This window comes from Leuciscus leuciscus (genome assembly GCF_965113295.1).
Source record: "Leuciscus leuciscus genome assembly, chromosome: 4".
In the NCBI taxonomy this organism is placed as follows: domain Eukaryota; kingdom Metazoa; phylum Chordata; class Actinopteri; order Cypriniformes; family Leuciscidae; genus Leuciscus; species Leuciscus leuciscus.
Genome location: NC_138728.1, coordinates 10,204,938 through 10,265,885, shown reverse-complemented (window position 1 = coordinate 10,265,885; position 60,948 = coordinate 10,204,938). Strand labels below are relative to the sequence as shown.

Sequence of the window (60,948 nt, the reverse complement as noted above, 5' to 3'; positions counted from 1 at the left end):
CTTTGCTATTAAAGCAATTTTTCTCTCTTCATCATAAAGATTTTGAAGAACATAGTAAAGGAACCATAAGATAAAGAGCAATATGTTATATAGAATATCTTGCAGTATGCAGTTCACATTTTAATAAAACCCATTCCTGATTCATTGAGTATTAATGCTGAGTTTTGGAAAAAAAGAGGTACCACGCCATCTAGTGGTAATACGTACAAACTGTGACCTTCATACATTATGCAGATGATAAAGAAGCTTAAGTTTAAAACGCGTAATGAATCATATATGCAACCACACACACACACACACACACACACACACACACACACACACACACACACACACACACACACACACACACACACACACACACACACACACACACACACACACACACACACACACACACACACACACACACACACACACACACACACACACACACACACACACACACACACACACACACATATATATATATATAAACAAATAGCTTATGAGTTTATGAACAAGATGTTTGTCTCAACTGGTTGTCTTAGGCTATCTGTATTCTGCAAGGCATATTTACAAAGCAAGATGATCAACGCCTATAAGTTTGTATTAATGTGCTTTATTAGCCTATTGTTATTTCATAACAGTCACAATTTATTATACACAGTAGAAAAAAGCTAAACATCTCATCTAAATGAGATATTCAAATTTAAATGAACCCTGACCAAACCCTAACCCTAAACGTGAAATGTTTGTTATGGTCCGTCTCACCCTCATGTCACTCCAAAAGCGCACGTCCAAGCTCTTCTGCGGCTGTCATAAAAGTAGTCCACTGTATTTAAAGTCTTCTAAAATCATATGATAGCTTTGTGTTAGGAACAGGCCGAAATTTAAGTCTTTATTTGCAGAAAACATCAGCTTCTTTCGTCCAGCTTCCGTAGGCTATATTTAAACCTGGCGCGTCACGAGCTTCGCGAGAACAAATTAAATTTGAGCAAGTTTTCTTTCGCCCCGCCTACTTTCCAGCATAGAGAATGAATATTGTTCACTCAGAAATTCAGAATACAGACAACACAAAATGGCAGAAAACTAGTTTAGGGAGCTATTTCGGACACACAACTTATTTGGATGAGAGAAACTAAGCTTTCTGAATCTTCGAAACAGCCATGGTTCATTTTTATTTATGCATAGTCTGTCTGCATACTCGATTCTGATTGGCTGGAAGGTGTGCAATAAAACCGTTCCAAGTCAATTTTATCATAGACATACATAGAGAGATGAGATACTTTTAAAAATGAGTAAATAAGTAATTTTCTGTTGGCATACATTGGTTATATTTATTCAATTTTCCATCCTTTTGGGAATATCTGAGACGCTCCAAGTCCAGCCAGAGTTATTGTATCAGGCAATAGGTGTTTTTTGTTGTTTTTGTGTGTGTGTGTGTGTGTGTGTGTGTGTGTGTGTGTGTGTGTAAAAATCTGTCTAAATAACTAACAAATGTAGGCCTATGATCTACAAATAAAAAGCAACTGGAATGTACCAAAATTGGCAACTCGAGTAATGATTGTGATTATTTAAAAAATGAGACCGTAAACTACATGATGTGATAACCTCACCTCTCATCAAGCACACTACGAGAGTCAACAACATTCACAGATAGGCTACATGTGTCCTCCAAATACTGCCAAAAACACATCACAGAAATATACAAATAATCCACCCACGACCACCCTGAAATTATAGAGGAAATATTTATTTAGACAACCAAATGCATGCCAGAAACACCAATTTTACATAACTGACAGCTCCCTTCTCCTCCCTTGCTTCACCAGCCAGCTCCAAATCAACTCCTTCTGGGGCAGGGAGTGGATGGGAGAGCCATCTGGTGGATATACCTCTGTATCGCATTGAAATGACAATTGCAGAAAAGTTGGGGGAAACCTGTATGAGTGAAAAGACTATGGACCTATAATACATAAAAAGGGACAGAGTATGTTTAGACGGTGTAATCTTTGCAAACGGCAAAAATATTATTCACATCTCGTACATCTTGCATGGCACAGAAATGACCTCTCGCACAACACACCGACAATAAAAATAAAGATGCACAAAGGCAGAATTCACATGCAGTGTGTTCTCCACGGCATCTAATCTGACCGAACCCACACATTTTTTTTAGGGAGATTCACAGCTAATCATGATTTATTATTTCTTGTTAGTTTTGCACAATGAATGAAGTTAATACAAGAAAGACCTAAAGATAACCTTAAGAGACAGAAAAAGAAAAAAACGTAAAACTGAGATTAAAGGTACAGAAGAGATCTGAAAACAGCCTCATCTGCAAACACGTAACAAGAATCTTAGCCTAAAAACAAATAATTGGTCCGTCTATGGGTACTGCGGCCCGTCAGCCACGTTTACAACTGAATAGAAAAAAATATCAAAAATAAATGCAACCCTTTGAACAATAAACAATAACCAGCAATAAATAATCAAGTGGTGTTCCGCTGTATATATGTACATATACTAGGGTCACTCAGCATTCAGCCTAACATAGACTGAACTGGCAAATGAATGACGTAAACTTATGAAATATGAGTAATAATAATTTAGAAATACACTACAGACATTATGGAAATATCTAAAAAGATGTTCTTTCATTTTTACGCAACCGACATTTAGAACGATCATCTATACGGCTGTAATCCGCAGATAGTTTGACTATGCAACTGGTTTGGAAGAGCTTATTCATTCAACTCATGCACATTGTTTTTGAAACCTAAATTTTGGCAGAAATGGTCACCACAGTTAGACCTTTTTTTAGTCAGTCAGGCCCACTTGATTATCTGAAACAATTAACACGAACATCAAAACGCTTCTGAGGATCAGAGGTTAGACAAGCTGTTACTAAGACATGCCTTATTTTCACCTTTGACCAATTGTGTCCATAATTACTTAGTGTTGTTCTATGTACAGTACAATGCTTGCTCATATATTACAGTCTTTACAAATCAGAGCAACTGGCTTCCAGTTTTCCAGGTGCCAAATTCGCTCCACCACGTCTTTTCCACAATCACAGACCGTATTTTGTCACATCGACAAATAAGTTTCCTTTGACACCAAATGCATCTTCTTTTCCCGTTGGCACTTTCCCTTTTAATCACAAAGGTTTTTTTGGCAAACGACTGTCTTAGAAATGCGTGCTTTGATGAAAACCATCACGTGTATGACGTCGGATCTGTAACACTAGTAGTGTAAAAGGTCTTTGCTGTCACATCACAACAACAAAGAGAATGTGCTTTCCCTGGTGAACGGGTGACATGAGCAGGATTCCAGTTGAGTTCACCGTTTTTGAGTTTTGTGCTATCGATTATGGCCGCACTGCACGCATGTCTGTTGTATGAGTGACTGATGCAGATGTTTACAAGTGTGTGTCGTCGACTGAGTGTGCGTGTGTGTCTCACACGCTGCGTGGTGGTCTCTGCTGTTCGTGGGTCCTGCGGTTGCGCCCCCTCTTGTTCTCCTGGAGCTGTTTCCACTTGGCTGTGTTAGGAGGTCCTCTCTGAGGGGTCTGGGTACCTCTTTTCCCCTGGTTCGGTTGTGCTCTTTGGCTCTCGGGAGCACTCGGGACCTTCTGCGCGCTCTGAGTGTCCGGTTTGGTGCTTTGGATCTCTGTGCTCATGGTACTTCCAGGGACTTGACTTCTCTGAGAGCCGGTGGACTTGGGAAGAATCTGAACACTTGGGTTGTTCGGCACTTTGGGTGTGTTTTGGGCTCTCTGCGTCGGGTTTTGCGAGCTCAGCGCCGTCATTTGAGAGGTTTTCTCTGTTTTTATACCCACACCTGCTCCGGTATTGACTTTGGGGGCTTTTTTACCCTTTGGCTTCTTCTCTCGCTTCCAAACCCGCTCGCAGAACTCGTCCACACTGTTGAGATCTGGGTGCTCCAGCAGGCTCATGAAATCCCGGTACCAGAGTTTGTGTTTTGGGGACGGATCCTTATCATTGGCTCCCGCCCGGAGAAGCAGCTCACCCACGCGCTGAGATGGGATGACCTGGAGATTGATACGCCTCAAGGGCTGGATGAAGCCGTGCTCTACGGCGTGGCAGAGGTACACTCCTGAATCGGCCTGGGTTAGACTTCGGATCAGTAAACCTTGGCCCGTAAGACTCAACCTTTCATCAATCACAATCTGACATGGAGAAAAAGAGATTGAGTTAGGACTGCTCGTTTTTTAAAAATGGTCCCAGACCAGAACTTAAATGCTAAGGGTCACATCTGGGGTGCAAGGATAAACTCGGCACAGTTTGGGGATTTTCTTACACAGCAGGAAGGCTGAAATTTGACCGTTATTATATTAACATGATGACCGTCTGGGCTGAGGTGTTACTTTAGCGCTATTTTTTGCCTGATCATATCTGAAAGAGAAACACAGCTGGTGTATGTGTGGTGTTGGGTGGTAAGGGAGGGAAGGAGGGTCATTATGTCATATCCTGTTCATTAAAATCCCTTAATTTACTAGTCACAACATTCCCCTTAACCTTTGTAAAACAGTAACATTTTACTTAATGATAATTAAAAATGTTGTGGTCAGTAAGATATATATAAAAAGAAATTAATACTTTTATTCAGCAAGGACTTTAAATTGATCAAAAGTGAACCATAAGATATAGAGACATTTCTATTTCAAATAAATGCTGTTCTTTTGAACTTTCTATTCATAAAATAATCCTGAAAAAATATATTATGGTTACACAAAATTATTAGGCAGCCCAACTGTTTTCAACATTGATAATAAAATATTAAAATATTTTTTTTTGAGCAGCAAATCATCAACTGAAGAAATGGATGCTGAAAATTCAGCTTTGCCACCACAGGAATTAATTACATTTTAAAATATATTAAAATAGAAAGCAGTTATTTTTGATCAAATAAATGCAGCCTTGGTGAGATCATAACACAACAATGACTCAACCAATGGCGTGAGTTGGGGGGCGGAGTTTTCCATTTGGCCAAGCAATGGCAGAGCTAAGTGATTCAATTTGCTAAAGCTTTTGACACAGAAATTATCTTTAAAATGCATTTTTTTACAATGAAAATGTAAAATAATATTCGGTATTCATAAATAATGACTGGTGCATTAGATAGACTAGACAGAATAGCCTTGCTGGCTTATGTTCTTGTTATTAAGTGTATATGCATGTACCTCATGTTTCCGCTCGTCGTTGGGTCTCTGTAGCTGCCAGTAGATTAGAGCTCTCTGAGACTTTGGGCTGCATTCCAGAAACATACTGCTGTTCTCTACGCCATACACACTTCTCTCCTCCACACTACTGTAACCTTCCAGATCATCTAACACACACACACAGACACATGAGGAGGTAATGTTCAGTAATGCCCAGAGTACTGACATAGAAGAATGTATCAGTGGCATCTGCACAAATGAAAGATTATAGTGCATAAATTCTTCAGATTGTTCAGATTTAATTCTAATGTGTTGTTGATCACCTGTATTAAAGTGTACCATTCATTTCATTGAATTATTGGAAGTTGCTTTTTAGGAACACAGGTAGGTCACAATATTCAGTACATTACATTTATGCATTTGGCAGACACTTTTATCCAAAGCGACTTACATTGCATTATCCTATACATTTATACATAGGTATGTGCAATCCCCTGGGATCGAACCCACAACCTTGCGTTGTTAACGCAATGCTCTTACCACTGAGCTACAGGAAAGCTAGATTATACATTAGATTATAAAAGATGTGTAAGATTAAATGCACCTATCTTAGGCCAATCGATGAACGTTGTTTATGTTTTTTCTTGAATTTGTGACATTTGGACATTTGTGCATTTCCTCACGTTGGTTTAGGCAAATGATTGATAATAAATAATATAATTTAGTAATAAATAAAGTAATAAATAGCCAGAAATGCCACTTCTATGTAGTACATGTACTGTGTTTATTCTTACCATTATGTTGTAGATCAGAGCACTGGGAAAGAGGATCCCCATTTCTGATGTCCTGACGTCTTGTTCTCCTGTTAAATAAAAATGATTGAATAAGACACGTGATGTGATGTAGACCTTCCCAGCTAACAAAAATAAGTTCAAAATCAAAACTTCAGAAATAACATAAATGTTTCTTGGTTACGCAAACATTAAGAAAAATGTAACTTAGTGTTTATCATTTGCAACACTACTACACTCAGGCCACTAGAGCGCACTGTTGTTTCAAACACCTGCATTGTCCCATATTGCCCTCTAGGCTTAAAAATGATGTGATTTTTTTAGATGGTAAAATACTTTATACTATTCCAGGTTAATGCACAGAGACAATAATTGAACTGTTTGTGTAAACAATGTTCCTCCAACATTGGCCAACAACGGCATCACTGATCCATCCAATACAATCTGTTTGTCATCACAAAGGCAGATGGGGAAAGTGTTTGGGAAAACTTTCAAGTCCATGTGGTTCCATGACGCAAATTGATTCATGGAGAGATATTTCATAATGTTCAAATATATGTTCTTCAAATATATTTTTAACAACAGCTCTGCACATCATTCTCATCTAAAAGAGTCTTTCATTCTCCATTATAGCATGTACAACCACTGTAAGAGAGCAGATTCACCTCTTAGATGCTAACATGGGCCAGGGACTGAGCCAAGGCCGGCACTCTTATGCATTCACAACTGTACAGAAAGGCTGAGAAGGTTTCCTGTGTCGAACTGAAAACATTCAGAATCTGGTGTGAAGGCTGCCTGTAGCTGAGGTTTAGCTGCAGTACATCTTGGAGAATGATAAGTGAAATATGAAAACCTGCTGAGATTCTGTGCAAAACGTGTTTGAAACAGCCTCGTTGTCATTTCCCCATGATCTTCTTAATTTTATTTCCCCGTTCTGTTCTTGTATTGCAGTGTATATGTCTCCTCGTTTCTGTAACATTTTCTCTCGTTTTGCTAAGGCGTGCACACACACACACACACACACACATTCCTTGACTCTGGCTGTCTCGGCACGTGCGGGAGGTGCGGTAAGGACGTCTGTTTTGCATTTTAGGCACAGTGAAAATATTTGGAGTGGCGTGGACCATCCTGGTGCCACGAGGGTGTGTCGAGACCAAAGCCATGGCCCTCTTCTTCCTCTGCGAAGGTGTAGCTGGCACAGATAGTGTGTGTGTTTTACTATAAATATATTAACAGTGGTACGTGGTGTATTGTGAGCATGTGTTTATAGTGTGTTTAAAAGCAGCGTGAATACTTGGATCCAGGTGTTTGTACTTGTCTATGCATGTGCGTTGTGTGTTGAGATGCAGAATTTGCAGTGCACTTAACACCTGAACAGTGAATATGGTGCCAAAATTTGTGCTAAAATGTCATTGACTTAATGGGATAGTTCACCGAAAAATGATGTTTTGTCTTTTACTCACTTAAATATGTTGAAAAATGTCTCAAAAAAGTTAAATAGGGTTGTTTAGGACCCTATTGACTTTAATTTTATGGATAAAAACAGTTAATCAAAATATCTTATTTTGCGTTCCACAGAAGAAATAAAGTCATACTGGTTTGGAATGACACAAGGGTAAGTAAATAATGACAAAGATTTTATTTTTGGGTGAACTGTCCCTTTAAGAACATGTAATTTGATCCAGATTCTAAAATAAAAGCACTCAAACATTCAAGAAATTCATCAATATGTGCTTACCTCTTAGCAGTGGGAAAATATCGAGAGCATTCGGTCCCGTCCCAGGCACAATATGGATCTCTTGCCAGGCAACACTCGGCACAGGCCTTCCCATAGACCTCACAGCGGTGCAGGGGCATCTGGGAAATCCCTAAATCTGACCCGAGGTACAGCTGTTGCTGTTGACAGATGAACATATAAGTCTATTAGGACACGGTTTACTCTCTGCTAATGGCTGGTGAAGAGTCATTTCAAGCAGACGTACTTGTTTAGTGGAGAGCTCCATGGCAGTAATAGGTGTTGGCTCCTAAAAGAGAAAACACAGCATTTTAAGATCCGAGGATATTTGTTTGATGACATGCTGTGGCTGTGCAGACAGATTTATGGGAGAACAATTAAATGTACTAAGGTGAAAATTATAGTTGGATGATTTCGATTTCAATAGCAAGCAGAAACGCACAGCTCTCTTGGTAATGAAGAGTTGGAGCTCATACCCTAAACACCGTCATCTCTTCCAGCACCACTTCCTCCAGATCATGCCAGCTTTCCCTCGGAATGGTCACCACCTTCAACACGGTTCCTAAATCTGATTTGGGATTAGAATATTTGTAATATTCATCATGCTTTATACAATATCTCATAGTAATTGTAACTTTTTCTCTTCTCAGAAAAAAAAAAAATCATATGGGTCTGAAACAACATGAATGTGAATAAAAAATTTAAATAAGAGAGCTCAGAACTACTTAACATAAAACTACTTAAAATATTTTAAAATCAGACAATGCAACCACTACATTAAACTGCTAACTAAACTGCACTGTAAGCTAAAACAATTAAAAATCAAGATATTCCTTATTTTAGTCTTGAAAAATCTGGATTATATGATGGAATGCATCATATATGCTTTGATTTGTTTATTCAGAAGTTATATTTCTGTATTGACGAAGTGTTGGTTGGTTTTACTAGCCTGTGCCGATGAACATGACTTCGTACTGGCCGTCCTCAGCTTCCACACGGTCCACTACCAGCTGAGTGAACTGGTACTCCACGTTCGTGCGCACAACTATGGGCTTCCCACCCATCGGTTGCACAGGGTTATACATGGCTGGGTGCAGGCGTGCAAATGTTATTACATCATCGGGAAGGTCTTTGGTGGAGTCAAAACCTCCGAACGTTTTGCTGGGACACTACAGTGGGTAAGAGAGGGGAGATGAAGGGTTAAACCTTCTCACTGATGCAGAGGTTCAGGTCTCAAGATGGAATTCTGAATAATGTAGTGTGGTTTTAGTTACAGGGATGCAAACAGCGCGCTTTTCGGCGCCTCCCGCTTTTTTCACGTCAGTTTGGGTGACAAATTCATTTGAAGCCTATTTCATAGCTTAATGTGAGGGACATAAGTCTATTTACATCATTAAAGTTTACGAAAACTCGTTTTCCCTCCTCTGCGGCTGTCAATCATTCTCCATTCAGTATTCAAACAGCGCGCGCGCCTCTTCCGGTTACAGCAGCTTACATGCACGGTAAAACTCTCTCCAATATGATATTCACATTATAATGCTTGATCTGTAGAGAAAAGGCTGTGGATTTGCATAAAATGACTTTATTTTGTTGGAGTTTGTTGCTGTTTTTAAATGACTCGCTACCGTGTGCCTGTTAGATCACACATCACAAGGACTATGAATCGGCATCAAACGCACAATAACAGGAATTTAAAACTGTGAAGAAACAAATGATCAATAAACTGTTGGACAGATATACACTAGGATTTGTGCGCTCGACATTTCTTCGCTTTGTGCCGTGAACTTTTAAATGCGCACTTGTGCAGCGCTGCACACTGTGACTCCATGTTGCTTTGAGCACATCATTCTGCGCACGCGATGCGCATACGTGCTTTGTGCGCTCTGTTTTGAAGCGTTTCATATTATCATGGTTTTGCGCACTGAAAGATTATTAAAAGTCTATATTTTTGTATACCTAGCCTGCACAATACATTTAAAATAAGCATAATTTAATTATGTTATTTCTGTGTTGTGTAGTGTAGTGTAGGCTATATAAATATACACACTTCTGAATTCTTGACATTCATATATAAATATAAAATTGTGAAATGTATGATTGCCTGATTGAATTTTAAAAGAATACTAATAGTAATTTGTTTTTATTAACATGTTTAGATTTGATAAAATTACTGTGCAGATTTTTTCAAGAATTACTTTTTGCTGCTGATTTATACACTCACTAAGTTTAATAAAAATACATAATAATACATTTATGTAATATTTAAAGGTGCTAACTGTAATCTTACACTGCAAAATGATAACTTACAAAGGATTAAAATCATCACAATTATGTAAGTATCTGGATATTTGCCGCGGGGCGAGGGCTTCGATAACCTCTCTCTTTTTTGACCATACATGTGTTTGCATCCCTGTAGTTATTTTTTAAGTGTTATTAAATGATTTGTTTTGTTTATTGTATTAAAAGTATTTTTGCAAGAATTAATTATCAAACAAATTCTGGTAAATGTGCTTCCAAATAGGCTAATAAAGTACAGTATATTATTAGTTGGAAGAATAGTTTATTGTGATTATTATTATTTTGTATTATTATTTGACAAAAATGCACAGATATAAAGTTGTAATTTGTCAGAAAAAAAAAAAAGAAAAAAAAAGTGTTAATGCCAAATATATTGGCCAGTACTCACTGTGCCAGGACGGGGGTATGGCACTCTGCCCTGGAAGGGAACCCACTGGTAGTTTGGCCCGTCCCTGTGGGCATATGGACCTAGAAATACCCTTCGGATGTCTGCCATACTATACATGCATATAGCTGATCCACGGAAGATATTACTGAGGAAAGAAGAGGGGAGAAAATGCAGGTTAAATCGTTTATTTAACACAAAAGCTTACATTTCCAGAAGCGTGTATATGAGAAGTGATTGATCCATTTGAATTCAACAAGAAAAATGTTGGGAAGGACAAATGTTTGCATGGATTTAATGGATCAGGAATTGATTAAAATTGAAAATGGAGCTTTATGACAGGTGGTCTCTATCTGACAGGTGGTTGTTGATGAAAACGTAATGCGATTCACTTGCTGCATCAGATGTGGCCGTTCTAATGACGGACAAAACATGTATCAAAAAAACATTTAAGCTTGATTTTGGTAAAACATTAATGATATAATGACACATGCAAGTGTCTGACCATATATGAAGCCACAATATCAACTTTGACAACAAAGTGTTTAAATATGTAAAAAAAAAATACAGTGTTTTTTCCATTTCCCGAAAAGTAGCAATTTTGGACGTACAGGTTTCAGCCCGACAGCGACGATATGCAAAAATAAATAGGGCACAATAAGACCAGGGTTGATTCTGATTTCATGCTTACTTTGATGTGTGTTAGCTGATGTACAAAATTAGCATTTGTATTGCAGTGTATATGTGTGTATCCAAGCCGTTATTCCCCCTATACAGCCATGAAACCAAACACACTGTGGTGGATCAGCCCTTAGCATTTGTAAAATGTTAATTAGTGAGAAAATCAATTAACCACAGGGCACATGAATAAACGAATTCCCTATCACTCAGTCAGGGTCCCAGACATAAAAACGCACACACACACACATACATGTGCTTTCACACTCTTAACACACATACACACCCAGATAGAGCGAGAGATAAAATACTGATCCATCACCGCAGAGTTCAGGCCTCATTAAGTGGCAATATTAAAAGCAAGTTCCTAGAATGCACTTCTATTCATCTCAGAACCAGGGCACTTAGAAAACCAATTAAAGCAGTCTAATTCTTTAAAGCCCGTAATTGAATTTTTGAGTGTTGTGTTCCCTGCATACATTAGGAAATCAGTGAGTTGGGAACACATGAGCAGGATGTGCACGGTTTGGACGATCGCTTTTGCCTCTCTCGCTTTTTGACAGTGATTAATCGTGATATGTTTGTCTTCTTCCTCATCTCATGTTTACATGCACGCACACCTCCGCACACACACAAACAGTGTGCTCATCCATCATCTTAAAAGTCTTCCCTTCTTTTGAAAATCGTTTATCTGCTTTTGTTACTGCCTTCACCCCTCCCCAGCCCTCCTCTCCTCGCCAGCAGGCCCAGAGAAGAGTGTGGCTGGATGGGGAGTGAGATTCAGGTTACCACCTTAATCATATTTCCACTGAGCTTAAGCTGAATGGGGAAACAGGTAAGAGGGGGCAGAGACCAGGATAAGAAGGAAATTCCCATCCAGAGTGCAGCGATGTGAAGCGCCTATCTGAGTTTAACCAGATTATTGAACTGCAAAGCTTCTAAAGCGCCAAACATATCATGCATCACAAAATCACAGCCATCTCATAAAAGAGAAGAGAAAATAAGACGGAAAGAAGGAAGGGAGAAAGAAAAAGTCAGAAGGAAAGAAGAAAGGAAGGGATGGAAGGAAGAAGAAAGCAAAGAAATGAATGAAGGAAGGAAGGAAGGAAGGAAGCAAAAAGGGAAGGGATGAAGAAAAGGGAAGGGGAAAAGCAAAGAAATTAAGGAGGGAGGGAGGGAGGGAAGGAAGGAAGGAAGGAAGGGAGGAAGGAAGGAAGCAAAAAGGGAAGGGATGAAGAAAAGGGAAGGGGAAAAGCAAAGAAATGAGGGAGGGAGGAAGGAAGGAAGGAAGGAAGGAAGGAAGGAAGGAAGGAAGGAAGGAAGGAAGGAAGGAAGGAAGGAAGGAAGGAAGGAAGGAAGGAAGGAAGGGAGGAAAAACAATGGAATTAAATAAGGAAAGGAAGAAAGGAAAAAAGCTAAGAAAATAAAGAAGGAAATATGAAGGAAAGGAAAGGAAAGGATCCTATGTAACTTCTTACAAAATAAGGTTAATTGAATGTATGTCTGTATTACCTGGATGTAGTAAACACAGCGTAGATCACTGGATTCTTTGGGTCTTTAGCACTCATCAGAAACACATCCTCTGGAAGTTAAATAAAAAATGACTGTTATTAAAATGTACCTTAAACTTTACTGACAGCATCTGGAATGTAGCAATGGAAATGTATGTGCCAATTGTTGTAAGTTTGCCCCACTTTTACAGGTAATCTACCCACAACATTTCTAGACATTACAGCGTTCATAGACATACTTACGCAGCTCATCAAAATGTGTGTCTATGCCATTGAGACCGGGCACTGAGCAGGTCAGCTTGGCTTTCAAGAAGGTCGTCCATTTGTTCACGAGACTCCTGTGTCCACCCATGTCATTCTAGAAAAAAATCAAGCAGATTAGCCATGTTCTTAAAAAAAGTTTTAAACATTAGTATATGATAACACTGTGTGTACAAAGGCACTGGAAAAGTTTGCTTATCCATGTGCATGTTTTATGTTTCTGTATGTGATGATACCTTACACAGTTGTCCTATCCTGGAGATGGTAGCTTTGCCTGTATGTTCACCATCCATGGCATTCTCTTTGAAGAACAGGAAGATCTTGTCATCTTCAGGATTATCGCTTTCTGGGATCAGGTGTATTCCTAGAAACCTGGGGTCTGGAATACACACACACACAATGCATCAGAACTTCAGTTTCTTAGTCCTGAAAGAAGACAAAGAAGGAATTGAGCTGTTTAAATCAGGGAAGTTCAAACACACAGAAATGATTGCATACTTCATTAGCTTTTCCAAAATGAGCCAAGACCTCAGTATCGCCAGTTACAGGGGGATCACTCCTACCCAGCTGTGACCGCTCAGAAATGAAACGTAATACGTCCCCCACCCACGCGGGCGGCACACGCACACAGCGACATGCAGTGCTGCATTTCATTGCAACCGACCCATCAGAATCTGAAGTTTAAACAGCGGAACAAACATTTACCGAAGACCGACTGCATTCATGCACAGTAAATGTGTATGTGTCCGTAGAGACGCCAATGATACAGTTCCACCCATGTCATTCAATACACTGACTGTTTCCCAAAAATATTCAACTTGTTCCAGCCTTCCAAACATTCTCTAACCGAATGTTTGCTCTATAAAGACTGATCCTCTTTGAAGTTCAGGAAGAATAACCATCAACAGCCATTGGCCACGTTGTCTGAGGATAGCAAGAGGCCCGTGTCTCTATTGATAAGGGCTTGATAGAATATCCATGTGACTAATCCTCTAAACGACACTGGCTCTTTTGTGCGAGAGAAACAGCTTTCAGTGCAGGCGAAATGGAAGTAACGTCCAATGTATCCGTGGTAACAGACAGCGAGGATTAAGGTGAGATGAGCGTTTTCAAAAGCACCTTTCCTCGAGAATATAGGGGGGTATTGATGGCGTGGACGTTGACCCTGTATGAGGGGTGAAACGAGAGCCACTCGCAGGAACAGCTGAGACAGGATTAACTTCATGGGAAAACCCTGACCGGCTCTCCTATCTTGATATTGACCTTTTGTGTCCATAAGTCTGCAAAAATGCAGGCGGGATGTTAGAGGAAACACTCAACACCCCGGCCGAGCTAATCTCTCCTGCAGACGCTCACAAAGAGTTTCTTTCTTTCTCTCACACATACACATGCAGGGACATAAACTCATGCACACAAAAGAAAACCCATAAATTTACATTTATTTCACACATTTGCCCTTGGCAGACACATGCTTAACAAAGTAACATATACTGTGTGATGACTTCAGCAGCCAGCTATGGATAGAAATTGAGCGCTAGGTCAAAAATCAAAGTCTATAAAAATGCACGGACAGACACATATATGCAAGCACATGTATATGCAGTGTCTATACAAACTTTACAAACTGACTTGAGTTTGAACAATATCTCATTTACAAGAGAACGGCATGTCTAATACTGTAATTCATATCATGGTATGAATTCAAAGCAGAATTATCTGTTGTGGATTTCCAAGCAGCACACACCAATGTTGTTTCACTCCTGAATGAATCAATGTTGTTGAACAAAATGGTTACGTGACTAATTCAGTGACTCACTCATAAAGACAATCACTTTTTTTCACTCGAATGAATCATTATTTCTGAACAAGTTAATACTTACTCATTAAAACAGTCATCACAGTAACGTTATACATCACAAAACTAACAAAAATATTGTCCAGTCAGAATATTTACCATTCAGCCATCTGGAATCATGCTGCTCAGTTCTGATTGGATGATGTGACCCAAGTGTTCGGAAAATGGCAAAGTCTCGTCCCATGAAGTCTGCTGATGTTCCAGAATACAGTTCTCCATCTGACAAATAGATAAGAGCATAAAATCTCCAATCAGACCACAGATAACTGATTCTAACAATTTAAAGATAAAACAACAACATCTCTGACTGGCTCACCAATCAGGAGGGATGAGGACTGCATCTTTGGATCATAGGGACTTTTCCCACGTCCATTCTCAAAGTAGCTGGCATCCAGTCTGAAGATGTTGTCCTGTGGAAAGGGATAATGAATTAACCAACCACAGCAAGACATGAATAGTAATTGGATGAGGTAACGGAGAGGTGAATGTCAAAAAAGTGCCATTAGGATCTTGTTCAGGAGACACAAGTCTCTCAACATTAAAAAAAAGTATCAGTTTTTGAAGAAAAACACAAAATCCTTCAACTCCTACTTTAGATTTGGATCTCTCTAAACTCACGCAAAAAGAACAGCACTCAACTTATCTTCTGTTACGTCGAGGCGTTCAGTGCACTTAGGCCATGATTAATTTGCGTGGATCAAATGGTGAAATTCACTGACATTTTCCACCATGTAAAGGCCATCTCATTTCCCACAGTTGAGGCACTTCTAAATAACACACTCGCTGCTTTGTGACACTCTCATTTTCTACTTCACTGGGCTGAAATTGTTAACAGGTTAAATCATCAATTTCCTTTTCATTCCTTTAAACAGTTTGGTGAAAGTGCTTTTGAGATATGTACTGCATGCACATGAGCACATGAGTATGTTTTAATGCCGTTACATTGCTGAGATTCAATTAAAGAAAATGAAGTTTTCTAATTATTGATGTAGAGATTGTGTGTGTGTGTGTGTGTGTGTGTGTACCTCTGCTCTTTTCCCCATCTCCAGGTAAGAACAGATAGGATGGAAGGCTCCAGTGCCACATATGTAAATATGCGTCTGGTTATAAGACTGCAGCACACGCACAAAGTTTGTGCATTCTTTCTGAAAAAGGCATAACAAAAAAAATACGTGTTAACCAACCAGATATTATAAAACATTCCTATTAAAATATTAACTGACACCAAACAAACATTTGTTTTACTAAAGATACTATATATTATACAACATTTGAGTATAATATATATTTACTGTATATATATATATATATATATATATATATATATATATACACATACATACATACACACACACACACACACACACACACACACACACACACACACACACATATATGTATACACACACACACATACACACACACACACACACACACACACACACACACACACACACACACACACACACACACACACACACACACACACACACACACATATATATATATATATATATATATATATATATATATATATATATATATATACATATATATTATACTCAAATGTTGTATATTATATAGTATCTTTAGCAAAATAAATGTTTGTTTGGTGTCATATACACGACATAATATACCACATGTTACAAGTTTTCTTGTAAAATACAAATATAATAATTTCTCACTTTCAGACTCTCTGGCTCTGTATAACTCCTCTAATGCAGTTGTGTTACATTTATAACTTACGATGAAAGATTATACCGTAAGTACATTTTGAGAATGCTTCTAAATTGACACGAGATCTGTAATAAATAGGTTAACGAGAGATTTAAATTCTATGTAAGCCTAATATTTAAGCTTTCAGTGTCATTAAAATGCCTTTGAGTTCCTGCTGGTTGACTGATGACGATCCCACCTGTTTTATCCATCTCAATATCCTGTCAGCCAACTCTCATTAGTGCTGAAAGTGTTAGTGTGTGTCTGGTTTTGATGAAAGGGAAATGTGTAGCACATGTCTTTGGGCCATCTTAGTGAGTTGGCGAGAGCCGATGAGTGAATTGTTTTATGTGAATGAATGCTCTTTAATTCCCTTTCAATTGCAAAATATGCGAGGGCTAGGTTCAACAATAATAAACCGACACACTATAAACAGTGCACGCACAAACACACACCTATGTGCGCACACACACACCTTTCCACAGCTATTGAGAAAATAAAGCAGGTCCATCTGTGTAAACACTGATGGTCTCGAGCCGATGTGTGCCGTCTGAACGCGAGTTGTCATTTAAGAGCAAAGGAAAGGGTGTTGCCATCTCTGTGTGTGTGTGTGTGTGTGTTTTCACCACAAAAAGACACATACACGCTCTTATTCACTGTACGCATGTGTGTGTGATGAAAGCAAAACAGAAGAATAGATAAATGCAGGCCTGTTTCCCTCGATTACATCCAGTTCAGTTCAGTTTGTACAGGCTATTCAAAGCACATAATAAATGCTTGTATAGCACTCTGCATCAGCAGATTTTGTGGCAACACATTCGGTTCTCTTATAAAACCAAAGACCTACCTCACCTGCAACTTCCATACGGCAGCCAATCAGATCACTCCCTCGCACATATGTGTGACCCATCTCTGTCAACCCACACAAAGGAACTTTAGTGTTTCAGTGTAATGGCTTTTCTAAGCTAAAGGAAATGTGTATATTCCTAACATAATCATTCCATGTGCGCTATAAAATTAATCTCTTCCTGCACTGGGCGGAATGTTTGAGATTTCCCATGGCCGTTATTGTTTTTAAGGCCCTCGCCTGCTCCGATAGAGCCAAGTACAGCATTCACGTGAGATAGAGGTGGCTGATCTGGCACTCTTTGCAGTTTACTATGTATACAAACCTCAAGTTGTAATAACTGGGTGGTGTACTGTAATTACAGTGTAACTACTGTGTAATTAGACACATATAACCCTGCTGTTTTATCTTCAAAGTCCATAAAGAAGTGGCCAAAGCTGTGACGCAGAGAAGTGAGCGTTCCTTTATAAGAGTGAGAGATATATGATACCCTTTCAGATAAGAGAAGAGTGTTGGAGATTATGATTTAGACACATCTGCAATTATGTGTAATACTAACAACACAGTAGTGACTAATTTCATTCACACATGAGTGAAGTCATGAAAAGATAATTACAGTAAAGAGCTTGTCAATGTCAAAACTAATGCACAGTTTTTAAAAAGTACAGATTGATTCACCCATGTGAATCTGGCAAACATAATGAAATATTGCCAGGATACATAATTGATCAGTATTTTTTTATTTTTTTATAGTACAATAAAACATTCAGAACTTTATTATAACATCAGTGCAAGCTATTTTATTTTCTTTAAAACAGAACAGATGACTATTAAAATCTCCATTGTGAGATGATTATAGTGATTTGTGTTCCCTTTGCCTCTGACCTTTTATAATAAATTCAGAATAAATATATTGAATGTATTTATTTAAAAGTAAGAACTTAGACTACAAAATGCATAAGTTCCACACAATACAGTTTGGTAAATGGCAAAGCAAATTTCAAGATATCAAGATATAATCACACAACAAATGTAGACAATTAATACACAAAAGAGACTGACTTGACTTACTGTAGCTAATCATTGTGATTCTACAGCACAATGTTCATACTGTATATCAGTCCTGTTTGCTCTGAAGACATATCATTCAGTCGTCATTTAATTATTATAATTAGTAGAGCAACTACTGGGAAATTACTATGAAAGTCCAGCAACTAGTAGCCAGGAATATACCGTTAATTCACTAAACTTTTTTGTACAGTATCATTGTCATCTGATCACATCAAACACAACCCCACTAATTCTTTGCAAATGATGTATTTAAATGTATAGTATTGAGACTTGAATGAACAGTAATGAAATGTGCTGCTGAGATGTTTAACCCTCATCTCACATGAAACACAGCAAGAGTTTAGACCGAGCAGCGAGGCAGTTGTACCAGCTGCCATTCTGGGCTTGTTTTTGCTTCGTCTTGCCAAGCCAAATGTGAGAATGAAGAGCTTTATGTTTGCAGGGAGGGAAATGCACTGATAATACCCTAATCAAGCTTTCAACAACTCTGTATCCAGAACAAACACTTTCACAGCACGCAAACGCCATTATTCTGAACCAGTGAATTTGCGTGTATGTAACGGCAAATAAACCCCTCACAGCCAGTGCCAAAAGCTGAGATACTTTCAGAATGCATGTGGTAAACATGTGATTCCTGCACCTCATTGCAATATCAGGTGACTTTATTTAAGGGTGTACGTCTCAGAAGTAGGTCTGGTGAGTTATCTGTAATAATCCAGCTCCCCTTCTGCCCCCCATCTCAGCGGGAACCCAGCCGTGAAATTACCATCAGATACAACACACACACGTACAGAGGGAGCGAGAGCCGGGTTGATAAATAAACCATTTCTGTTGTATAGAAAGGCCAAGGGTTGCTGGAGCCAAACACAGAATATAAACTCTCAAGAGGAACAAAAGAACGTGTGCACAAGCAAAACTCCATTGCTAACAGCAACCGCGATCAATCAAGCCAAAGCGCACACGCAACACCCGGCCTGAGTAATGCAGGTCATGAGGCGCAAATACACTAACGGTTCTTCAGCGAACACTTTTCTTATCACAAACCATTTTTCAAGTTGGTTTGGAGATTACTAAAAGGTTCTTGACAATGGTTGTCCAAATCAGTGCATTGGCTCTAGCGATAGGCCTAGTTAAAATCAACAACATTTAAATCCATTTTGTCTGCAGATTTTGGTCAAAAAAAAGAATATGCAAAATTCAGAATATTTTTCCATCAACAGAACTGAATTAATATTTATTTATATAATAGAATATGTATTTATACACTACCATTCAAAAGTATGGGGTCGATAAGACTTTTAAATGTTTTTTTAAAAGGTTACTTTCACAGTAATAAAGAATCTATTTAAAAAAATACTGTAAAAATAGTAACATTACAAAATATTATTACAATTTAAAATATATATTTTTTTAACTCTTTCCCCGCTAATGATGGAATTTTCTGTAATTTTTTAGACAACAGTTCCCTGCCATTGACGACATTTTCCGGCTTCCCTGGTTTCACTGTTATACAGTAGCTGGCGGTAATTCCTGAAAGAGTAGAGAATCTCCGGATTAAAACACCGGAAAAAAAGGAGCAGAAACAAGCAATAAAAGCATTGCTTATGCATGTTGTATTCCTTGGAAAAAAAAACATGATTTTCTCAGCTTTTTGTTCAAAATGTTGCTTTTTCTATGAAACTTATACACATTCAAGTGTTGATAAAAAAGGAATGCATGAAGCTAGAATAAAAGATTTTTTGTTTTTAAAGCAGAGGCTCTGTTCTTTTGATATACTGCATGTTCAGATATTCATACAACAAAATATTCTGGTGGCCATGAACATTTTGTGAAAATGATCAAAAATGCTGGTGGTGGTTTTAAAAACGCTAGCGGGGAAAGAGTTAATATATTTTTTAAATGATTCCTGTTATTTTCAGTAGTCATTACTCCATTGTTCAGTGTCACATGATCCTTCAGAAATTATAATATGCTGATTTCATTGACACTCAAAAAACATTTCTAATTATTATCAATGTTGAAAACATATGTGCTGCTTAATATTTGCTTGGAAATTTACTTTTATTTAGGACTCTTTTATAATTCGAAAGTTCATATTTCCGTAACATAAATCATCTTCCTGACCCCAAACATTTAAATGGTAGTGTATTTTAAAATATTTTTAAAAAGTGAGTGACATCCTAAAAATACCCACATATTCATTGGGGTTCGATGTAGTTTTGAGGTAAAAGGAAGTTGTCGCCCCACACTTACCACAAGGTCTTTTCCAGCCCACTTGCATTCATCACGTTTGGAAGGTGTGGCAGGCCAGGCGATCTATAAAACAGTGAAAGAGAGAAGGTGTGAGAATGTGTGCGGAGCGAACACAATGAACTGCAAATGACTGACTAAGGCGCTCGGCATGAAACCTGGCTGTAAAATAATCAACGACTGCTGCCTGCCGTCCTTCTGCCACCTCCATCTGTGACGACGATGAAGACAAGAGGATAAAAACTACCATTCCCCTTATCCTGAGAGCACGAGAGACAATCGCACATTCACACATACATAGGCCTGCACACAAAAAGTTTTTTATCCTGCCTTATCTTCCTCTGAGATCTGCTAAGGTATTCTGCCTGCGAAAGTAATTTGGTAAATTAAGATAATTTGCCAAGTTCTTATCTTTAAACGATGGCATTGCTGAAGTATGCATGTTTGTGTGAGTGTTCAATAAAAGCCAGCTTTAACCCTTACGAGGACTGAATATAAAGCAAATGGTCTGCAGCCTTCAGGACAAAGAAAGAATAAAGAAAGAAAGAGGAAATCAAAGTAATGGAATCCAGAGAGAGGAACAAAGAGCGATTGAGAGAGAGAGAAAGAGAAGCATTACGCTGCAGATATGATCTGGGAATGAAAAACAGAGGGAGGCAGGCTGAGATCAAATGGGCAGATGGAAAAGAAGGAGGAAGTCAACTCAGATTTGGGTTGTGCAGTTAATAGGAGCGAGATAGACGTCTCTGGTGACCCTGGGTTTCAATGACACACTCCATAAAATCCCTCACCAATCTTTCTAAATGTAGACAGAGGGAAACAGCATGACTTATGATTCCCAACCTGAGCTTGACATTAACTTTTTTGCTCACTGGTGGTTTTCCAAAGTTACTAGCCACTCAGCATTTTCACAAGCCACAATTTTGACATCGATACCATAAGGAAAACTGCCATATAGATATTTTTAATATTATCTCATAATGGCAGCAGGAATATTAGGCTGCTGTCACTTTAAGACCTAAAGCATGGATCCATTGCGTTACACATGCGTTTTCTTTCTCAACTGTTTATGTTCACTTAAAATAAAACTGACTGTGTTTATATGAACAGGCATTTTGTGTGTGTTGCAATTTTTGTGCGTTTGACTGTTTAAGCACAATAAGCAGCAAAAATAACTCAATTTAGTACTGAGAGGCGGCTTTATGTGCACGCACTTTAGGTGTGAACACAAAATCGGCGGGAATGAGTAAAATTACACGCAATGCCATGCCGAAATTCAAGCTCTGTAACATCAACAATATTCATCCGGAGCAAATGAATTGAGTGAGTGAGAAGAGGCGGGTTTGTGTGTCAACTCGCTGTCGGAGAGATGAGAGAGCGAGAAAGCGCAGCTGGTATTGTGTATCCATTCTGCGGAAAATGAGTATTGTAAGCATTTCAGATATTTCAGTATCGATATGTTTTTAAGAAAATCTATATTTTTGATAACACTATATTTCACTTTATTATTTCGACTGCCTTTTTCCGACGGTTTGGCACGTGTCAATGTCAAGCCCTGTTCCCAACCTATTTTAATGTTAAAATGTGATTTCCAAGTGAAGCAGGATATTCACCTGGAACAAATGTAGGGCATAATTTTTTTGGATCATGAAAAATGATCTTTCCATATCAAGCTGAATACAAGTTTGCTTTAAAAAACTGGCTGAATTTAAAAGACAGCTGAAATTTAGATGATTAATACTATTTAACATTATTCTAAGTGAAATCAGGAAAAGGAAAAGGAAATTGTTTTGATGGAGATTTTGTCTGATTCATTTGATTATGAAGACAAACTGTTTTAGTTGAAATAACATGCACAGATGAACCGTTCACAATAAGTTCAGGAACATAACATTCATTCATATGGACTTTAAGGTGACCTAGAGTTGTGTGTCACCTGTTTGACATCTCTGTTGATGTTGACCAGGTCAAAAGAGAAGACATGATCCTCCGCTCCGACCAGTAATCTCCCTCTTTCCTCATCCATCAAGAACGTGTCGTAACCTGAACTGTTTGCCAATCCAGTGAAAGTCACTAGATTACTGGATTCCAGCATTTCTGAAAGAGAGAACAAGAAAAAGAAGGCAAACATAAGTCTAGAAAGAAAAATAGGCTACATTCATATTTCCAGCACGTGTCATTTTAGTCGAAAGTTCACAAAATGTAAACCTGCATTAAAAGTTATTTGCGGCACTTTCAGCATCTTTGAGAAACAACAGTAGTCATGTGTTTAGTTACACTTTCTTTAAGATCACCTCAATGGTTAGTGGACCACATCTGTATCTTTTCAACCATAGCATGAAAATTGCTGAAGAAAACACAATCACAAGGATCTAATCTGAACCACGTAATCATTTATATGAGGTTAAGACATGGTTGGATAACCCACATTTTTGTGTGTGCACTGGGTTTAAGGTGGTAACAGGACAGCTCTTAAACATATCGGTATATACAATATATTTGATAGTTCTAGCATTTGGCACTTTATCTACATCTGTAGTCTATATTAAGACAGAGGGCCTGATTACATGTGTGTGTATAAAAACTGTGCAACATCATAGTACAAGAATCCGATTGACTAACATAGTTTGCCGAGAACTACGTCTTTCAGCACCAGCACTAAAAGTCTCCTTTAAATATACAGTAGGTGTGTCTGACTTATTTGCGCAATTATTCAGAGTAAATCCACAATACACTCACAAACGACCACACACAGTTTGTTAGATTGCGCAAGCAAATTAGTACCGCTTTATTTGGAATCTTAATAACTCGGGTCAGAGGAATAACTAATCAAGTAAAAATGCTTTTGTTTTGGCTGTTCTCTTGATAGACACAGCCAAATAAACTATCTGTTCAACAGCACTAGACAAGACACTGTGAAAATATAATGACCTGAGACACAAAATCTGCCAAATTTGTCACTCTCCCAGTGAGCAATGAAACAAGGTCGGATAAAAGTAAGGGAAGGCAGAACGGGAGGGGGGGAATCCAAGTGAAGAGGAGATGAAGTGAGAATGATAAGGAAGAGGTGAAAGGGAGAAATGAGTTTGGAAAAGAGCTTGCAGGAGCCAGTGGCCAGAACATCTGCATCATGGGAGAGGGTGAGGTCAACATCTCTGCAACGTTTCTGCAACAAGCACACGAATCATAATCAACAGTGACATGCAAAGACTGCAACCCCTCTCCAGAGCCCAGATCAATCCGCTCCTATAGTAGCCATCTGCGTTTCTCCCCGCTAAGATTCTGGACATCTGTGTGGTTGTGGGAGAGGAAGAGAGCGAGCAAGGAAAAGCGTTAAGGAGAAACAGACCATCCATCCTTTGCCTGTGTCAATAACACTGCATATCAAATGTAGAACAGCATTCCCACAGGACCGAATGCAGAACGGGCACAGTTCAGTCCGTCCGTTCCTGCTGAATTCAGTCTCTGCTTCTAACACGAGAGTTTCATTAACCAATCACAAGTAATATCCAGATATATATATAGAGATGCCAGGCCTGTCTGACAAACTCCGGCTGAGTCAGAATATTGAGTACGTTCTCTTTCATGTAAGGATAAACATACAGAGGGGTTATTCTTTCACCCTGAAGGGGTTTAAAGAGATAGATCACACAAAAATGAAAATTCTGTCATTTACTCGCCCTCATGTTGTTCCAGACATGTATGAGTTTCTTTCTTCGATTGAACACAAAAGAAGATATGTTGAAGAATGTTTGTAACCAGACAGTTGATAGTAGCCATTGACTTCCATAGTATTTTATTTCCTACTGAAGTCAATGGCTACCGTCAATTGTTTGATACCAACATTCTTTATAATATCTTCTTTTGTGTTCAACAGAAGAAAGAAACTCGTACAGGTCTGGAACAGCTTGAGGGTTGAGTAAATGATGACACATTTTCATTTTTGGGTGAACTATTCCTTTAAGCAATATCACACAAGCAAAAAAAGGGCTGCTGTACTAAATATCAGCATGGATTATTGCTTTTATACAGACACATTTCAAATGGTTTAACATAACACCATTCAAAAGTTTGGGATCAGTAATTTTTTTGTTGTTGAAAGATATTAATACTTCAGCAAGTATGTATTAACCTGATCAAAAGTGACAAAACATTTTTTTTATTGTTTTAAATAATGCCTATTTCAAGAATCCTGAAAACATGTATCACTATTTCCACAGAAATATTAAGTAGCACAAAATGTGGGAATGAATGACATTTTTAAAATATATTAAAATAGAAAACAGCTATTTAAAAAAAAAAAAATGTATCTATTTTTTTTTATCAAATAAATGCAGCCTTGGTAAGCATACATTTACCAACCCCAAACTTCTGAAAGGTAGTGTGTACTTGCCAAACAAAATAAATAAATAAATGGAGATGAAGACAGAGCGGAGTGATACAAGAGATATGAAACTATAGCACAGCTATGTAAGAAATCAATTCTCTGGGTCAACAATCTGTACTAAAGGTGGCAAAACTGTATACAAAAAAATTGAAAAGCAGAATGCTGCAACTGACCAATCAGAATCAAGTATCCCTGAGAGCTGTTTAATAATTAATACCAAGCATTCTTCATAGGTCAGTAAAATACAAAACACTGCCTATTCAGAAAACCCTCTACACTGGTGCATTAAAGAAAGTCGTGATGTAAAAAAAAAGAAAAAAATATATTTATGCATGGATGAATCATTCACAATATCAATAACATGACTAGGGTGAATTTTCATTTCATGTTGACTTTAAACTGATCTTTAGAACCAATAATGTATCAGCAATATTTGTTTTAACCTCCAAAGGTTCAGAACGCTTTCTCCTGTCACAGCAATATGCAAAGGCAACTTTAAATAATAATTTTAAATCAGACTATCATAATTCTAAATCAGTCTTTTTTTAACTAACGTCAAATGGGAGAGTGTTTGAGAAAGCAGTTTGAAAACTTATTCTTCAATTCCACCTGTTGACTCTAGTGGTTAAAACATTCAATAAGAAATATTAACAGTCAAAAGTATAGTGCATATTCAGGAAATAAAAGAAAGCCACACTGATTTCCTCTTGCCAGACTTCAGGGGAGGCCTGAGAGAACATAAGAGGACATCCTGGAAAGAGACTTCATCTCATCTTTCTTCTTCTCTCCCCTGGCTCATTATATTAACTCATCTAGTCTTTGCATCTCTACATCTGCCAAATATTCTTATTCTTAGCCTCCTTTTCCCCTGCCACTCTCTCTATTACTCCCGTTAGGTGAAGTTCTCCAAAGCCTCACTCTCCTGCCATTCTGGCTCAAGATCTGACGGCCACGTCTGGCAGTTTCACGATTCCCCAGCTCAAAGTGAGCGACTGGTGCATGAACTCTGAAGACAAGGCATTTTTTCCCCTAAAATGCTGCCTTGGCAAGACCATCACAAAAGGTAGTCATCTGATGGTCCGTGAACACACAGACACACACACACACTTTATCTGGGGATACATCAACCTGGATAAGAGCTTAAAGTAAATGAAGTGTGAGATTTAAAGGAGAAAGAAGCTTAACAAAAGTTTCTCCCTCTTTCTCAGTCTCTCTCTGTCCTGCAGACTGAGAAGTGGCCTGTCAACACTCTATATATTATAGCAAAGTCTGTCATACAATTTATTTATACACTGCAACGTTTGTTTGTTTCCAACAGATTTATGATGTAACAAATAAAACTCAAAATAAGATGAAAACCAAAGAGCATTACAAAGCAAAACTAACAACTTTGAATAAAAAAAACCCCGTAGAAACTGTACAGCTTGGAGCCGTGGCAAGTAATCAAACATGTTGAGCTGCGATGCAAGTTTAAGTTTGGCTATATTTGGGAATAATATACAGTATTATTCTAAGTAAATGTGTTTGTGTGTGTGTGAGCAATGCATATATATTTATATGTGCATTTTTATGTTTTTTATTTTACTCTTATCAGTGACATTTTTGAAAATAAGGCATTTCAATAACTGACTAACAACCTTTTCATTGTAATTAAAGTGAAATTACTGAACATAAACACAGGAGCCTGATAAAAAAGCTCATTTAAAAGAAAAATGTTAGACAGACTTAAATGGTTTTTGCAATATATAAACTCATTGTCCTCACTATTCAATTAGTTGCCTGAGACACATCCCTAAAATAAGAGTTGCTTAAAGGACAAAAAATGTAAAAGAAAAGCATGTCCAACATATGACTTAAGAGAAAACCAACCTGTGTTGGTGAGTGGAAAACGAGTGGGGAACTAATAATACACAAAGGCTATAAACCAGTTTTGGACTTTGGTGAGGGTGTATAGTTATGCATCTCTGCATCTGTGAGTGTAGGTGTGTGTATTGGAGGGATGGGAAAATGTGTGTGTGTGTGTGTGTGTGTGTGTGTGTGTGTGTGTGTGTGTGTGTGTGTGTGTGTGTGTGTGCATGCTGCTGCCACTGTGCTTTAGCTCTGCCTCTGGCTACCAGCCGCCCCAGGAGAGCGAGGGAAGTGAGGAAAGAAGGAATAAAAAGTGAAAGAGTGCTGCAGATGGTTTTGGGCGCTACCTGTTTATTCAAGCCAGAACAATGGCGTGCTTCAAAACACACGTCGTCGATCTTGACACAGTTCTGGCAATAGTTCTCCTTCTCTATGTTCTCTCAATGGGCTAAGTGTGTGGTTCGGTCTTGTCGGTTTTTTGCTTGAGAGAACCTAGATTTTAGAAACAGCGATTCGCTGAACACGCGGTTTCGAATATTGCTTTAAGCTCTGGAATATGAATACGCCTGTAGTTTCGCTTCATTTTAACTTGCTCTCGCATGCAACCGGTCGCAGGTTTTGGTAAGTTTCCCCGGTAACCGTGCTGGATCTTGGCCTATGAGAGCTCAGTCTGCTTGATTGACAGCTAGTGAAGGGCTGCCGAGAGGGGACCGACACCAGCGGGCCAATATTTGATTCCTGTGACACCAACAGGAAACATAATCACTGTGTCAAATCTCTTTATGCATATTAGTTTTAATAAAAGACGCCTCTGTACGAACTGATGCTTATATGTCACGGCCAACTGCCTCAAATTTCCATTAACAAAGCCAAACGGTGAGGAAAAGACGGATGTCTGCTTTTTTGCAAGACACATGTGGCAATTATGAAGATGAATTTGTTTAGCTTAAAAGGAATAATTCACCCAAAAATGAAAATGGTGTTTACTCAACGTCATGTCATTCTAAAACCATTTTCCTGGCGACTCTTTTCTTTGTGAATAAGGGCGAATGAGACAAAAAGCAGGCGATTCCTGCATGAAATTCTGAAGGCATAAGACACCTTTGCATGAGGAACAGCCCGTCGTTTTCACAAAAACATCTTCACTCTCTCCTTAGCGTGTTCATGAGTTTCCAATTTATGCATTTTACATTAATTTATCAGATTCACAAAATCGGTCTCTCTCACTGATTCATTCACTCCCTGATTTAATGATCCAGTCACAGTGTTTAACAGCCCACTGGAGGGGAAGATTGGGAAGACTTATATTCTGGTTTGTTCGTTACACAAAGTTTTTTGTACGGCTTCATATAGTTCATAAAGACTTGGAATAAAGCTTAAGTATCATATGGATAACTTTTAGAACACTTTTATAGTGCTTTTGTGGTATTTTTGAAGATTGAAAGCTTTTATTTTAAATGAATGTTTAAAAAAAACTTATTCTATTCAATTTTTTTTCTTTTTATCTTCCACAAAAAAAAAAAAAAAAAATCATACAGGACTGTAACAACATTAAGCTGAGATAATAATGACTAATGATGTTCATTTTTCTGTGAATTATCCCTTTAAAACTATCCATATATTGTGGTTACAATTTATAAAAATAAGCTCTTCCAAAATACAAGAGGTCTAATTAAACAATGAATTTTGAGCTTAAAAACATAAGCATAGCGCTAAAAATGTAAATGTCACATTGGCAGTGGTGTTACATTTATGCACGTTCATGCTTTCTTAGTTGTTGAAATCTAAAGCTGAAAGTCTGTTTGTGCACGCTACAAAAAAATCCAACATCCTTGCTGATCTCCTCCATTGTAGACTGCGCGCGACCGCAGGAGATTCCTGTGTTGCCCTGTTCCACAGAGCGAGGGGAGAGTATGTGGAACCGTTTAATTACCCCTGAATCTGCTCACGACATGACGGGTGAACCGCAGAGTCTGTTTAAAACTGGCCTCCGGCCACAGACCGTGCAGAGAAAGCACAATCCACTCTCCACAGCTCCAGATGACATACAAAACACAGCGCATGTACACAGAGCGAGAGTGACAGCCAAAGATAATGTGACATTCAAATAAATAGCCGAGAGAGGAGTTTGACAAGAGGGAGAGCACAAGGTAAAGTGCTGAGAGATAACTCTTATACGGATCTTTTATTTACTTCTAGTCTTCTTGGAGGTGATGTAAAATTCTTACTCGATTTGTAGGTTAATTAAAAAAATTTCAGAAACGGACAGAAATATCCCAGGCAGGGCTTACGCGACTAAAATTGACACATATGCGACAAAAATGTGTGAAAATACTTTAAAATGTAGTTGCCATTGGTGACAGTCAAACTAAATGTGTCAGTGTTTCCTGCATGCTCACAACAACAAAAAACATAGCATGAGCCGGGATGTCCGATTTGCGAACAAGTGACTCTGGTTTTCAAATGAACTGGTTCTTTTTTTAATGAGTCAATCAAAAAATGATTCACGTAACAGCTTCAAACTCGCTCATAAGTTTATTTTGAATCAGACTCACTCAGAGATGTTACGTAGTTTACAACTTACTCCATCACCGAACTGCGAAAGTATCCGGAAACCTTTTCCCTGATATACTAAACTTTAGGTTTGTGAGAACTATTTATGACTGGTTGTTACTGTGACATGTGGCAAATATGTGGCACAAATTAGTCTGACAGCATAAAATTGGAAATTGGAATACTTTATTCAACTAAAAAAAGTTTAAATGAGTATTAAAATAAAAAATATATATTTTATAGCTGAAGTTAAACTACAATACTTCGGAACTATATGAAACTCTAGCTCGCAGGCTAATGGGTCCTTAACGCAAGCTGATGATATTTACAGCGTTAACTACTTAGAACAACCTGATTGGTTCATGTCGCATCTGCAGCCAATGAGCTTTCTGCTCAACATTTAAATGGCTGGTTACCATTCACTACTGCAGTTTGCAGCACGCTTTCAGAGTCCATCTAAATCCTCCACCATCCCCAGCTCCACCTGTATAGATCTGCTATGGGTAATTATTATATGTTATTTGTGCAGCAGCAATATGTCTTACAAACTCACAGCAACGTATCGGCATATGTATTGGCAGTAGAAAGTTCCTGTACAGCGGCAATAATCAACAACAGCAGCAGCAGCGTAGCAGATCTATTCCACCAAATACATTAACATTGTCATATCCATTTACCATGCTAAAAATATTCAGAGAGTTGTCATGATAGAAATATATTTTTATTGTATATAGTCTGGAGCATTGACAAGCAAATATGCGCGCACACACACACACACACACACACACACACACACACACACACACACACACACACACACACACACACACACACACACACACACACACACACACTCGAAATTTGACTCGTCTGGAAATACTTGTCTAAGGACACCATTGAAATTCAATAACAGGTGCACCACTTCCCAACACACTACACTCAGTATAGTTAGTAATCTAATACACAACATATCACACACACTGCATCTGAATATTCAAACACACTCCTTAATACATCTGTGTTATGAAGAGGAAGCTAAATGTGCAAATCCTTCAGCCAAGTGGGTGCTGAGAGTCATTAAAGGAGTCTAACATCTAATAGGGCCAACACAAGACTAAACACAACAGGATGTGATGCGTAAAAAGGTCAATAAGGACGAAGCCCTTCTACTGCCACAGAGTAAATAATTCATTCAGTAGAAAGACTTCAGGTGACCTTCAAGTTCCTTACAGGAGTCTGGACAAAAAGAGCCAAATAAAGCGAAGGAATGAATGAGAGGAAGGACATGAACAATAAAGAAAAACACACAGAATCATAGATAAACAGCAGCTTTTCCAGTAACAATATACTTTTTCCATCAAGCATGGAGCACAACAAAATTGACATAGCGCTGTTATAGATAAATTAGAAATACTTAAGTCAAAAAAGAATAAAAAGTTAAATGCAGCTGTTCATTACGGAGCTCCACACATGACGTGGAAGAAATTTTCCCTAATTTTAGTGAACATTGAAATTAAATTGTTATCACATGGTTACTAATTCATTCTCTCATTTTCATTTAGTTATCATGCCCTCTAAATGTAACTACATTTAATGAAACTAAAACAGGGCAACAAATTAGAACAATGTGACCACTATTTAACTAAAATGAGGGAAATAATATATTGTGGGAACTTAATTCATTGCCATGATATCTTGTTTTCCCCCCAACATGTCAGTTGCTGTTAATAAATAATGATTTTCATGGTTTGTTTTTGAATGGTATTTAGTGTAAAATGAACTATTTATATACCGTTCATAATATAGTAATATAATATAATATAATAAAAAATGATGTTGTTTAACTGTAACTTATAGCTTGTAGCTTGACAAACTACAGTTTAAAAGTAGCTTCATCATGTGAAAATGAGAAAGAGAGAGAGAGAGAGAGAGAGAGAGATCTACTTCTGGTGAAGAGGGTTAAAAGAGACAGGCAAGAGACGGATGCAGATGAGGCCGTGAGAGAAAGAGAAACCAGCATCATTCCCAGCCTCTCCATATAATCATTCCCATCCAGCCCAAAATCCTGGCTCGACGCCAGCTTGCACTTCACCCGGCAGCCAGCGAACAGCCCGCTATTATAGGATGCCTCCAGTCTGCGTCCAGTGCGGTCGGGCGCGGAGTGTCTATTTCAGAAGATTTAGGCTGAATTCCGACGACTCGCAGTCTCTCGTCGTCCCAGTGTCGCCCATCCCAATCAATCCCAGGAGGCCATGGGGCATGGTAATGAAATGGGAAGCCTGGTAATTACGCGGTAGTGAGTAATTATCAGGTTGTTTCACAAGCACTTTAAAGTCCCGATGCACCATTTTATCAGTGTGTGACGGCGGGATGGCCTTTTTCATGAAGGGACCCCCTATCAGAGGCAAGAGTCCACACGTTGTCACCTGCAGGGGGCAGTGTCTTCATATGCACCGACCACCTCCACCCTAATCTGGCATCTCAGATGGTATTTATGCAGGGTTATGGGCACACATGGGCCCTGTAACCCACCGCTAATCCTATAGTGTGAATTCACAACCTCGTAACCACAAGTTTGAGATCCGAAAGGCAACCCGACAGCATCTGACAAGCATGTGAAGGCCTATCCCACAAGCCTCCTCAAGCACTGACAGATGAACAGGGCCGCTGATAGCCCTGACAAGAGCAATTTTCACCAACGGTAGTTTAAAACATACGAGGGGAATAGAGAGAAGGCATAGCGCTGGTATAATTACAGGGAGGGGAAACGAAGAGGAAAATCTATCACTCGGCCATCATTTAACAACTAAGATGGATCTCTCCGTCTGTGATCGTCCGACTGGCCTCCCAGGAGGCGGCATGACTGTAAGCGGCCCTGAATTGCAAACTCTATGTGCAACTCATGATAAATCTGTGTGTGAGAAAGCGATGTCGTCCCCCCTTCTCGGCGCTCGTTCAAGTGTGCGTCTCTGGAGAGCATGTCTCCGCGTTTATTTGGCTTAATTACTATGCTGCATTCACAGGGGGAGTGAGAATGAATGACACTTCACTTAACGACTATCCTCTCCTGGCCAACTACTGTCTGCCCACCGCCTTCATTAAAACAGCCGCTCTCTTCCCTTCCCGCTCCCTCTTTGCCACTCTTCCTCCATCCTTTCCTCTCTTCCTCTCTCTCGTTTTAACACTCAGACACTGTGTGGGTGTGAACAGCGATCTGTCATACTGCAGAGCATCAAAAGAGCCATCAAGCACCTGTGGACTATGTCTCTCTGTTACACACATACACACAGACACATATACATACACACACAGCTCTATCACCATGGCCAGGTGTCCAATTATCTAAGCCTGCCTCCATTCTCACACATCTTTCTGGCCAGAAACACATCAGACACATTTTCTTTCTAACACACACACACACACACACACACACACACACACACACACACACACACACACACACACACACACACACACACACACACACACACACACACACACACACACACACACACACACACACACACACACACACGACTTCTAAAGCATTTATTAATCTTAGTTAAATGTTCATTTCAACATTTCCTAATAGATAATTAAAATCAAAAGTTGTATTTGTTAACATTAGTTAATGCACAGTGATGTAACATGAACATAAAATGAACATCTATATTTGTATTACATAACGTTAACAAAAATTAACAAATGTATTACCCATGGTTAGTTCATGTTAGTTAATACAATTATTGTAAAGTGTTACCCTTTTATTTTTACTCAAGATTTACTCAAAAACCAAAAATAGAAATTGTTAACACACCAGAATGAAATACTTAGATGGTCTCCTAACGAGGCATAAAGCGATAAAGTAACAATCGATAAAAGTTATCGTTTTGTCCGTAGCTAACGACAAGCGACAGGACATTTTGTCAAATGCTTAGTCACGGATTTCTGTGGCGTCGCACTGGGTATCTGCCCTGTCCATATAGAAATATCAGCTGGTTCAAAATCCTGTTCCACAAGTGTTCATTAAACATCAATTATCATCTATTGTTACACACAATTTTCACAATCATTGGAAATGTCTGGTTAAGATGCAACATAACAGGATTCAGGGGAAAAAATATCCAATGGGGACCATTTTGACATTCCAAATTTATTTTGTGTATGCTAATGTCTTTGCTGTGCAGCCTCTGTTTTTTTGAATGCGTATGTCAATCAAACAAAATCCAAATCCATTACGACATACGAAAAACTCTAACATGAATCACAGAAAACATAGCCATAAAGTGCACAGGTGGCATAAGTTTGGAAAGCATTGTGGTGACGCAATGTGAGACTGTTTTCCCACAATGCTTTGAACCATCCAAGCACAACAGTATTAACTCAGAGAAGCATGTGATTGATCACAGGTGGACTTGCATCTTTTTTACATTAAAGTCTCCTTTCCTCTTAAAGTTAAACAGCAGACGCTGATGGTCAGAGCAACAATTGGTTTCTTAAACCCTCTCTCTCTCTCTCCATTCTGCATGCTCTCACTTTTTAAACAACACATTCTCAGACAAAAATAAATCGTCTTTTTCATTCTCCGTCTCTATAAAAAAAATGAGAGGGCATTAAACGGACACTGGTGGGGTAAACCCATGCCACACACAGACCTTACAATCGACACACCAGAAGCACAGATTCACTGACAGAACAGAAGGCTATATTTACCAAATGAGGGAGAGAGATCACCGCCACACATTGATGCGTATACTTTTGGTCATGTTCCTGAACAAAGAACCACAGCAGACCCGCTAAGCTTACATTAAAAAGGAAACAGCCCAAAATATGCCAAAAATGTTGCCGCTTATTTCCGTGAGAGATGAAAGCTCTGGGTTACAAAGAGGCTGCTATAGTCTGGATCTCTCCGCTGTCTCCTATAAAATAGCACAGCCCGGAGAATAACATGTTTGCTGTTACCACCATTCACGCATAGCGGCCAGCATCACCAGAGCCTTCGAATGCAACACAGAGTACATGCTTCAAAATATACGATGTGTGCGAGTATGAGTATGCATGCTTGCTGGAGTGTATCCACATGCCAATATAAGATTGAAGATCAGGACAAAGCTAGTAAACGCATTTGTGACACATTTGTGGCATATGCTTATTAACCCCAAATGATGTTCCATTTGTTCCTCCTTTTCTTTTAAAAAGCCAAAAATCTAGGTTACAATGAGCAACTTACAATATAAACGTGGCCAATCCATAAGCAATAAAAAAAAAACCCAGTTTTCATATAATAGCCACTAAACATAAACAATGCATGTTAACATGATTTCAGTGAGAAAAAAAAAAAAAACACTTAGTAGTTTTTTCTGTGTAGTTGCATCTAATTTTACAACTTTGTTGCCATGACGATAGAATGCAATAAATCCTAAAATGACAGTGAAAATGATTTTGAATTAATGTTAGTGCTTTTATAAAATTATAAGCATTACATTATTGCTTTAAAATACTCCAAAAATTGGCCTCATTTACTTACATTGTAAGTGCTTCACTGTAACCTTGGTTTATTCTTTTTTTTTTTTTGTCCTTTAAAGAAAACAAGGAGTAGGTCAAAATAATGTTTTAGTGCTAATCTACATACTGTCCACTGAGTTTAACTTGTACTGAACCCACAATATTTCTTTAAAGGATTGCTGTAAAATCAATTTAGAGGCAAGATAAATTAGATTTCTGGCCGCAACTGCGGAGTCATTACCCACGATACCTCATTCAGAGTTCATAAGCCATAAGACAGGGAACCAGTGCAGAGTTTAGAGCTATAGGACAGTGCACTGGAAAAAATTATGTAGAAGAGCCAATACATGCAGAAACACCACATGGAAACAATCTGTCAGTGCAAGATTTGAATTAATCAAATGCAAGAAAGTGAAAGAGAGAAACTAGAAAAAGGAATTAGACAACAGTGACAGTAAAGAAAGTCAAATATACAGTATATATATATAATGACATATAAAAAGAGTCAAGTTTGAGAGTACACATAGGTATAAGATAGTAAGAATAAGAAAGGTAATAAAGCTTGTGTGCATTACGAAATGGTGATGGTTCTGCTTGCAAAACTTACCCTTGTAAGAGAGCTTGAGTCTGGGCACATTCTCTTTGGTGTGCTGGGGTGCAACTCTTCCAGGTAAAGCCACCCCACACAACAGCAGAAAAATCCCAACTAGGTAATCCATGGTGCTGGAGCGCTGGCCTCCAGCCCAGGGGGGCTTGCAGCCCACAGTGCCCAGAGCAAAGGGCTTCCCTCTGGGATAGCCGAGATCTTCCGAGTCCCTCCTTACTTCAAAAGATCCAGTGCCTGGAGCTTCTCCCCAAGGAGGCAATCCGAAATCAGATCCCAAGCGAGACAGGAGTCGGGGGTTCACATGGCTCCATGTGGGGGGCGTTTCACCGGTCGTGGGGGTAAAGGTGTACTCCTCTGGGATGCGCTCTCGGACACTGGTGGGGAGGACCGCAGAGTGGGATTCTGTGTTTGTGGGAGAGGTAGAGTTTCAGAAGGGGATCCAGCAGACCCTCTCTCCGCTCCGGCTTCGCGCACACACACTCTCACACACACTCTCACAGACTGCTTCTGCTTGTGTCCACTGCTCAGCCTGAATGAGAAGGAGAGGGAGAGAGAGAAGCACACCATCCACCGGAGCGCAGGAGGGGAGGAGAGGGAGGGGGAGCAGCTGAAGGGGGAGGAGGGGGTTGAACGAGGGAGCGGAGCTGAAAGGAGAGGTATGCGAAAGACTCTTCTGCAAAGGTTTGCTTGCTCTGTCTGTGTCCTTTTCTGCACTGCTTATACGCGGCACCTTCAATGCATTGTCTTCCCAGCTGCTCTCTCCTTTTTGGCTTTCTGACAGACATTCATATTTCATCACATTCCTAGCCTCTAAAATATTTCTGTCTGTCCAGTGTGTTTGCCTAGATTGAAGTATTTTTGAGAAATAATAAAATAATGCTAAATAAAAATATATAAAAGATTAGATAGCTATACCTAGATTCACAATTGAAGGGTTTTGTAAAATAGTATATCGAAAAAAATCTTATCTTATCTTCTTATCTTATCTTATCTTATCTTATCTTATCTTATCTTATCTTATCTATCTATCTATCTATCTATCTATCTATGTATCTATCTATCTATCTATCTATCAGATTTGAGTAATAATGCAATATTAATAGAATAAAGTAATAAAAAATGAAAAATGAAAATTAAAGAAATATCTAGATTACAGAATTGAGAAATGAATGAATACATAAATCCTCTGCTATTTCAAGGCGTTTCTCTTTTTGCCACTGTGAGAAATAGGTTCCTCTTTGGTGTCCATAAACCAACTTCAGCCTTTCTACTAAAATATGAGGCAAGTAAATCAGTCGTACTGATAATCCTGAAAACAAATCAGAAAGTGAAACATCGAGCCAGTCTAGCTAGACTATCCTGCATTCTTCTCTCACTCACTCTCTGCTTGTTGCAACAAAGCCTCTGATAGACAGAAGTGTTAATGTGTGATTTTTCACCCCTGAGTGCTAAAGACAAAAGTGCCTCACAAACACCAGCTGAGTGTGTGAAGGTATTTAACAACCTTCCAAATGTGCAAAAAACCAAAAAAAACCCACAGATCTCTCAATGCCTTTAACATGTCCGTGTGTAAGTGTTTCCTGCTTTCATGAGCAGGTCTGTGCCAATATCTCATCACCTTTACTATATCAAACATGATCTTTAGGTGTTTACACAACATGGACTTGTGGGGATGATGGACAGACCCTACAACCTCCACACCTCCTCATATCAGAAGGCTAAAAAAACACCTGCAGCCTGGTCTCCATCAACCCACGGCAGAGACCGTATCCCAGGTGGATCCGCTGGCATGAGGAGGTTTTCCTCTGGTCGTCGCTCTCTCGTACACAGCTATGTGAAGGGCGCTTTGACTAATGATGTCTTAATGAATTGCGACTCGCAGCGCACTAAAACGAGATAGCTCATTGACAACTAGTTTCCAGAAGCCTGTCAGTAGCAAAGTGGTAAATATAGCCTCCGAAACATGAGATCCACAGAGGAGCGGCCTCCTCCAAACACAGCGAATGGATCCTGTCAGTCAGAGAGGCTTCGATAAATACGCCATTTGTGTTGGGATATAAGTTTGTAAAGTGTTCCTGTAGTCATTAGTGCAAATGCAATGGGTCTTTGACACCTGTTGGTGCGGAATGATTTGTGCAATCTACTGTATAAATAACAAATGTAAATAATTATCTGTCTGTCACTTACAACTATAGGCCTATAGGCAAATGTTCACATTGCTGGCGTGTACAGTATATGCAAGATCACACATGTGCATGCAAAAATCAATGATACGTAGGCGTCTCCCTGCATCCACTCTTTCGTTCCTCTTAAGGGGGATGGTTGGTGCCTACAAATTTTCCAAATAAAATATCCCAAAAATCCTAGAAACAAAGTTAATTTACTTGAGAAGGATCAACATTATCAACTAGGATCATCAAAATACCACACAATATTTAAATAAATAAATAATTGATTAATCAAAATTAATACTTGAGATTGCAATTTAAATAAATAAATACTATTTACACACACTACATAAACGGTTAAATATAAAACTTGGAAATCAAATTATATAAAATATTTGATATGTCTAGATTCAAGATTCAAGGTTTAAAAGTTTGATATTATATTTAAAAAGTCTATATATAAATTAGTTAAAATGTATTCGTTTTAAGTATGTGAACACTTCTATACCTTCACCTTCACTCTCTCGTTCAACTAGCCATTCCCTTCCTGCATTTTGTTCTTTAGAGGTCATTGTCATGACTATTACGATAACTGCCGGCCACGTTCAAGGTTCAACTCTGCCGGAAGGAACTTCCTGTTTGAAAGGTCACACTTCCTGTCTGAGTAACACACAGCAGTGACGTCTCTCCAAACCATGTACACCAGATATAACTGAACCACACGCACTTACCCTCCTGAAGGAGTTTTGGGTTAGGTGAGAGGAGGGATGGATGGATGGATGGATGGAAAAAGAAAGAGAGGAGAGGTGTAATGTTTGCGTGGCATAAGACGTCAGTCTCCACTCTACCCACATCCTCCACTCGCAGTGATGACAGATCAGACGCCTTGGTCTGCTCAATCAACACATGGCAACACAGTGAAAGAGAGAGAAGCAGAGAGAGATTGAGAGAGAGAGAGCAGTAAAAAACACAAAAAAAACCCCACAAATCACATCTGCTCATGAACAACAAGCCTGTAGAATGGAATTCTGCATAGCAAACAATACGAATGAACTGATTTAGTGCTGTTAAGATAGATAGATAGATAGATAGATAGATAGATAGATAGATAGATAGATAGATAGATAGATAGATAGATAGATAGATAGATAGATAGATAGATAGATAGATAGATAGATAGATAGATAGATAGATAGATAGATAGATAGATAGATAGATAGATAGATAATGACAGCTATAAAGTGGGAATGCCAAAGGAGACAGGGCCAAAAACAAGCCTCTCTTTCTCTTTCTCTCTCTCTCAAGAGAGTATGCAAGTAACACTAGGGCTTTATCACACTCCAAAAAGAAAGGACGTAATCACTTTACCAGAGACTCCTGCTGGGACAGCAAAGCCCCCTGGAACATGTACTCTATTACTCGATGTAATAGAGAGGTGTTACACCGGCAGAGGAGACAGGAGGTGATGAGAGAGAGGGAACGCTGAGGACGTTGTGGGCAATTGTTAACTCAGACTTTTTTTAAATGTTATGATAGAGGACAACATGCAAACAATCTCTTTTATACTTGGAATATATTAAAAACCTTTTCTACTTGTTTCATTACAGCACTGTGAACTTCATGACGGAGCACAATTTGTCCGTTTTCCTCAGAACTTGAGGGTGTGTTTGGCTCATTTAGTACCTCCTGTCCACTTCCATTTCGGAAAAGGGGTGTTTCCTCTGCTTCATCGGAGGTGCAAGGGTCAGAGGTCAGCCTTCATTTCACAAAAGAGGTCACAGTTCTTGCCATGCAAGCGACAGAAGTTTCATAATCTACCGTTCCACCCTCCACATGCCCCCACCTTGACACCCTCCCCCTCATGAAAGCTTTTGATATTAAATATTTTTGTTTGTAAATAGAATGTAAATAAACAGTGACGAACCACATTATGATGTATGAGTGAAATGGCACCCTCATATATACATGAAAGAGAGTCAGGGTTGAGAAACCGGGCTGAATATTTTTTTTTATTAGTAATTTGTTCCTGTCTATCACAGTGGAGGAAGCATCCCGCAGCGTTTTCGCCACAGATGCATCCGTTCCAGCGGGGCATCAACGGGGTCTTCCAATTTCAGAAGTGATTTACAAAGCAGAACAGAGGAAGAAAGAGAAGAAAAAAACTTTCATCTGATTCATACAGTGTCTGGACTTGTCTTACAGGTGATGTAATGTGAGTGGCAGACAGCAGGATGAGGTGGATATATGTCACCGTGTAGTTTGGCGTGGGACAATCTCAAGTTAAAATGAGCACAAATGGAAAGACTTTGTGCACCTGGATCTCATTCACTGTAGATTTTTTTGATTTGTCAGTTAACCAAGTAAAATACTCAAAAAAAGAGAACAGGTAGTTTAAAAAAATACAATAAAGTGCTGTGGTTGTACCATGACAGAGTGATGGTATCAGATGGTAATACCATGGTACTTTAGTGTATACACCATGATTCTGAATGCTTTTGATCTATGCCACTGCTGCTGAATCTTTAGTGCATCAAAAACATATAGTACAACCAGCGTAGTCTGATTTTTCTGAACCAGTTATTTTTAGTGACTCAAAAACATACAGCGCTGATTCCTGAACGAATAACTCTTTTAAACCAGTCCTTTTAGTGAATCAAAAATACAGCATACCAAGTGTAGTCTGATCTCTGAACTCATACGAATCAGTTATTTTTAGTGAATCAAAAACATACAGTAAAAACAGAGTCTGATTCCTAAAATAAAATACTCTTATGGTTATTTTTAGTGAAACAAAAACAGTGCAACGGATATAGATTGTTTTACAGTTGTTTTAATGCATAGTAAAAGATGTGTAACGAATCTTTCACTGAACCGAATACATCAGAGTGGTTCCTGAATCAACATCTGACTCACTTACTGAACACATGATATAGTAGCTAAAAAAAAAGGGACGTTTTTTGTACCTATTTGTTTGTGTAAAGTTGAATTATAGCCCTATTACTTGCTTTAATAGACTCTGTACCTAAAAAGAATCACCATTAAACTGTTAAACTGAATTATTCAGATCAGAACAAACAACACTAGTTCCAGGGTGGATATTGAATCAGCGTTCAATGGATGTGCAGGTCTCCGCTCCGGATCACAGGAGTTTATTGTCCGTTGGAGTGCTCCTAAAAAGCACTAGTGATGTGGAAAGGCCTAGTCAAGTTTGTGAGGAAGCTGAACTAATCCAGGAGGCAAAAGGTCTTTTTAAATCTCATGTATATGTAAATGTTGTGTGGCGTCAGTGAATGGGTCGGTCCGCAGAGCTTAACTCCAGATCGGCTGAGACAACAGAAAAGCGCTCATTATTCCATTTGTCTAACCCAATCAGAAGGCTTAAGCCGGCAGAAAATCCTCCAGCAACCCCCAGTCAAGGTGAATTGGGGTTAAGAAGGACACAGAAAGAGCATTAGCTTCTTTGCATGGCTTCTGGAATTAAAATGTAACCAAATCAAATGGAGAGTTTCAGCTACAGGGGTCAATTACTGTTTTGGGACCCGCTTGTTTGGGAATGGTAAGTGGGCTTCACAAAGTAAAACAAAAACATACAAACAAACCTACATACCGCCGTGAGTCTAAGCCAACTGTTCAGAAAGTTAGCGCCGGATGGAGATCTTTGGCCACTGCGTTGCATCTCATTACTATTTTCAGTGCCTCGCACCATGAACACAGCATTTTTAAGTTGTGTCAAGTTAAAAACAGTTTATAAAGTTTAAAAACTTTCATAGTTGAATCAAAACTGCAGTGCTCTGTTCCCTTCAGCTGATCCCTGGACTGAAAATACATTTTTGACACAAATATCACTGAAACTGATGCTATACCCAATTCCAAAATTTAAAAGCCAGCTCTTTTGGGTACAGTACGTATACTTACTGTATACTAATCATACAAAATAATAAAATCTGCAAATATAAATCTGTCCTGCATGTCCTGAATCTCTGGTCTTGGATATCTCTGTTGTCAGGCACAGGGCTCTTCAGCTTGGGAAAACTATCACAATGAGATTGCAGTCCAGCCTGCATCTCCATTAAACATTTACACGCTTGTGAAACGAATAAAAACTAACCGCCAGCCCTCACGTTACAGCCAAGCTGAGGAGTCATATTTAATATGGAGCTGAAGTACTGCCAAAACATATCAGTGTAAAAGAGAGAAAGAGAGAGAGAACAGCAACTGTAATCCTCTTTCGAATGAAACCTGATGATCTGCGGTAAAATCCATTTATATGGGGTGTTTTTGGTGTAGCGCTTGATTCGATTTGCTTTATTATGCACCGTTTTTGTGTTTAAGCAAAAATATAATGAGTCAGTCTGTGACTTGGTAACCTTATGTGACTGTCTATGAACTTGAAACTCTTACATCACACATTAACATCACAGTGCCACCGGGGGAAAGGCCTTTGTGACAGAAGCATGAGGGTGGATGATTGCACAAATAACCGGATCCTCTTCAACGTAGCTGCTTCTCTTGGACATTGAATGTTTCCTGTGAAAGCGCAGTTAATGCAATGTGGCGTTGCGATGAGTCACAGTGTTTGCTGCTAGTGATGAAATCCAGCTGTGAGTGTCAAAGAGCGACAAACATGTTTTTTACGACAATGACGCACAACACGACTTCAGGGACAGGTTCAGATTAGCAGCCCACCTTTACCAGCAAACAAGGAACGTTCTCAGAACTTGCCTAACATTATGGCAAGGATCTCTCAAAGTTATGAACAAATGAACATTTTTTTTTCCAGAAACGTTGATCTAATATTTTTTAAATAGTTTCAGAATGTCCAGAGGACATTCAATATTAACGCTCCCATAATGTTTGCAATATTATTCAATTGGAATGTTCCCTTATTGTTTGCATTTTTTTTTTTTTTTACACATTTTTTTAAGTAAAAAAAAGAATGTATTCATAACGTAATGGGAACATTAGCAAAACATTTTTAGAACATATTTTTGTCTGCTGTGGCCTCACCTGATTTTGATATTTAAGTGTCCATACAATAAAAGTCAATGGGGTTGTTTTGAACCAAATTGTCTTTAATTGTATGGACGAAAACTTAAAAAATTCTTCGAAATATCTTCTTTTGTGTTCCACAGAAGAAATGAAGTCATATAGGTTTGAAATGACATGAGGGAGGAGTAAATGATAACAGAATTTTTGTGCGAGTTACCGCTTTAAAATGTTCTTCCAGGATTGACAGTCTGAGATAGTTTTCACCTGTGTTGGAACCGACTAATGGACACATTTCCATGTTACCCAGAGGAAATCTTTATATGCAATGCGGGACACGCTTTTGGAAAGCACACATGCTTTTGTTAAATGCTGCCCGCAATTGGGCTACGTACACATTACTGAATAAGGCAAGTCAAGAGCTATTCAGGAAATAATGGAGGGCAAGACAAATTGTTCGGTTGCCATTTAGGATAATGAGGGGATATTTCCGCATGCAAATGAAACGCTGGCACACGCTCCTCCACACCGCCACTGTCCTGCTTTCATTCCTCACACCCCAAAACAATCAAGGTCTAAAAAAAAACAAGCTTTACAACCGAATTGTACATCAAAGACAAATGACAGGCCCACAAGATGCAATGTAGATCTCCTCAAAAAAGTGACTTGAGCTAAACTTTCATTAAAAAAATTTGGTGTGGCCAATTACTTCAAAGACAGGTTCTTTTTATGGGACTGCCATTGATAGAAAATGTATTCCAGCAGCATATCTAATTTAAAACAACTTTCAGAAAAAATAAATAGTGTTTCCCCAGCCAGTAAATCAGTCACTTGCTAGATTTGAGCAATGGGACGCGTGGAAAACACTTTTGTGTACATATCAGGGTTGGGTTGAAGAATGAATGTGAATTTGAATTGAACTGGCTCCAAATGACGTTCACTTAGATTCTGAATTGGAATGACAGGAAGTGGATTTTACTGAACTGCAATTCAAAGAAATTGAATACAGCCAATGCATTCTGAAAAAATTGAGCTGAAAAGGCGTAGACAGTTATTTTTGCGGCTGACCTTATCATATATGCATCTGTAGGAGTGTCCCCTTCAGACGCAATATTCATGGGAGGAGAGTATTTTATTCGTGTTAGGTGTTTTACTAAGTTTTGTGTTAGTCAATTTACTAGTATTTGTGCCATTATTTATCAGCAAAAAAAGCATGTCTTAAAGAGATAGTTCCCCCAAAAATGAAAACTTTGTCATCATTTACTCACCCTTAAGTTATTCCAAACCTGTATGAGTTTCATTCTTCTGTTGAACACAAAATATATTTTAAAGAATGTTGGTAACCAGTTAGTTGACGGTAGCCATTGACTTCCATAGTATTTTTTCCCTACTACTTCCTTAATGTTCTTTAATGTGCACACTGTCAGCAAATTGTCAGTAAAAAGGCATTCTAAATTCAGCCCTCAATGCTGCAAACCATCCATGGAACAATCCATGTTGCTCAAATTATCTGTTTTAATTTGACAAACATTCATTGAACTTTGATGAAATTATGTGAACAAACAAAATTTTTATATTACAATTTATTACCACAATTGAAACACTCCATTATCTTTAATTGTCAAATAATAAGCATGTTTAGGGCACTTCCACACAGCAGAAAGGGTCAAGTGATTAGAATGAGGCCAGCATTGATTTACGCTGTGGGAATTCTTCAGTTAACCGAGATTCATAATTGAAATGAGATGTTTTCAATCCTTGGTATGCATTTCACTGGGGTCTGCAGGCTTTGTACATAAATAAGCCTTCTTTCAGTCCTCATTCCAATATGACATGCCATCCATCAGAGACGTCTAGTGTGCATTCTGTGGTTGCTTTAGGGAAACACTAATGGGCTATTCAACTGTTGGCATTGGCGTTCATGACAATAACTTTTGGCTCAAGACATAAAGACTTGGCTGGGAGCTGACATCTCTTTGAGATAATAATATACATGCTGATACGACAAGTATACTATTGTCATGATGATGGACAGTTAATCAAATACATAAAACTCACATTTATAACAATCATAATCATAACCAAAATCTGACAATCTCATAAACGCTTCTGCATAGAATGTGCCGTTCAACATATTTTGGAAATAGTTATCGGTTGGCCATGGCTCTTCTGGATGTATCCACAGTAGAAATTCCCTGGCAGGAGATCAGTCTCATTCATTCCTTTCCAGACAATATCATCCTCTCGCTCCCATCAGCGAGACACTTCAAAAAACTGACGTGCTCCACTTTGAAAACAACCCCTTATCCTGCTGGTGGGAACAGAGCTAAAGGATCAGCTAATGACCGTGAATTATACCTCATCAGATCCACATACACACACATGCACACTGCCTAGGATCTTTTATAAAGTCTCTGATAACAGCTGTGTGTGTGAACATATAGCTACTAGTAGGGATGGGTGATTTGTTGAATTAAAACTACTTCAGTAGCAAAAATACTGGAGTTGGTAAAATCAATTAATTTCTGACTCACAAACTGTCCATTTGAATGTCATCACTTATGAACTACAAATATTTTCTCAAAAAAGCTTCCAATCAATTAAAATGCATATGTGTGTGTAGGTAAATATCGCTGTTTGTTCAGTATTGGCGCATTTAAGCAAATTATTAAATATAATTCAGCATCATCCCGTTAAGAAGACATCTGATGCATGTTTTATATGTTCAGTATATATATATATATATATATATATATATATATATATATATATATATATATATATATATATATATATATATATATATATATATGTATATATATATATATATATATATATATATATATATATATGTATATATGTATATATATATATATAAAAAAAAATTATTTAGTTGTTAATGATTGTTTTGAATTAGATTTTAATTTTATATTTTGATGTTTTTGTAATTTGTATAAGTTCTTTACGTTTTTTATATGTCTGCTCAGTTTTATGAAGTTTTAGATTATAATTGAAGTTATTTTTGTAATACTTCAACTTAAACTAAATGAAAATGAGACATGTTTCCTTGGCAACTAGCAGTTAACGCTTGTTTTTTTTAAAGTAATGATTTTTTTAAATGGTTTTAGTAAACAATAATGACTCTATCTACCAAAAACAAAAAGATGGTTATGCAGGATGGTTATGTGGCTTTTAGGGAGGAGCATCACCTTAATGTGACTCCTGTGCAGATTGTAAAGTTAGACATGGGGGCTGGTGGCGGGAAAGCCACATCAATAACCTTTTCAGTTAGCGCTATGACTGGCAACATTTACTGTACCTGCAGGAATGCATAACTTATGTCTCCTACACACACTTAGTCTAAATATCATCCCAGCCCCTTTCAAAGAGCGTGCTGCATTCATCAGGTCATCTCTGTCACTTACAAAGCCGCATCCGGGCCAACTTTTCATCCATTACCTGTCATTGTACTCGACAATGTGGCAAAACACACCTCTTTTCACTCACAACACAAGCAGAGATTCAGCAGTGTCCTAGGGCAACGAAACCAAACAGGCATTCAGAGCGGCATCTGTCACTTCAGCAGCTCTGTGTTTGTCTTTGGGAGTTTGCTCGTCATCATGCTCGGTCTCTGATTTTTTTGTCCGATTGTCTGTTGGCCCAGTGGTGTTTTTGGCGAGATTAGCCCCTGACTCACTGTTGTTTCGGTAGCTTTTGAATGAACCCTGTTCTTCTATCATACCCAGATAAGAGAATCCCTGTTACCATTGTTAGTGTTGGACGGGGAGGCTCTTTAGAGTTATGGGAACCTGCCATTTGAAAACTGTCATTTGACTCCCAGCTATTGTGGTTACGTCATCTAGACCTTGTAAAATCTTATGTAATTCCTTTATACTCACATTAAAGCACACGTATGAGGCCTCAGAGAACAAGGCAACATTTTGGAATATACTTTAACAGTTACTCACAAATAAATTCAACTGCATGACACAACATTTTCCCCTCATACATCTTTCGTTAAAAAAAAGAAAAAAAGAAAAGAAAACCTGATGTGTCTCTCAAGTTACAACTTGAACAGTCAGATTTGGAAAAACGCAGACAGACCTTTGCATTTGTTGGCTTGCAACTGTAATCCCTTAAATAGGGTTTAGCCACCCAAAGAAAACGTTTTTGTAAACGTTGCTTGTGCTGAAAACAAGTTCCACCTTTTTGGCTAATTCCTTTATGATTATCGAGGCTTTGCGACATACATGCAAGATTTACTCTTAAACAACATTTGTCAGGGAAATATGTCATACAGTCAGCAGTGCAACGAGCAGACTTGCCCTTCATCTATACATTTCTGTCAGCGTGCGATCACAAATAACGCCAATCGACTCATAAAAAAACATATATAATTCATGCGATACTCTTCCAGAATACACACCTGCCTGTCTAATTCTCTGTTTAAGGAGACCACCCTAAGTCAATATCTCTTCCTGACAACCTGACATGCATGAGATCAAGGGATATGACTCATTTGAACGAGAATATCTACAGTATCAACAAAATTGTGGTTATGGAGATTGAGTTGATGCATGTAGCAACACATTGCATTAATAACAATCAGAGAGGTTTTTTGCATGCTTGACGAGACACAGAAGCAAATAAACTTACACAAGCAATAATCCACAATGTTCAGGGTCTGGCCACATGTTCGAATAAGTCAGGGGGGGGGTCTTGTTGGGAGGTGGCCCAGAGGGTGAGAGATTAACTCAAGCTGCGCAGGCAAAACACTCCAGGGCCCTCCAGTAAAGACCAGCTCCAGGCCCCCGACCCGTCGGCTAATCCAGTCCCAGCTGCACCCAATCCGTCTGAGTTTGCAGAGCTTCGTCACTGCAGCCCTGCGGCGCTAAGCCTCCAATAAGAGGCTTGGACAAGTCTGACAACCTGTCAAGCTGAGGACTTAATTAACCATCTAAAGTCAACCTGACTAATAGGAAAGAAAAAGATCCACTCAAGTAGTGCCACAAAAGAAGAAGGGGTCAATTCCTACTCTTCTTGCTATTATTGTGAATGGCAGGCACTCTGCTAAATTATCTCAAACTTTTTGTTGTTGTTGCATGCCTTAGGGTCAAACCTGTTAGGGAGCACCATATGAACTTGTTAACTTTTAAAAAAGTGGATATGCTTGCAATTTAAATTCATTTAAGTATTCTACAAAAAGGAATGGCTCGAAATGAGCTTTTTTACTTGTTAGCAGTAGCACTGGTGCGCCCAACTTCAAAAAGGAAGGAGCACCAACAAAAATTTAGGAGCACCCATATATATAGGTCTACAAGATTTGTACAAGATTTAACATATATTAAATACGTTAACAGATGGTGTAGGCGGTGTTAAATTTCACGTTCAGCTCTGCCAATTAAGCGGAACGGCCGACAACATCCATACGATTAAAAGCTTAGAACCTGATCCTGAATTCTTTGCCACACACTTGTCATGGCATTTTTTTTGTCCGTGTGTTTGCCACTCTCTCCGTATTTCTTAAAGCTCTCGCGCTTAAAATGTGTGGATTCAGTGGCGAACGCAGTGTTACCTGTAACCTCTGGACCACAGGCTTTACAGTGAACGCAGTGCTTTGAGCAATTTTCATAGCGGACACACTCGAAGTCTTTCAGCCACTCTCTCTGAAAAACTCTGAGCCTTCTTTTCCACTGGTGGATCCACATTATCTGTAACTTTAGGCAGCTTACAAAAGAAGAAATCTCTCAGTGTTCTTTTCATCTTCAGCTCTTTCCATTTTGTGCGCTAGTTAGCTCCCAGTCATGTGACAATGGAGTGATTGGCAGCTAATGTTAAACAATCTAAAATCTGCATTAAAGTTAAGAATTTAAAAATGAAGTTTAATTGGTTATGTAACGGTGGACCGCTCACTGTATCAGCTCACAGCAGGCACATACTGTGCAGTAATTATCAAATGTCTTGTAGAGAAGTTAAAACAGGTCGCAACAAAACAATTATTTACACTCACACAAATGCATAGATTACATTTTGGGAACACATACGACCAAAATGGTTGCAATTTTGAGCCTTGAAAAGGTATGTCAGACTTTCAGAAATATACTTTGGTCAAGGTCAATTTTATTAGGGGCGGTTAGAAGGTCAATGGATATTCGGGGCTTTAGGCCAAACTAAAATTGGGTATTTTCTTTTTTAAGGAATTAATTAATTATAAAAGCGATTTAATAATATTTTATTTTTAATTATGCATGCATTCTCTCTAAATGAATCAAGGAAATTATTCTTATTTTCAATTCAAAAAGGCAAAATTTAATAAATAAATAAAAAAAGTTTAGTAATTTGCGTCACCGGATACTGTCGGTAGTTGAACATTTCTATTGTAAAACAGTCAAATATTAAATGTTTATCTACTTACATTTTACCAGGCATTCGTTCACTTCTTTAATCATTTTTACATTGATGAGCTAGACAGCTGAACTTTTGGTCATCCTAACAACAAACAGAGCGGTGTGTAATGGAGTACATCAGAGCAGCATCAAGAATATCAAATATATTGCAGTTAATCTCTTATTTGCATCTTAAATTTATTGGCAATAATAATGACAGGTTTGCGAAAGTGTAGAACTCGGTGAGCTCACGCAAAACACATCTTCAGCACAGCGACTCATTTAATCAGCACAGCGGCTCTGATTGGCCGATGGGTTCAACAGACAAGTCTGTGATTGGATGCTCAACACTGCAAAAGCACGTCGTAAGAACTTTAATGCAAAGGGAAAAATATAAATAAAACTGTAATATGCACTTTTCATGATTAGGTAATCGCGGCTGCTGTAATCTTATTCACATTTGTTTTCCTGATTAAATGTTTTGCTCTATGAGAAAGACAAGGTAACAAAATATTCGGGGCTTTACTAAAAACATTCGGGGCTTAAGCCCCCTTAGCCCAGCCCTAGCACCGCCCCTGACTAGAACTATAATTTACACAATAGCAAGAAGAAGAATGGAAATAAAAAGCTATTGCTATATATTATAATAGATACACACACATATTCGCATACAATACGGTTCACAATGTTTTAAATGTTTTCAGTCTCCTTTGCTCATCAAGGCAGCATTTATTTGATCAAAAACACAGTAAATCACAAACACTGCAAAACATTTTTACAATTAAAAAAAGCTGTGTTCTATTAATATATGTTAAAATGTAATTTATTTTTGTGATGCAAAGCTGAATTTTCAGCATCATTACTTCAGTCTTCAGTGTCACATGATCCTTCAGAAATCATATGATGATTTGGTGCTCAAGAACATTTCTTATTATTATCAATGTTGAAAACAGTTGTGCTACCTAATATGATTTACATCCTTTAAAAGTCTGGTTTGAATTATTTAATATTTTATCAAATAATATTTAAGGGGTGGTATAATGCCCTTTTCACAAGATGAAAAATAAGTCTTTGATGTCCCCAGAGTGTGTGTGTGAAGTTTTAGCACAAAATACCCCACAGATATTTTTATATAGCATGTTAAAATTGTCATTTTTTGAGGGTGAGCAAAAACGCACCGTTTTTGTGTCTGTCCCTTTAAATGCAAATGAGCTGCTGCTTCCGCACAGGGGTAGAGCTTCAACAGCTTGTGTCCTTTTACCTCACACACACATGCACTGAAAATTTCAAAAACTTTTAGCCTTTTTTTTGTTCAAACCAGAGTCAGATAATGATGGAGAGACTCAAGAAGAAGTGACAACATGTAGAATGCAACAGGACATTTCTGAATGGTTAGTTAATGAATTTATGTAGCTTATGTGTAGTTATCTTCTAGTCATTGATTAGCATATTCTGTCATGATAATCTATAAATCGTGTTCAGGGGGCGGGGTTTATGTAAATTGTAGGGTTGGTGATGTCACTAACTCGGGAGGAATGTCGTGTAGTCTCTACCAGCCGTTTGTTGTAGTCTTTAAAAAGCAATTTCTTTAAAAGAAAATATCTCCCTATGCTTTGAACTTTGACCACTGTAACTTTGCAGATGTTGTTTATGCTCAAACAGCAACATTACACACTAACTAAAGTTAGAAAAGCTTTAATCAACCACCCCTTTAATGTTTTATCCAAAATATTACGCATATTTGTGATTATTTTTTATTTTTTTCGCAGTGTATCTCCTAATAGTGCAAATAAAAGTACAAGTTACCAAGCACACTTTTATCTGCTATTTCCAAATTCGCACAAAGACTCTGCACTATCGCACATTCCCCAACAGGAAGAACAAGAGACACCGTAGAGTTGAAGGAGACGGCGATCAACTGCGCATAACTTGTTTGTTTGCACAAGGTAAGGCTGTGTCAAACCTCAGTCAGCACTGAAGATTCAAGAGGCATGGCGCTAGCTCACTAAACTAGTCTGAGTTAAAACAGAGTCTCACTTGACCTTCCTCTCCTCCTCCTCTCCATCACCGTTGAGTGTTTAAGCACACCATCTCCTTTCCGCCATAATGTGTTTAGAAATGTCACTCGCACCCCCTCCCTTTCAATCACTGTAATGTGTTTGCGCTAACCCTCTTCCCTCTGGCCATAATGTGTGTAAAACTGTCATACACTCAGGCAACACTCTATCAAGGTAATGTGTTTGATTATTCCAGTCCCGGCCTACTTTGCAAAACGTGCGTGAGTGTACCAACAGCCCTTTTCCTGACCGTGCCGGCATGCTAAACAGGGGCGGTCCGACAATATGAAGCAACAGAACCTGTTCATGTTCAAATGAAACCTAAACCGCACTGGATGCAGTATTTGAAATCAGTGTACTATGTAATCTGAGTCAGTGTAATGTGTAATCCATCTCTGTGACGGCTGAATGACTGTCTGAGAGCTTCCAGGTGTATCATCAGATTTTCCACTTCTCTGCTCCCTTAAATCTCATTCTTTCTTTCCTGGCACCTTCCACTATTTCAGCCTAAGCCACTTGATGCTTTTTTCTCCCCATCAACTCTCACTTCTTTTCCTTGCTTAACCCACTTCAGTCCTTTTTTTTTTCTTCGACTACAAAACACATTACATTGCCTCTTGAACTTTTTGTTATTCTGTCCCGTTTGCCCACATTCTTCCCCCTAAATCTTCTCATTTTCCGTCAACAAACTGTCTCTTTCCCACTGACTCTCTCTCTGTGCGCTACTGTTCCGAGAGCCAGAGGTTGCCGAAGAAAAGCACACTGCGCCACGGCAGTAATAGCAGTGTTCCAGTGCGGTACAGCTAATGATGTGTAGCTGTTAACCTCCGAGGTGCGGACCCTGGCTGTGGAGAGATCACCCACGGAGAGGTAGCCCCAACTCTACAAACACCCCTAATTCACACCACATCTTAAAGCCTTTGTGTGCCCCTTAATACTGTATCCAACTTGTTAACATGCTTATTTGAATCTCAAACTGTTATCCAAGGAATTACACACTTGGTGGCTATTTCAATTTTCTTTATTTTTTGCACAGAAGACTAAATGTGAAGTTTTCCAGAGATTCTGATGTTATCTCAGCTGAGACTTTTTCTGCTTTATGTACATGAAAGGTGGCTTTAAAGGGATAATTCAACCAAAAAATTTAATGTCATCATTTACTCGCCCTGATGCCTTTCCAAACATGTTCTGTGGATATATATATATATATATATATATATATATATATATATATATATATATATATACATATACATATATACATATATATATATATACACAGTATATATATATATATATATATATATATATATATATATATATATATATATATATATATAATGCCCAAGCTGCTCTTTTCCATATTTTCCATACAAGGAAATGGTGACCAAAGCTGTCAAGCTAGATTTTCAATATTTAAAAAAAGACATAAATAAAATAAAATAATTATTTTTCCTCCTTATATAAACTTGACAGCTTTTGGTCCCTATCCACTTTCATTGCATGAAAAGAGAGCTAACTTCTCCTATTGTTTTACGGAATAAAGATTAATATGGCTTCGGGAACACCAGAGTTATTATTTTTTTTTTATTATTTATATACTATTAAAATATTTATTAACATTTCGAATGTGCTTCTATTTTTAAATTCAAGCTTCTTAGTTTAAGTTTTAGTTGACAATAAGAACACTGGGGATCACATGAGGGTGAGTAAATGATAATGGAATTTTTATTTTTGGATGAACTAATCCTTTAAGTTCACAGTAATTCCGAGCAGCATGTCTAAATCCTTTGGCACCTATTTCCTATTTAGCCAATAATGCCGCTCTGTTTAGCATCAAATTAAATTCCTAAGGATTCAGTAGGGAGTAATTTAATCAATTAACCTTTTTACATTGGAAATGACTTCAGGAATGTGGTCTGGCCTGAAGTCCAGTGCAACCCACCTCGGTAACAATCTAAGAGTTGAAGCATGTGAGTGTGTTCTTGAGTGTGTGAGTGGATGAAACCCGTGTGGTCGGGGGGAAAACGTAGAGAGTCTGACATTAATAAATACTAAATCAGGCTGCGCTCACATAAACACTCTATTGTTCTTTGAAGTGTCTCTGTAGTCTTGCAGACGGCGAGTCATACATCATACTCAGACACACATGGGGGTCTTGGGGGCCACGGCTCCCTCAACAACTCTCCAAATCTTTAGACTAATACTGTGTGTCCCCTAAAAATCATCTTTCCCAAGGGCTCAAGCCCCAGGTTAACAACGGCTGGCTGTGTGAATGGAGTCTACTGGATGATCAATTGACATTCCCATACATCACAGAGGATAAAGTTGGCGCCAAGTCACCAAATAAGACGGACACTATTAATATGGTCATGTACTAAACTGATAGATGATATTCCAGAGTGCCAAATGCCAAGACATACAGTTGCATCCAAAAAGTTAAAGTCCACTGAAGTCAATGCTTCCTTTGAGTCTATTTTTGTCCTACTTATAAATATTCACAATTACGTCAAAATGCAAATCTTATATATATTGACTTAAATTAAAAAGATTAGAAGTGCATTCACGTATTAAAAATCATTTTGATACTGTTTGGAGGGCATAAAGTCCAAAAGAGGTGATACAACTGTCCTGATATTAAAATGAAGAAAAATGCCTCATTATTATTAATAATAAAATCCTTAAGTAGTTTGCCATTTTATTATTATTACATAAAATACTAAGTAAAAATATATACTAAATAAACTACTAAAATATATAATACAAAACACATAATACTATTATTACATAAAATACTAAGTAAAAATATATACTAAATAAACTACTAAAATATATAATACAAAACACATAATACTGCAGCTACTGTCTCACTCTATTCCTCATACGACCTTTTCAAGTCATAGGGCTGGAGCCTATCCCAGTTTCTTAGGCCAGAGGCAGGCGAAAGCACCCTGGACAGATGGCCAGTCTATCACAGGGCTCTCTCTCACACACACACACACACACACACACACACACACACACACACACACACACACACACACACACACACACACACACACACACACACACACACACACACACACACACACACACACACACACACAGGCAATTTTTTACTGTCCAATTCACCTTAACTGCATGTCTTTGGAATGTGGGAGAAACCGGAGTACCCGGAGGAAACCCACGCTGACACAGGGAGAACATGCAAACTCCACACAGAAAGGACTCCTGGCTCAGCCGTGGCTCAACCTTCTCAGACCTTCTTGCTATTGCAGCTACACTGCTTTTTAATATTTGAAAAACGAAATATTTTATAAAAGGAAGTGATATCATAGAGAGGGCCCCAGCAGACCCTGATGTGTCAATGTCAATTGTCAAGTCTCTTAAAATATTAGATAATTTGACCTTTTATGGTACGGCAAGGCAAGGTTAGGCTGTAAAATATTAAGTGGTGTGACTGCTTTATAGCAGCAGCTTTAATTTCTAAAGCGGATATCCAGTGTGTTTATATTTTTCCTCAAGGAAGTCTGACCTCGATGGACTGAACTGAAGAAATGAACTGGAGAAGATTACTATGTCAAAAAAGGCGGAGCCTCAGTGCACAACTACCTGTTATGTAATCGCCGCGGACCAATGGTACTTTGAAGGTGTTTACCAGCTGACATTTCTGCAAGCTCTTTTAAACTCCTGAAAAAACCTTCATTTTAGCCTGATTTTGTTGAAATTACGTTTGTTCTTCGATTTCGCTTTAAGTATACTGAGGCTTGTGTGGTAATATCTTTTCCTTGTAATTATGTATGGTTTGCAAAAATTGGAATTGCTGCGTCTGTGTAGATAAGAGAAGCAAAGTGTATGCGCGTTGTGCAAACGCTATATTATGGCCAAGCATGCGCCCTTAAAATAGCATTTGAATAAAATAGTTTTCTGAAACTGCAAAATAGCACCAGGGAACGTTTGCGCCGGAACACGCCTCCTCTTTTCGCTGATCCGCCCCTGGGAGCGCAAGTTTATTCCCTAATTTACCAATGTGCGTCTGTGGAGGGAAAAGTCTGCTGTGCGTCGGGTGCAAAATAGGAATGATACATGCGACGGTGTACAAAGTCAATAGCGCTGGGTACAAGATAGGGCCCTAAGTGTGTAAGCTCCCAGCAGCCAATTATTCCACATTTCAGTAAGAGAAGATCAGCCATACTGAAAATACATTCTCCCTCAAACCCTTTGGCACTGTTTGAACAGGGGTCACCATTTGAACACAAAGTCCCTTAATGGACACGGGCAAGAGAACGAGGGTCAAAGTGTCATGTTTGCTGTGCCTGGGGCATATCACAACACACAGCGCCAATGGCACCCGGAGAGTTGAAAGAGCCAACGTTTGGACAAGCCGAAGCTTATCAACATATAAGAGGGACAGATTGTGATGGAGGAGGGGGAGAAGAGAAAGGGCACAAAACTAAAGGCAAAAAAGAATACAGGTACGTTTCTGAAACCGAGCCAGGAAGAGAGGGGAGGATAAAGACAAACAGGAGCTGCATGCGGACAGGTTGCTGCTTATCAGGGTGTGTGATGGAGAAGATAATAGAGTGATGACAGTCGTGACTGGTATCCAGTTCAATCAATCACAGCATGCTGTCAGTCACAGCACTGATGCTTTATTGACAGAGTCAGGCTGTCTGATAGCATTAACCCCCATTCACAGCCAGACTAACCTACAACACAAACTAATGTGTGTTGATGACAACAGATGCCTTTGAACCAGATCAATAACGGCAAGGGTTTGTCGAGAACGCACAGGGTCAGCGCTTAAATTCAAGGGCCCGATGAGTGGACTATACAATAAAGGACCCGAGTGGGCTTTCTTACAGTTTTGATCAAATAATATGAAGCATTTTACCATGACATGACAACTTGACAACTATAAGAACTTCGTTTTTGTGCTGACTGTGAAGAACTGCAAGAAGATTGTCCGTTTAATCTCACAGAGTCCCTCATGCATTTGACCTCTGCATGACTGAACTTTAATGCTTCACAGGTTCCATTAAAAGCCAGGATCACACGTCGATAAAAACCAGCCCGACATTGACCTAAACCCTGAAGCCTGTATTAGCCGACATGCCAATGTCATTGATGAGCCATTCGTTCCAGTTCGAACTGATACGAGACAAAACTGCACATGCAGCTCATTACCCATAATGCTGCAGTTTATCTGGTATATCTATCCAATTTCCCCAATAGCTTTCTTCCTCAATTCTTTTAGCATTTAATTTTTCTTCTTTCTCAATGTCTCAAATTAATTCAGATTGAACCACTAAAGTACTAATACAGCATACACACACATATTAAATTATATATATATATTTAATATGTGTGTGTATACTGTATTTTTGTGTGTACTGTATATATATTTGTTCCAACTGCAATAAACAAGGACAGGATTAGTGCCTGTCCTCTTATTTTTGCAGCATTGTGCTGGTTATCCCACATCTCTATCTTTTAAATGCTGCATCTAAACTGTTTCTGCTGTTAATTTTGGCCACAATTTTCCCTGTTTTTGCTTCTCTCTCTCCCTATCTTCACACTCCTCTGGCACAGTTACGCACACATCGTTCTCTGGACCGGGCTCACGGGAGAAGCTGAAAACAGACAGGACCAATTTTCTGCTAATTGGAGCTCAGGAAATTGCTCCTCATTTTAATTTACTGCCACACAGCCAGATAGACATGTGATCCGCCGCATCTCACCGCAGGTGTGTGTGTGTGTGTGTGTGAGAGAGAGAGAGGGAGAAACAGACAGAGACAGAAAGATACACTATCCAACGCCCATACTCTCCCAGTCCACAGGTGCAGAGGTCACACCTCTGGACATTAATTTGACTTAAATACAACATGAACTCTCTCCGAGGTCAGACGCATTGGGAGAAACACTCAAGCCCTTTGACTTCCACTCCAGTCTGACTTTAAAGCTGCCAGGGTAATTCAATTGATTTCATATTTTTCTAAAAAGCCCAAGAGGGATGCGGTCAGTTGATTTATGATGACTGTCATAATATTTCAATAGCTGCAAGACACTTTTTTGAGCCTGAAAACAGACATGCGGTATAATCAGATCAGTGTTATGTTAGTATTATTTATATACTAATATTGTATTTTATAATTTATTTATTTTCATTATTTTATTTTATTTTATCATTTTATTTTGTTTTATTTTATTTCATTTCATTTTATTATTTTATTTTATTCTATTTTATTTTTTAGCTGTATTTCAATTACCGAAAATCATTATTAATAGCTTTAGTTTTAGTTAACAATAACATGCTAACAACAACATGAAATCTATGAGGACATATCTGATCATAATTCATAACAGCAGATTGTCAGATCTCCCGTGTGCTGCCCTAAGCAAACCCGATAAAATCTTGATAAACAATGAAACAATAACCCTCATAAGGAGATTAGATTATTACCCATGACCCAGACCCTCTTTAGGGAAATGCACTTCCTGATCGGATCTCCCACATAATGGATATAGGAAATGAATGACTTTAGTAGTATATCGCTTTAAAATATCACTTGTTTCTGCTTTGTCTACCTTCTCTCCAACCCACCAGCCCACCGTACAACTATTTCCTGTAACATTCTCCCGTCTGCGTTCGCTCTGCATGTCTGGATCTCTCTCCCTGAATTCATTCTCTCTCTGGTTGTTTCTCCGTTGGCTCTTATTTGTTGTTTCAGAGCAGCAGGGTGAGATCCCGCTGCAGAGACGTCAAGAATGTTTATTTGGGATATGCGAGGCTCACCACATCTTTGACAGTTTATGTGCTTATGGAGACAATAACATCGCTTTTTGATGGATTCAGCGGTTCGGTACAGTTCCATTTTAATGGCAGTGAATGGAACTTTTGAATGAGCGCAAGCGCTTCCCCCCCCCCTGGACCGAATCCAAGCCTTGGATGACAAGAATCCAGCATATTGAGTTTATTTACTGTGGGAATGGAGTAAAAACAAGACCACGACTCCTAATGAGAGGGAAATAACTCTGAGAATGCAGATTTCGGCGTCGAAAGTGCCGCATACACACTCACAAAAACGCTTTTGGCGAGTATATCTGACCTTGCTTGACATTTACCTTTGGTCATTCGTATCCGAGAGGCTTGCTTTGACCCCGGCCTAATCTGATCGATACAGTGATACATGTTTTAACACAGAATCGCTTACTAATCAATAGCGCGACATTGCCAAACAGAGACGTCTATCAGATGCGCATCACTCAATAAGACAAGAGCACAATCGATGGATGCTTTGCGAAAAGCTCATCCATCCCGCACTGACATGTTTTCCAACCACTGACACTGTCATTTATCTGTGTGTGAAAGCACGGGTGGGATTGGACATCGTTTTGCACATATAGGCCGTTTTAATGAGACTGTGACCTTTTCTTCATGGAGCAGCAGGCCTGTGTTCTCTGAACTTGAATAAATCCTCTTTTCCTGTCACATTACCCGGCCATGCTAGCGGCATTTCAGTCTATCGATCACTGGCGTATACACATGCACAAGCACGCTTTAAGAGCACACGCATAAATATTTATACATTGACGGCATTTTAAAACAGTCAATCCTGTCGTTCATTCACATTCATATTCATCATTAGTACTGCTCAAAGCTTGAAAACAGTGTCCCATCACTTTTGATTCTGAAAGTGATAAGACAAATGATCTACTCTACTGATTTTTATGCTAACCAACATTGAAAAAAGAAAAATGCACTACCATTCGAAAACTGGGGTCAGTAATTATTCAGCAAGAGTGCATTAAATTTATCAAAGGTGACAAAGACATTTTTAATGCTATAAAAAAATATATTTCAAATAAATGCTGTTCTTTTGAACTTGCTATTCATCAAAGAATCCAAAAAAAAAAAAGTGTCATGGTTTCCACAAAAATATTAAGCACCACAACCGTTTTCAACATTGATAGTAATAAGAAATGTCATCACAAGAATAAATTACATCTTAAAATATTTTAATATAAAATAATTTTCAACAATGTTACTGTTTTTCAAATATCAAATAACTAAAGCCTTGATGATCATAAGGCCGTGTCCACCAAAGCATTTTTTTTTTTTTTTTCAGAGGCTAGCGTATTTTTCAAATAGTTTTCAATGGAAGCGTGACGAGGCATTGAGAGTCTATTTCATGCCGAGCGCTTCTCCGTTTTTTACTGGTCATATAGAGTTGAACAATGTTCAACTCTGGGTCATTGTTCAACTCTGGGTAAAATGCAGCGCTCACCTCTGTCACTTTTTACCCAGCCGTCCAATCACAGTGGAGGAGGGGCGGTACAAATACAACACCGACCAACTACCACATTCTGCTTGTACAACGTCAACAGACGACAACAAAAAGCATAATAATAACACTTTTTTTTTTTTTTAAACAAGAGCCAGAGCAAATGTTTTACATTGTATCGACATTTTTTTATATAAACCATAGATAAACAAACTATCTGTGAACTAAGATACTAAACATCTCCACTCATGGCATTTCTTCTTGCATTTTCTTCAGTAAAACACTCATTTGTGCTGCTCTACGGACTCTTCAAGTGTCTGTTAGGGAGAAAATGTCACTATATGGAAACTCTGTGTGTGTATGTTTACAGGAGGCTGTGATTTTAGCACTCAAAGTATCTACCTCTAGAGCCAGTCCCACCAGCTCATTAGGAAATGTCATCTTGTGTCAACAACAATGCTTGACTGCCTCTCAACACTAATATTGACTGTGCAATCTCTTGTCTCTCTGCCTCGGTCTCTTTTAATCCGTCTCGATCTTTTCTCCACGTTTTATAAGTAATTATGATCTCTACAAGAATTGGTGGCTGTTCGATTTCAGAGTTTTTCTTCATGAATAATTCACCTTACACCCTTCTACCTTTCTGTCTCCCTATCATATGTTGCAGCGGGTCTATTAAAACAGGAGCCTCTGACAGTAAAAGTGAGTGGTCCGTTGTGACTGATACAACCATCCATCATAACATTCGGTATGTGTCTCCTGAGGGTCTTTCTCCACTTCTGGCCGTCCCCTTAATGAACTGCTGCCATCACTCACTCACGCACCTGCAGTCAGGCCAGCATGTGTGGGCTTAGACTCAATAAAACTGTATTATGTCCTGGCAGTGGTTTCCCAATAATTATAGAGTAAGGGGAAGCAAAGGGAAAAACAACAACTGTGTGACTCGCATGTATTTCGCATGCATGTTACGAAATAAGCAATGTCCATCTGCAGTATACTGTCACATCAGGCGGGCGGCGTGACCAAAATTTCAAACGACATGAGTTATAACACAATATAGTATATTTACATGGAATTTAACACCCAAATGTTTTATAATTATTGAAGTTTGGCATCAGTACAACATCTGCACTTCAGTTAAAAGCAAAGGTAGCACTTTACAATAGTACAATAATTAGCATTAGTTAATATCATGAATCTAACAATGAACAGTGTTTTAACACTGATCAAATTTTAGATATACTTTTGTTCACTGTTATTTCAAGTTTTCCCATTCTACATTAGTATTGATTTATACAACTTGAAATTTAAAAAAATGTATCAGTATATGTACATTAACCTAATTAAGTTCAGTAAATATTTAGTTAAAAAACAAACAAATGCTGATACGTAATGTATTGAATAATGTTTGCCAACCTTATTGTGAAGAGACTTGCACACCTGTGACGTTGTTGCAATGTAGCTAAAAAAATAAAAAAGACAACCTACAGTTACACTACACTTACATCAGACATATGCAAGGCCGCATTAATGCACGGGCTTACCTGGGCTGAAGCCCAGGGGCCTCCCAAGTTCAGGGGCCTCCCATGTTCAGGTTCATG

The 60,948-nt window shown here is 38.6% G+C and overlaps 1 protein-coding gene across 1 annotated transcript; it reads right to left on the bottom strand.

The window, feature by feature from the left end:
• Nucleotides 1–1,714: 1,714 nt before the first annotated feature.
• Nucleotides 1,715–36,015, bottom strand: sema3aa (sema domain, immunoglobulin domain (Ig), short basic domain, secreted, (semaphorin) 3Aa). The gene is made up of 17 exons (XM_082166593.1): nucleotides 35,466–36,015; nucleotides 22,502–22,662; nucleotides 20,569–20,631; nucleotides 15,707–15,826; nucleotides 14,998–15,091; nucleotides 14,781–14,900; nucleotides 13,063–13,205; nucleotides 12,809–12,923; nucleotides 12,567–12,636; nucleotides 10,380–10,524; nucleotides 8,643–8,862; nucleotides 8,170–8,261; nucleotides 7,941–7,982; nucleotides 7,697–7,854; nucleotides 5,962–6,029; nucleotides 5,189–5,334; nucleotides 1,715–4,174 (listed from the first exon to the last, which is right to left on the bottom strand). Exons 1-17 carry the CDS (start codon nucleotides 35,575–35,577, stop codon nucleotides 3,443–3,445), a joined length of 2,601 nt encoding a protein of 866 aa, XP_082022719.1. The 5' UTR covers nucleotides 35,578–36,015; the 3' UTR covers nucleotides 1,715–3,442.
• Nucleotides 36,016–60,948: the final 24,933 nt, after the last annotated feature.

Excerpts from the sequence above, each read along its gene's own strand:
- sema3aa (XM_082166593.1), bottom strand. The coding sequence starts at position 35,577 with ATGGATTACCTAGTTGGGATTTTTCTGCTGTTGTGTGGGGTGGCTTTA. Across the intron at positions 7,855-7,940 it reads TGGAGCTCTCCACTAAACAA|CAACAGCTGTACCTCGGGTC; the intron begins GTACGTCTGCTT and ends ATCTGTCAACAG. Across the intron at positions 5,335-5,961 it reads CTCTGATCTACAACATAATG|ATGATCTGGAAGGTTACAGT; the intron begins GTAAGAATAAAC and ends TGTGTGTGTTAG.